Source organism: Lactuca sativa, chromosome 5 (assembly GCF_002870075.4).
Source record: "Lactuca sativa cultivar Salinas chromosome 5, Lsat_Salinas_v11, whole genome shotgun sequence".
Taxonomy (NCBI): Eukaryota; Viridiplantae; Streptophyta; class Magnoliopsida; order Asterales; family Asteraceae; genus Lactuca; species Lactuca sativa.
Genome location: NC_056627.2, coordinates 302433165 through 302505253, shown reverse-complemented (window position 1 = coordinate 302505253; position 72089 = coordinate 302433165). Strand labels below are relative to the sequence as shown.

The following is a 72089-nucleotide window of genomic DNA, read 5'->3' as shown; positions in this document are numbered from 1 at the left end:
GTTTCCTCACAACCACTCGAAATAATCACTACCAAATCAGTTTCTGAGGAGGTACCTATTTCTGATACGGTTGTCAACGTATCTGATACGGGGGCACCTATCACTAGTGTTGAAACCACTTTACCAATCACCTTACCCATTTCGTTACCATTTGTATCATTTCCATCTACAACACTATCTACAACCTCATCCATTTTTGATCATCCACTTCAAAACCCATTTACAACCCTTTTTCCTTCACAATCACTAGAAACTCCTCAACCTTCGCAGCCTTTATCTGATAATGAAACTGACGAAGGAGCATTTAGAGGAGTACTTGAAGACATTCATTTTGATTCAGAGGAAGAGGATATTCCTGATCATATGGTTATGACAGGAAAGCAATTTAAAATCCTGAATCATAAGTTGAATGCCATTATTCAGTCGCAAGCTGATTCAGGCAGGATGTCTTCTATCTCAGCAATGGAGGTTGATATAATGCTTAAGGGTGCTGAGAAGCGTATAATGGAGAAGGTTGATCAGTCTGATAAAAATAATGAGCTTCGCATTCGAGCTCAAGGGAGTAATTTTTCTTCGGTGGTCCAGGACTTAAAAAATGTTGCAAAAGAACGTCATGTTCTGTTTGTACAGGATGTGAAGAAAGTTCGGGAGGATGTCAACTTTAAGCTTCGAGATTTGAAAACTGGACTTGCGAATGAGCTCAGGGATATTACTTCTCAACATGTTGAAGTTCAAAAGAAGATTGATGTGGTTGCTACAGAAGTGCACAAGTTTGTTGCTGCCCCTATCCTTGAAGCTAATCACAAAGAAACCCAGGAGAAGCTTGATCAGCTGATCAAGTTGGTGACTGAGCTGAAAACTATGGTTTCGCAATCTTCATCTCATCAAATTCTCACTCTTGAGTTCTTGTCTCTAAAGGTTAATACTTTAGAACAAGCAATTCAGAAAGCTCTTGCACCAATCACAAATTTTACCTCTTTACTATCGAAGAGTGCCCCACCTGCTTTCATAGGGGTGCAAGGGGGAGAGAAGAATTCAAGTAAAGAGGAGGATGCGAAGACAGTGGGAAAAGTTATATCTACCCAGCTTAAATCTACTCTTCCAATAATTACTATGCCTATTTCCTCAACTACAATAACCATAAGACTGATTGCCAAAGGAATTTCGATTGGGGAAAAAGAAGGAGGTTCGAGTTCAAAACCTCAAACAGATGTTGTGGGAAAAGGAAAAGGAATATTGTATGAAAAATCAAACTAGGAGAAGAAAGCTGAGGCTGAGGCTGAGTTGGAAAGGATGAGGCAAGTGCAAAGCATTATGAGGCAAAGGGCAAGTGATCCTCCCACGATGAACAAAGGAGATCCTGCGAAACTGTACTCTTACGAAACCATAGAGTCAAAAGTTGTGGGGAGGGAAATGTATGAATTCGAGAAGAAGCCAAAGAGAAGTTATGATATTGCGAATTCAGACAATTTTCAGCGAAATGCTCTTCATTACTGCTCAGTACAAGATTAGTGAGAAATTTGATAATCCTGATGATTATATACACATGAAAATCAGATTTCATGCTGTATTGGGGAAGAATCCGGATGAAGTATCGTCTTTATTGAAGATCAAAAAGGTGTTAACTATCAAGAAAGATACGATGTTTGAAGACATGCTTCAAAATTTCTGTTACTTTGTTATTCGAGCCGACAACAGGCAGTATGACTTCACTGTAGCTGACTTTCCTCTGATGAACTGCAATGATTTGATTCAAGTGGCTCTGATTTTGAAGCATATGGAAGAGAATAAGCTCAAAGGCTCTGAGACTGAAGTGTTCAAGATAGGCTTCGCACATGTTAAAACATACATCGACAATTACTTCGATTGTTTGGCTCTTACTGATGAAGAATTGGCGACTGTGTTGGGAAGAGAAGTGAATGTTCCTTGGGAAGAAACCTTATCCCAATCAGCATTATCAAAATATGTTGTTGGGGAAATATGCCTGAAACCTTTCGGCATGGTGTTTTCAGGAAGAGATACGAAGGGGAAGCCCAAGAAATTCTTGTTTAAAGTCTCAGAGGTGGAAAGATATACTTCTTCGCAATATACGCTCTTTATTGTTCGTATGAACAATTGCAAGAAGAACAATGAAGGAGACAAGAAGGATCTCAAGAAGGTGATTTCCTGGTATGGAGAAGTGTGAAAGACAATTCACTATACTTTTCAAAAGCTTATGGACTGAATAGCTTCGACTGTTTACAAAGGGGGAGATTGTAGAAGCAAAATTGTAAAAGTCGAATATTGTGTTTGTATAGTTTCGCATCTTTACGTTATTTTACTTAGTCAATTTTGTGCGAAGTGTAATGTTTAGACTTAGTATATTTTTTGTACACTCATGTTCCCTATAAATAGGGACTGAGGATAGAAGTAGAGGATAACTTTCTGAAACGAAAATATCATTTCTGCTTATTCTGTAATCAGTCTTTATCAATATAAGATCTGATTAATATTTACTCTTCGTGTTCTTACTTTTCAATCACTCAAATCATATTTGCTTTCGTAATTCTCGATAACAATTCTCTTCAAAAACTGCCATCGCAATGGAATGCCATGCCACAACGTGGCATAAGGTCGATCATGTCGTGGGAAATGGTGATTCCCATAAACAACTTCTGTCAAAAATGCATTTCTTGATATTTCTTCATTCCACTTCTAAACTGCATTAGGCTCTTACTAAATCTTCTTTTTCTATAGAAACTCTCAAAATCTCTAACACACTTGATACGCACCCCACACTTATCAAAAGTTGTGGTTCTCGATTATAATCTTCAAACGCTCACGACTTTTCTTTTTCTCTTGAAAAGCATTTTAGTTTCAGCAGTAATAAAACAGATGCTAGAGTTGTACGAGGAAACAAAATAATCATTCGGATACAAGCTCAAATAAAACCAAAACACCCCAAAACAAATAAAAATCTAAAATAAATCACACCAAATAAAAACATAAAAACTAAAATAAAAAGGATAAGGGTTCACTCGTCATCCTCCTCTTGTGCTCCACGCGTCCCGATACAAAAATCTCCAGTCACCCACAACTCTTCCCCTGTTATAATATAAGGCAATTGTTGTGGCAAATGCTCTAGGTGCTCAACGTGCAAGTGTGAGACTAAAGCATCCATATATTGACCAATATAGTTCACCCCCACGAAGATTATCCAAATATGTATCAACCCGATTTTGAAATGGGCCAATTGGGACTCATCCTATTGGTATGTCTTGTGGTGGTGGTGGTTGGGCTAATTTCCCTCCTCTAGGTCACATAATTTGTCGCCCTCATGGCCTCGGATCCTCTACACCCTCAATCAGTATCTTTGGGACATCCTGTGTATCCCATATTCACATCCAATGTTTATTACCACTTGCATCGTCTCTACGAAATTGATGGTAAGATCATTTCCCAGAATATAAGTTAATGAATGAACCATGCCTGGGATCAAAATACCATACGATTTTGCGAATCAGGTCACAAAATATTCTCTCATAATTGTAATTCCTTCTCATGAACTAACTGTTTTCCCCCCTAAACATCTGCCAAGGAAGTAGGGAATATTGCGGAAAACCTGATGTCAAGATACTCCATAGATAAAACAAATTTAGGCTCATGACTTTATCCCCATGGCTTTTATGTTTAATGCTAAATGTAACAAGGCGGTGGATAAAGCGATGGATCGAAGAAGGCATTTAACTTTCTTCTGAAATCCCCAGATTCTAGATACTATTCGCAATAATGGTCCAAAATGTAGGAACAGTGTCCAATGTCATTAACTATTGGTAATATTTCGAATAATAGCAGGGTCCGTTTGGGTTGCCCTCAAGACCCAAATTGAGTAGAATAAATAAAGGAGAAATTAGTTTATTAATTATTATGGTTAATAATTAATTAGAAACTAATTGGAAATATATTTTGGGAATTAATTAACAGTTTAATTAATTAAAGGTTTGAATGTTCATTAATCGATAGTTGGTTAATCAGGAATGTTCCAGAACCTTATGGAATTAGGGTTGGATGAAAATCACTCCATCCCATATGGGAAAAGAGTGAAATTTCGTGGTTACGCCTCCATCCCACATGGGAAGGAGTACTAAACCCTAGGAGGGATCCAAGGCTATATAAATAGGGCCTTAGGGATTTCATTCCTCCTTGCACCTTGGCTTGAAGTATTCGCCAACCCTTCTTCCTCCCCCTCTTAGGGACAATTTCTAACCCTTTTGGGTTTGTGAAATTAGCCCTTCTCCTATTATTTTTATTCCACTATTTGGTGTCATTAGGTGTGATACCATTAGAGGGATTTTGGTTTGGATCCTTTCATCCAAGAAACTTCATGGAGGTTCAAGATCTCAAGCATGGAGATCAAGGGCTACATAAGAGGTATGTTTTCGTACTTATGTTTTAGTTATCTATGGTTGATGTAATTAGCATGAAGCCATAGATCCATAGTGTAACACCTATAAAAATCAAGCCAATTTTAAACTTTAAAAATGCTTTCCAAATTCAATAGTTATTACAAAACATGTTTCCAAAATATTTATATCAGAGTATCCCAGAAAAAAATCATCAAAACGAGGAGCGGTACGATTACGCCTTTGCCTTTCCACGATCACCTGATGTACCTGAAACAATAGACTGAAACTATAAGCTCGAAAGCTTAGTGAGTTCCCCCAAAATACCGATACCCATACAATCCATATAACCATATCAGCAACATCATAACATAACAAACTGAACATAATGTAATGGGTCCACAACTTAATAGACTGGATTACCCCCTGGCCCACAGTTTGAGTATGGATTGCTTCCGGCCCACAGCTCACATATGGCTTGTCATCGAGCCCACAGTACGAGTCTCCCTTAGCCCGTAACTGGAATGCTCCTGGGTTTGTTGGATTACCGCACGAAGCAGTCTCACCTCAACCCATCCTACATAACATATCAACATATAATGACATAACTACTGAGCATGCAGATAACATATAATAACACAAGTAGTCCTATAGACCTACCTAACTGGCATAGCCACTAGCATGCAACGCTAACTCACACTCAATATCTAACACTGATAGGATCATATATCCAATGGGTCGCCCTTGGTGCCTTAGATCCCTTAGTATAGTGAGGATAACTCATCTCGCAAATCCCGACTCGGTAGATAAACTCCAACTCTCGAAGCACTGCCACAAACTCCACCACCTATTATCATAATATAACCATACTCGTAAGTTCCCAACCTTTCAAGGTACCCCATAAGTCTAGTCAACCCCTGGTCAAAGTCAAAGTCAACAGTCCGTGTTGACCTTGACTCGCCGAGTATCCTTGACTACTCGTCGAGTTCCTTGACTACTCGTCCACTCGTCGAGTCACCGGAGTGACTCGTCGAGTTCCTAAGGTTCGCGATCAAAGCTCTAAGGCCACTTGTCGGGCTTTTCCTCCTTGCAACTCGACAAGTTCACACGCATCCATCAATTGGGGAAACCTTAACCGACTCGCCGAGTTGTTCATCCAACTCGTCGAGTCTACGACAATCTTCATCGTACTTGCCGAGTTGTTCATCCAACCCGTCGAGTTCGATGCCCATCTTCATATGACTCGACAAGTCAACTATGCGACTCGCCGAGTCCCTTTAGTCCCTTAACCATGCAGTCACTTTTTAAGCCATGCCAAGGCCCCAAATTGCAGATCCAACTTCCCTAGACTTGCTTATCACGTAAAGTTGTAAACTCTACATGCATGCATGGCTAAAAAGGCTTTAAATGACAAAATCCAAGCTTACAAGGGGGCTTTACACTCAAGGGAGGCTTCATTCGTGACCAAGCTCAAACTTTTTGAACCTAAAACCCAAGAAGGGTCCAGATCTGAAGTTACAACTTCAGATCTAGCTCATACACCACAATATCATCATACGCAAGCCAGAATAACCCTAAATCTCACCCAAAAGAGGTCTAGAAAGAAATGAGGTAAAGGTGGCAACTTGATACCTTTAAATGATGCTAACAGAGGTAGATTTCTGATTCCCCATACTTTCCTTGCTTCTAGCCTCTTGCCCTCCAAGCTCTTCTTTCCAAGGATTCACTTTCCAAAACTTAAAACACACAAGAATGAATCACCACACGGATTAGGGTTTTCTGGACTCTCAAGGGACTGTAAAGAGGCCAAAGGAGGCATATGATTCTTTAAATAGGGTGCAAAACCCCGGGATTTAGGGTTTCATCCGCCAGCTCCTACTCGTCGAGTCCCTTCTTGGACTCGGCGAGTAGGTTACTAAAATGCATGGACCAACCGCTGCTACTCGATGAGTAGGGCAACCAACTCGTCGAGTAGACCCAAAGACCAAAAAGATTCAACATAATTCAATACCAGAGAATCGGGGCATTACACATAGGATGCATGTACACTTAGGTATATCGATGTTTCGATTTTTCCGCTGCCTAGTTTTAGAGTGTATTTGATGCGTAGAAAACCCAACACAAAATCCATAATCGTTTACCCCTCCAAAAAAAGTCTCTAGCCCCGACCTGTAAGAACATTTCGCATTGTGGCATCATGGGTTCATTTCGTTCGTATAATCCCATTTTCCAAGCTAGCTTAACCAAACTACACTCCCTATATTGTCCCCCAAGTCTAAAGGTAAGTGCCCTCCTACAATGTGGGTCTTTCGTATTCTCCTGAAAGCTAATCGTTGTAAATAATTCAACATAAAGTTCCCTATAAACTTGTTCTTTGATTAAGAATAGGTTCCTCCATCCATTTCAAGTGATAGAAACTCTATTCCCAAGAAACAACTTTGTTAAATATTGATTCATCCTTTCCATGATTTCATTGTGAATCAACCATGCCCAATAAAATTTTGGTGATACAGCCACATCTCGGTTGTAGATCCAACCCATTCGATAGTTCCAAGTTGTTAATATTAGGTTTTCTATGCATCAAATACACTCTAAACTAGGTAGCGGAAAAATCGAAACTACGATATACCTAAGTGTACATGCAACCTATGGATCTACAGTTTCATGTTAATTACATCTACCTTATAAAACAAAAATACAAAGAAGAAAAACATACCTCTTACGTACCCCTTGATCTCCATGCTTGAGATCTCGTTTCCACGAAGTTGCTTGGATGAGAGGACCCAAACCAGAATCCATCTAATGGTATCATACCAAAGAGTTGAATAAAAATAACTAGGAGAAGGGTCAATTTCACAAACCCTAAGAGGGTTAGAAATCTTCCCTATGGGAGGAGGAAGAAGACTTGGCGAAACTTCAAGCCAAGGTGCAAGGAATAATGAAATCCCTAAGGCCCTATTTATAGCCTTCGATCCCTTCCTCGGTTTTGTACTCCTTCCCATGTGGGACAACGAGGCAAGCATGAAATTCACTCCTTTTCCCATGTGGGATGGAGTGATTTCCGTCCAACCCTAATTCCATAAGGGTTCTGGAACATTCCTGATTAACCAACTATCGATTAATGAATATTCAACCCTTTAGTTAATTCAATTGTTAATTAATTCCCAAAATAAATTTCCAATTAGTTTCTAATTAATTATTAACCAGAATAATTAATTAAACAATTTTTCCTTTATTTATTCTACTCAAATTGGGTCTCAAGGGCAACCTAAAAGCACCCTATTAATATTAGAAATATTACCAATAGTTAATGACCTTGGACACTCTTTCCAACAGTATCCCACTTGGACAATAGTAGAATTAGGACATTAGCATCACTCAATGTCATGCCATATTTATTAAGCATGGGCCTTTCTAAGTTTTGCATGTTGAGTTTCTTCAAGATTCCATGTACTTTGGCTTAATCCAATGAATCACTTTGATCTATCTCCATAGATCCTTATTATGTATATGTATTGTATCTCCCATGTATAGCACATTGAAACGATTCCATACTAATCCAAACTTTTACACTTGCTAAGTTAGAACATAGTTTCCTATGAACCGTACATTGTCTATGTACTAAACAAGGGTGACTATAATGCTCCCACTAGTATTGACATATATATGGCTTATCTATGTTTCTCAAAATTCAAACTCCTTGAACTTTCTCATTGAAACAAATATGCCAATTACTCCCACTAGCTTTGACATATGTATGGCTCATCTTTATTTCTCGAAATTCAAACTCATTAAACTTTCTCATTGAAATAATGATCCCACTTGCGAGACTTTACCACGTAAACTGTCGGTCGAACCAAGGATTCTCCTCTCAAATTAATAGAGAGATCCTTTTCTTTTTCTGGTATGTTGCTCCGCGAGCAAGGAGCACATCATCAGAGTAGGGAGAAAACGAACATAGGATCATGGCCCTTTTCTTCTTTCTTATGTTGTTGATCTCACATCGAGAGCAGCTCCTTCGTGTTCAGGATGATTGGATGAGAGATATTCCTTCGACTCTGAGAAATCGGTCAAGCGGGAGGCTACCCTCGACTTACCTCTATCTATAAAACCCCTCTCCCCAGAGGAGAGCATAAGCTTCAGGATGAGTATGTCCTGGATTACCGGATTCATTCTCGTCTTGATCCACCATGCTAAAAGGTTATACCTCGGAAAGTCCACAAAGTTAAGGTTTTGTATGTATTATATCCTTTCAATCGAGCGGCAACTTCTAAGGAAGGTCTTCATTCCCCTTTTAAAGAAGTAAAAAAAAGTTAGGGAAATGGAGAGAGATAAAGTTGCAGAAGTGCTTCTAGATTTCATGGAATAAGGCATAATTTAGAACAAAACTTGCCATCTCTTGCTTTCATCGAAAAAAATTTATGAAAATCCCGATTACATTACCGCAACTCAAAATGAAATTTTGAAAAGCAAGATGCTTATTTCGGTCCATAAATGAAATTATTAAGCTTACACATCCTTCAAAACCTATATTGGTTTGACTATGTGTTTGTTCCTATCTATGGTTGTCTCTTCTTGAAGATCCACTTACACCTAATCATTAAGGCCAAGTGCTTGATCTACCAAGTTTCAACATACATGGATTGAATCTTGCTTTCCATATCTTCCTTTCACTTTGTAGCCTTTTGGGCCTAATATAGCTTCCGATAGCTGGTAACTCTGATTGCTATCTACCAGTGACTCATATACCTTAGTAATATAAACACTTATATAACTAGGTGTATGACATCCTCTATCAGATCTACAAGGAAAAAATTGAAATATGTCAGTTTCCTTAATGGCTCTTTCAATCCCGAATTGAATGTTATGTCTAACTTTAGGTTCTTTGTTGGTTGACTCTTGAATCTTATCAAGATCAATATGGATCCATCTAGCACTTTTGCATATTGGCTCCCTTTCTTGGAAGACTGCCCTTCAAGTGACATACACTTTGTTCTCAAAAGGTTGTTAAACAACTATCCAAAATGCTCATTGGGTTCTCCAACAAGATAACACATCTCTATTTTAAGTTATAGATTGTCGAACACTTCACGACGAGCGTAAGCCTCATAATCTTAAACTTCCATATGTGCTAGTAAGGAATGAATACCACTTCACATATTATAGAGTGTTTCATGAGCCTTCTCAGTTGGTACATGGCCAAAGGACTTCTCGTAACACCATTCATGGTACAATCTATGAACTCTTAGCAAGCATAGTGTGACTCATCTAGTACAAAATCAATGAATGATTTGTTTCTCTATCCTACTAACACTCATTGTGGTAGTGTTTTGGGTGGAGATATCTCGCGAGACTCTTTCATAATTCCTTAGATGATCGATAAAGTTTGGATGGAGATTCTTACTATAAGTGTCTCATCCTAATGCCCTGTTGATTCTTAACTTTGCTTTATGAGATCTCTGAACACCTGAAAGGTTCCAAACTCACGTTCAAACAAATTCGGTCTTACCATGTATCATGGTTAATCTGAACGGTTCATTAGTGCAAACTAATTCCAACAGTTATTCACATCACCCAATGATGTATTCATCATCTATCTTGATAAACAAGATTTGCATTTATCAAGAGACTTGAGGTCAAATGATATCCAAAATCCGATTCAACTGGATACTTGGTAATGCATTTCTCATTTATGTATCCAAGACTATGAGTCCACAAATACACTTCACCCAAACCATTTGGATGTATTTGAATCAGTATGTATTATGGTCAATCTGAACGATCCATTAGTTAAACTAATTTCAACAGATATTTACACAATAATACATTTTATTCAAATATTTGAATCAACTTTGAATTATTGTTACTATACTTGCTTCATATATTTCATGACTTTCCTTTAACATGTTTTACATTTAACTATGTCAGAACTATCTCATGAAACATAGTATAAACAATTTCAATTATAAGACAACATTCTAATTATTTAAGAAAAGAATTGTCTTTTGATCCTATGAATAGTAGCAAGGGCTTGGCATTCATGATCAAATTTATCTTCTTTATGCTTCAATCTTCTTACTATATTTTAGTCGCTACATATTCTTGCAAATGTCAATACGTAATCCTTAATAGAAATAATCAAAGGATTAAAAGTATTTTTCAATGGTATTATGAATTCATATATCTGATTGAACACCAAACATAGGATAACTAGTTGTCTTTTGATCCTATGGATAATAGCATGGGCTCGTAATCTTTGATCAAATTACTTTCTCATGTTTTAATCCTTTCACTTCAAACATATATATATGTATCTATATATATATATATATATATATATATATATATATATATATATATATATATATATAGAAAAGTGAATATGTGATTGTCATGTATTTAACCGTAATATATAGAAAAGTGAATATATATATATATATATATATATATATATATATATATATATATATATATGTATATATATATATATATATATATATATATATATATATATATATATATATATATATATATATATATATATATATATAGAAAAGTGAATATATGATTGTCATGTATTTAACCGTAAGTATAGAACCATCTAAAACAATATAGTTTTGCGTTAAACTAAGTTATTAAATCTTGATTAAATTTACCGGATTTTTAGACTAATCGTTTTCTATTACAGCCTCAATAAATCACATTTTTTATATCAAAGTTAATCTGCTGCAAGTCTAAAAAACATATTGCAACAACGTTTAATATTTAATGTAAAACTAAGATTGTTTAGTACATTACTTCCACCATTACAAACTACATCGATCATTTAATAACCAATTATTGCACTTTGAGATTTTAAATATTCATTTCTATTAAAACAAACCGAATGTATTTTTATTTTTGTTTCCATCTGTAAGTATTGATGTATTATATCGAGTAAACTATTAAGAAACATAAAAATCTTGAGGATTTAAGAATATGATGGAAAATGTTTACGGAGATATATTCATAACCAAAAAGGTATAACTTTAGTTTATTACTTAAAACAATGTAGTTTTACATGGTTGTATACCTATGCTTAGATACATAACAGCCACATATTCCCTAACCCCATATATATAGGGCATGTATGATTTCTTAGTTCTTTCTTGTTATGGAAATGAATAGCTATCAAAACATGTCTCAGAATAAGCTTTCCTCTGTCCTCGGTGTTTTGGGCCAATATTAGGTTTAGCAACACTAATCACCTTTTAACCCATGGGCAATTGACTTTCTTCTTCTTGACACTTCTATGCATGAGAGTAAAAATATGAGAGTGTTTTCAAGTTTGAGTTTCTATGATTGGCCATGTTAGTTTCACAATGAAACCTCAACATGCTACACAACTCATTTATTGACATTCCAAGTTGTTCATATCAAAATCAGAGTGAATTGATTATATGTACATGTTAGCTAGTCAACTAACCCTAGTAAACTCATAACTCAAGGAAATTCCGTTTTACTTCAATATGTCAGTTTACAATGTACACTTTATAACTGCTATTTCTAATAGTTTAGAATGCAATGTTTGGAGTAACCTAGGAAGAGATTTATCAAAGGCATGATATTTCCTTTCGTTTATGAGAAATATTCCCAAACTACGAGTTTATACAAGATTGATCATCCTCATAGCTAATCCGTAAAGGTTTTGAAGTAGTAGATTTTAGTGGACAAGGTTATAGACATCATTCAACATCAATTTCCATTATAGCTTGTTTTACTTATCCTTATAAAATAATCACCCTAAATAAAATTATTTAAGAATGCTAGGATCCATATTTTGCTCCATGATGTGTAAAGGGATGACGTAAACACACGATAAAGTTATTTAGGGAGGCAAAGCTCTTTTCCAATTTTGATCAGCACAAACTTCCTAAATCTTTGAGATTCATTGACTATCAATGGCATGTTAATCTCAGATTATGTTCATCTCAAATTCAATGACAGGATCACCATGGATCACTAAACAAATAATGAATCGACCATACAAAATCGTGTGGTCCCCGGCTCATGTTACGCTTGAGATTCACGAGTTCCACATAATTCTTTACCTATACTCTCAAATTGATGTCCCGATTAACCACACGAGCTCCATTAACAAGTTATAAAGATAATGTGAAACTTTTATGGTTAACATAAGATTCACATTAAATAGATTGTGAATTAACCATGCAAAATCACATGGTCCCCGACTCAAGTTACGCTTGAGATTTGCGAGTTCCATTTCATTCTCAACTATACTCTAAATTGATGTGTCAGTTAACCACATAAGCTCCACCAACATAATAGAAAGAGAATGCGTAATTTTCAAGCATAATATGAACTTTACATTCTATTAATAAAATGAGATTTTGTTTTATACTTGTATTTAGAATACTTTTAGATTGACCATTATCACTATCAAACCCTTTCGATAACTCCATTCTCAAAATGCAATATGACGGTGAGGGTGGTAAGCGCGAAGCATATTAAAAACCGACCTCATTAGGAATCATAGAGACCTCCTTAAACCCCTACATCATAATGGGTGAGCCTAGTCATGATAAGACTGATAATGTCAGTATTTAAAAAATACAATGGCGCATGTTGTAACTTTCTTATATATATAATAGATACAATTCTAGTATATAAGGGGTAAATTTAATACTCTTTAAATTTAGTTGTCTATTTTTAATTCTAATTAATTGCGAGGACGCAATGTAACAATTAATAAATCACGAGGGGTTAATATTCACATTTATAAATCTATATTATAAATAATATTAAATACTTAAATCCACTATTTAAATAATAAATAAATATTCAAATTCAAATCTCTATTAAATAATAATTATTGTTTTCCAGATTTAAAAGATTTTAAATTTGGTATTTATCCATATTTAACAAACCTTCAAATTTGAAAAATGAAAAAACAGGGAAACCCTAATCCGACAAGCTCACATCGTGAGCAGCAAGCTCTCATGTCGTGAACTATGACTAAAGGTTTTTTTTAATTATGGATTTTTAATTATTCTTCTTTCACTCAATTTCAAACAAGTATTTACAGAAAACATAGATCTAAGATTAATGTAATCATGAACCAATGGCTCTGATACCACCGTTAGGTTTTCTACGCATCAAATACACTCTAAACTAGGTAGTGGACGAATCGAAAATACGATATACATAAGTGTGCATGCAACCTATGGATATATGGTTCCATGCTAGTTACATCTACCCTGGAAAATGAAAATACAAAGAAGAAAAACATACCTCTTATGTAGCCCTTGATCTCCATGCTTGAGATCTCGTCCTCCACGAAGTTGCTTGGATGAGAGGACCCAAACCAGAATCCCTCTAATGGTATCAAACCCAATGACACCAAAGAGTGGAATAAATTAACGAGGAGAAAGGTCAATTATACAAACCCTAAGAGGGTTAGAAATTGACCCTATGGGATGACGAAGAAGAGTTGGCAAAACTTCAAGCCAAGGTTCAAGGAAGAATGAAATCCCTAAGGTCCTATTTATAAACTTCGATCATTTCCTAAGTTTTGTACTCCTTCCCATGTGGGACAAGGAGGCAGCCATGAAATTCACTCCTTTTCCCAAGTGGGATGGAGTGATTTTCATCCAACTCTAATTCTATAAGGGTTCTGGAACATTTCTGATTAACCAACTATCGATTAATGAATATTCAACCCTTTAATTAATTAAATTGTTAATTAATTCCCAAAATATATTTACAATTAGTTTCTAATTAGTTATTAACCATAATAATTAATTAACCAATTTCTCTTTTATTTATTTTACTTAATTTGGGTCTCGAGGGCAACCCAAAAGGACCCTACTATTATTACAAATATTACCAATAGTTAATGACATTTGACAGTCTTTCCAACAGTTAATTGAGCTCTCGAGATATCCCTCGGAAATTGGTAAAATGAGTGTAAATTAGATACGTTCCCATGAAGTTTATGATTAGGTTGCCTTCTTGGACCCTTAATACTTCAAAATAAGAAACAAACAAAACACAAAACAAAAATAACAACAGTTTAGCAAAACAGAAAAATCCAAATTATGTATTTCCAGTTTTCACGTCATGACACTTATTAGAAAGTAGATCGATCAATCGCAACCCTGTTAATTCTAAATCCTTCAACAACATGCCAAGAGTTTTGTACATCTATAAATATAAACATATTCCTCATAACATTCAGTTCTATTTAAGCTCAGAAAACTTCAATTCCTAATCCATAATCGAAACCCTAGTCCAAATTAAATAAAATGGGGCTCAATTAAACACAATGGAACAAGAAATTCTTACCTTGGAGATGAGAAGTACACAAAATTGGAAGAAAATAGTGTTTAAGGCCAAAAATTCGAGTATTGGGGTAAAAATAGGGAGCACGTGTAGTGAAAATGGTTTTGGTAAGGTGAAAGTGAAAGTGATTTAGGCTACAACGGATTTGGTCACCCTTCCCCAGCCCTCACGTCGTCACCATGTGATTGTTACATTGTGAGGATGAGTACATGTGCCGAAATTGGGGTTCATTAAAATCTCACGGCATGAACAAGATATTTCCACATAATGATGTTGTTTAAATTCAAAAAAATTCATTTTTTTTTCTTCAAAAATTGATAAAAGCCTTCACCAATATACTCCAATGACCCAACACTTGATTAAAAAACAGAGAATGAGCGAGTGACTAATCCTAGAAAAAATAAAAATGAAAAATGAAAAAAAAGGAAAGAAAATTCAAACCAAACACGGGTTGCCTCCCGGAAGTGCTTCTTTTGCAGGAGTCGTGAATTGCACTCCTACCACTCTACGTTGTGCTGGTTGGGAATGGAATCTCCATGTTCTCCTTCATTTTGATCCTTTTTCGTTTGTATGTCGTAACCCTTCTCTTGTATGCTTTCTTTGAATTCTCCTTCTTTCTCGGGTTATCTCTTGGATCATGCTTTTCGCTTTATCCCTTTACTTTGTATAGCCACATCATCCTTCTTTTTATCTTTATCGGTTTCCTTCATTCTTACCTCTCCCTCTTCATCACTAGGTTCTTCATCTTCACTTGCCGCCTTGACTTGAGCTTGAGGGGTTGTAAAGGAAAAAACTTCAAAAATCATAGGAATTGATGCTCTAGGATTTATATATTTCACTTCTTTCCTTGATTCTTCTTCTTTGGCAAAGGTTTGTCTAAAGCTAAAAGCTCTTCTTCCATCATCTTTTGTAATTCTAGAATTTCATCAACTCTTTCTTCTTCTAACTCCATGTCATTCTCTTTGTCTTCATAGAATTCCTCATCCACCCGATCCGTAAACCATAATTCATTTTTCTCACTCGCAAGGATTTATCGTCTCCTATTACTCCAAGAGTAATTTCTTCATCACCAACTCACAGTGTAAGTTTAGACTTGCAAATGTCTACTAAAGCTCTTGCGGTGTTAAGTAGCGGACGTCCAAATATGATAGGTACCTCTTCATATTCTTTCATGTCTAAGACCGTAAAACTAATTGGAAAAACAAATTTTCTAATTTTTACCAATAAGTCTTCGATAAGGCCATGAGGATAAGTGACAGATCCTCCATCATATGGATTGCCATTCTCGTGTTCTTCAATTTCGGTAAATTAAGCTTTTGGTAGAGTGAATATGGCATCAAGTTGATGCTAGCTCCATAATCGGCCAAAGCATATGTCATTGTTGCATTTCCAAATTCACGGAAATGTGAGGCGTCCAAATTCACACGCTCTTGTACTAGTTTTGACAATTGTCCAACTTGAGTTTCAATGTTTGATATGGAAGCTTATTGATTTCTCAATGTCATGTCAGTTTCATTATTCATTTTTTTCACTAGCTTCCATAAACCTAGCTAATACTGATTCAAGATCTAATTTTTTTCTCGAGTGGTGCTTGTTCTTTCTGGTAAAAGCCTCACCGTTGTTGTCAGTATTTTTCCTATTTTTCTTTCCTATACTCTTCATAGGGCTTCCATTCCTTTTTAAGCTTTCTCCGATCTTCATCATATGTCACACCCCCAAACCGGAATGGCGGAAACGTTCGGGGGCGGAAGACGTCATGCTCAGTATCACAACACATGCATCATATTAAAATAAGCAACAACATTCATTACATTAATATTAAAAGTTTACATTGTATGCGAATCACATATGATTGACTCCAAAACTAAATAACAAAACAAGAACATGAAGCTACTATGCTCCATCTTCCGAATCCCAGTGTGTGTACCTAACTACTAGTTTCCTGAGAATACAAGTTATTTTGAAAGTATAGATCAGCATTTAAGCTGGTGAGTTCATAAGTATTTTTATTATAAAAAGTATAGTCTGAGTTCTTTGGAAAAGTTCGCCTGTTCCTCCAGAAAATCCTATATTTTCTGATGTGATGAATGATAAGTAAATATAATTCTTACAATTCCTTCTATGAGTTCTTAATGAATACAAGTTATATACAATCCAAATCAAACATACAATGAATTGTGTGGATCTGCCCTAAGCCCACAACCAAACAAGGAATCGGAAATGAGGCGGAAGTCACACATTTCATTGTTTGTTAGATCCTCAGTGTATATAACCCTGACGTATTCACTAGGTGCTTACGAAGTTAACTGTAATAGCTCTTTGATATTTGATGAAAATATTCTTTAAGAAAATCATATATTTTCTATAGTAAATTGGTAACCACAATAGTTCCTTCTATAATCGCTTAGTTTATACTAGTTATATATAATCTAATATCGAACGGGCAATTAAATGTGTGAATCTGCCCTAAGCCCACAACCAAATAAGGAACAGGAAGTAAGGCGGAAATCACACATTCCACTGCCTATCGGATATTAATTATATATAACTTTGATGTATAAACTAAGGAATTATAGAATTAACCATTTAAGGTCCTTTATGTTATACTAGTTTAATAAGCAGTATTAAACCTTTTATAAATAAGTTTCTAGTTTCACTAACTCTATTGTGAAACATTGTTTTCGGTAATAAATATTGTTGTTTTCAGAAAGTTCTATCAAAAACTGTTTATCTTAAAAGAACGATGTTTACCATAGAAAATCCTATATTTTCTATAAAACCGACTGGTAGCCTATGTTGTTCCAAAATCGAAAAGCACAAGTATAATCAATATACTTACTTCAATGATATCTAGTTTTTTTGATAGGTTAAACTGAATAAAGACTTGTTTACCCTGAAAACCTGATACAGTGATACTACCCTCCTATGATCACTTAATACATACGAGTTGTATATAACCGAGATGGAATAGACAGTTGAATGGGTGAATCTGCCCTAAGCCCACAACCAAACAAGGAACATGATGTAAGGAGGAAATCACACATTCCACTGTCTACCGAACTTCAATTTTTTCTAACCCTGTTGTATATACTGAGTAATCACATAGTAAATATCCCTTGAGATTGTTTAAGAAAAGTATATTACTAAGTAAATATATCTTTGGTATCTATTTGTGAGTGTTATGACCACACTAATTGATACGACGTGAAACAGACGCTAGTATCATTTATGACTTTGTCACCTGCATACCTACCGGTCCAACTATAGCTAACAGTAAAGGTGATGGATTTTTGGTCCCATATAAATCTATATACAAACTCACTCTCTCCCTCCAGGAGACTCTGGTTCATAAGGGTAGACTTCCACTAGTACTTATGTAAGTACTCGAAGACGTGTCTCACAAGCTAGATTAACGATTTTACAAGTAATAATGCGAAAAACCCTTTTTACAATTAACATATAAGTTTGTAAAAATATTCCTTTGTTTCATAAACTAACTTACAGCTTATAAGCTTATTTTCCATGTTTTAACAAGTTTCATGTTTTAAACACATTTGTAAAGGTATGAAATACATAATAAGCAATTTATATTTTAAAACACAAGTTTCATGTTTTAAAAACATTTGTAAATGTATAATGGGTTCACGGCCGATGAAGAGTTCACGGCCCTAAGAGTGTTACACGGCCCAAAACAAGGAAAAACACTTGAAGATCTTGATGTTTGTTGATTGTTTGAAGGTCCTAAGTGGTATACTAAGGAGATGCAAAAGGAAAAGGGATGAAAAGAGTGAAAATGGTGTTCTTGGTGTATGATACTTGAGAGAGAAAGGGATGTTTGCGGCCAGGAGATGAAGAAGTGAAGAAATAATGACCCAAACTCATATATATATATATATATATATATATATATATATATATATATATATATATATATACATAGAGTTCACGACTTAAGGAGGGTTCATGGCCGTGAACATGCTTTGCGGCCGTGAACCTCATTTGTTGAGGTTTATGGATCGAATGAAGTTCTTGGCTCTCGGTTCTTACGTGATTCACTTCCTAACACACAACCCTTACGTATACTAGGTCTAGAAACCTATAAGTTTCAACTTCAGTTGATGTGTTTGACCTCACAAGATAGAATATTTTGGGTTGTGACATCAAACCACTCACCACTTGAATTGCACACTTGCACTTTGATGTTCATGTTATCAATTAAATCACAATCCTTGGTTAGATGTGGCCCGTGACAGTTGTCACACCCAAATTGCATCATGTGAATGGAATGTCCCATTTTCGTGATCCTCCTATCCATGCTCTAGCTTTGCAATTATTGAAGCAACATTTTCTTGTCCTTCTATCACCATTAGGTTTTCCTCTAGTGAAATCATCGTGAGGGTTGTGATATTCTCTTAAGTGCTTGGTAAATTCTTCTATTAAGGACTTGTTGGTTTCTAGTTCCTTCTTTGTCATCGGTCCTTGAGAATCAAGAATATAGATTTCTTGTTGTACGTTTAGATATTGTTGAGGACAATTGCGAAGTAGCCCATTGTAATGTACCCACACTTCATATAAAGATTCCCCATCCAATTTTTGGAAGTTTTGAATGTTCTTCTTCAGCTTAGCTATCTTCGAAGGTTGGCCCATGTCGTGATCGCTCCCTGAAACGTGATTGGAAGCATCCTTAGTAGCACCACATCTCGTGTTAAATTTGGAACATTGAAATAATTTGCAACGTCCAACACCTCATAAATATGTCTTTAGGCATCTTCGTGATCCTTCCTATATAATTGAATATCCTTAAGCATAGTGAGAATATGTCCCTTGAGCTCAAAGTTGGTCGCGCTGGAATTTCTGGTGGTATGAGACTTGGCCCATTGTCATTATGCATTCACCTATTGTACTCTTCCATGGTCATTCTTGTGATGTCTCTCGTATGTTCTACTTCACTTTCAACCTTGCTCTCGGTTTCAGTTTCTAGTTCGTACCCGCTCTCTTTCTTGTCTAGTTTTCTCTTGAAATGTGAGATCACGTCGGTTTTCAAATCGTCTCCTCCCTTTTTCTTGTGAAATGTTGATTTGGGATCGTCAACAGGTGGCACAATCTTTGAGGAAGATCTTGCGGTCATGTACTACTGAAACAAAACAAAGAAAACATGTAAAACGAACAAAAACAAAATAAACTAAAAACTAAATTCGTTCAGTTCTCACATCGTGGCAAGTATATCTCCACGTCGTGAAAGCTGATTAAACAAAAAATTAAAACAAAGCAAAAAATTTTTTTTGCGACTTTTACCCCACAAAAATGATCGATTAACTAATATCAATTAAATTAAAACTAAAATAAGTTGTTCCCCGACAATGAAATCAAAAACTTGATGTGAATACTATCATCTCCATATTTGACTTTACTCTAGGTAAAGTTAAATATTTTAGAGTGTATGCTTGGTGTTCTTTCATGACATAGAGTCTCTTAGCTCGATTAAGTATACTCTCGAAGTCACAAAAATTTCTATGTGATCCTTGAATGGTAGAAATCAACATAGTTTTTCAATGAACTCATTCATCCAATCATATTAGATTTCAACTTCTAAAGTAGTGTATTCTTATTTTGTAGTAGAATTTGTCATTTTGTTTTTCTTGAACCTCATTCCAACTAAACTTACTCTTCATCCTACAATGAAGTCATAATGCAATTATAATTCATAATTATCTATATTTGCTTAGAAATCAAAATCTTATGTAGCTCTTTACATGAAAATTTTATTCTAAACTAATTGTCACATATACATTCTCTAAGTTCTTCTAAATTACTCTTAGAATGTTCCTATATTCATCTGGTTACTTAACCATATATCTAATTGGTATCTTATGATATGCGCATAACATGATCGTATACCGAGTCTTATACATAATATGGCATAAATGATGGATTCATTTTCCAAGCAAATCGAATATAAATCATTTTAGTTAGCTTAAACCTATGAGCTCAGTTCCTTTTGAGGCTGACTCAAATTTAGTGTCATGTGACAATGGTAAGGTTCCTCCAAAGGAATCTTCTATCTTGATCTCCTCAATATATTGTGAATATATGCATAAAGATATAAAACTTTTAACATTCATTTTATCTATCCCTATATATTTTACATTCCAAGAATGTATTTTGTTCTTCCCAAGTCTTTCATTTTAGAAACACATTCTGAGTCAATGTGAAAAGGCCTAGCATGGTCAAAATGTAATTTCTTATGATTAAGTATGTCTCACACATACAATATTAGGAATGTCACTATGATCCTACCAGTTTTTAGTAAACACACATGCTCTATTCATTTTGATATAAAAGCATACCTAGTGTTTTTATAATAAAATGATGATTACAACATTAAGATGTTTGCTTTAATCCACAAGTGGATCTCAAGCTTTACACATTTTGTTAGGATAACATGGATTAAGAAAACTGTGACATCCCCAATTTCACGGCCAGAAAAGACCGATTTGTTTATGCTTTGTTTTAAAACCAGAGTAATCTTTTAAAGAAAACAGTTGCGGAATTTGTTCTCAAAACAAAATATGATAAGAATTTATCAAAACATTTCTTTACAGAAATGTATTTTCATTAAATAACAAAATCTCGGGATGTCATGTTCCGATACAGATCAAAAGCATAAACAGTATAAAATAAACCTTACAATAGTTATTTATAACTACTGATCTATAATCCAAAATCTCTCATCAAGTCCACCAAATTATTCTCTTGTGCCATTACCTATAATGCAAAAAAAAACTGAGTGGGTCAGGCTTGGGAGTCTGGTGAGCATATAGGGTTTTCAACCCACAATAATATATTTATTATATTCAATCATCAAACAATCAACCCAATTACCCATCCCCATTATCTTCTTTATTTCTTAAGGTTTTACCCTAAGAATCGACTATCCTTCCTTCATTCATTCATAAGGATTTACCTAAGGAATTGGCACGAAGTCCATTGCTGCCAAAGTTTATCTATCAGGTACTAAACCCATAGCTATCAGGCGCTAACTCCATAGTCACCAAGGTTTATGTAACAAGCGCTAACTCCATAGTCACCAAGGTTCACTTAACTGGCTCTAACTCCATAGTCGTTGGGGTTTATCTCGTTTATTGACAGTATTGGTTCCGAGACATCCTCTAGCAATACATATCAATGGGTTTTTAGAGTACACCGGTGGACATCAAGTCCACTACACCTACAAGTTGCGAGCTTGCTAGTGTTCCACAGGATTGTCTAGAATAGTCCGTGGTTGTCATCCCTACTCTGATGAATGACGATGGCCATAGTTTGGGTAAAGGTTTCACTCCTTTATCACCTGTCACCCTCATCTCATGATCTATATCATCTTTCGTCTCATCCTCAAACTGATCTTTCCTCACACACCAACTATTTCATTTACCCATGTTCTAACCAACATATTTGTAGATATAAATCACACGTATAGTTTAAATCATTTAAAAACCTGTATAAAACATTCATTCAACAACCATCTCAAGTAAACCAACAACATATAAACACATAACACGTATTTCATAGCAAATACTTCATATCTATGCACTAGAAGAAAGTAACTACACACTCACACCAAACATATACTTAATACATTCAAACAATATTTGTATTAAAATCGTGTTTATGAAAGAGACTATACACTCACTTGATTAGACGATGCTCGGACAACACTACGACTCTAAGAGTAGTATTCTTCGGTGAAATCGGGATCACTTCTCACACCGGACATCTCGCGGGCATAGCTTCGGCTCGGAAACTCTTTTCTTCTCGGGATCTTCGGGCTTCAGGACTTGCTTCGGGTCTCGGGATGATACCGGGGATTCGGGGGTACTTCTTTGCACGTAAATCGAGGTAATATGGGTGTGAGATGAGAGAATGAGCAACCAAACTCGGCTGCCCCTTAAAATCTATTTATAGGGCAAAATTTTCATTTTCTACGTCGTGGACAATGTTTTTACGTTGTGGGCTTGATCGTCACTGCATGCGTCATCGCAAGTTGGGTCTGGCAGACTCCAGAAGGCGTCAGAAAACATGTCACGTCGTGAACACTATATTCACGTCGTGGCCTCTGACAAATTTGGGGTTTCGCGCCCCGAACTTCAGAAATTCATAACTTTCGCATACGAACTCCATTTTCGACGTTCTTTATATCGACACGTAGGTAAAAACAAGATCTACAACTTTCATTTAGACTCCATCGGCTAATTTTGATCTTATTTTTATTATATATTTTTATATTATTTTTAGTAGGTCGGGACAGGAAAACTTCGTTATAAACTCCTAACGTCTTTCATCCGACGTCCGTTTTCATCTGTCTTTTTACCGTAGGACTATTATCGACGAGATATTCAATTCTCGTTTAGATTGTTTCGGTTAAAAATCACTTGATCTCATATTCGAGTATTCAAGCTGCATACCGCTAAGTCGAAACTTCGGAAAATCATAACTTCCTCATACGAAGTCAGATTTGGGCGTTCTTTTTATGCACGCTCTCGGTTTAACATAATCTACGACTTTAATTTAGATTTTACGTCACACAGTGTCGTACCGGTTCTATTGCGAAACTTCGACAGGTCATAACTTCTTCGTTATAACTCAGATTTCGGCGTTCTTTATATGCACGGAAACCTTGTGACATATACTACAACTTGGTTATGATTATTAATTTTAAAAACTCTTCTATCAAAAAATCATTTTTGACGCTTATCGTCTCTAAATTGACTAGCTCGGATATACGGGCGTTACAAAAACCTCTAGTTGAATCTATATAGATATCTTGTAGTAGATGTCTAAAAAGAAAAATGGTATTTCTTGAAATCTATTTGTTATATTTCATATTGAGAATATGATTTACTGTAAATAATATCTTTGTTGATCTAATAATAGCTACTTGTGAAAAAGGTTTGATCATATTCAATGCCATGAGTATGATGAGGACAATATTCAGTGACATGAGTATGAGAAAATCTTTTTATAACAAGTCTTGCTTCAAATATGTATAGTTATCCATGCAATGTATTCTTTCTAGAAGAATCACTTACTCCTTTTAGCCTTGCTATTGAGAAGAAGCTCAATCAAGACCATACTTGATTATCATACATGGATTACATCTCATGTTCATGACTCTAAGTCATTAATTAGATTCGAGATCTGACATAACATCTAGGTATTTGATGGATTTACAGAAACCATCAATAAAAGCTCATCAATGAGAGATTCCACGTTTCTCAATTTATATGATTTCTACCACTAATGCGAACAATTTGTGTTCTATTATTAAATTTTAACAATCCATTGTTAAAACTAGTGCCAACTGTTAATACATCAGGTTATGGTTCTTGTGTTGCTTCAAGTTCCATGTACCTCCCACTCGCTTTGTCATTAGAAGCTTGCTTTCTACTAACTCATCTATCAAACAAGAAAAACTTATTCTTGGTGGGTTTTCATATAACAATCTAAGCCATATTTTGAGTATTATATAATATGTATTTAGTAGATTTTAGGTTTAAAAGCTTTAGTCCAACATATGCTTTAAATCCACAAAACATTTAATAAGATAGGGATGAAGCCTTACCATACAAAATCTTATAAAGAAAATATTATATCTACTTATTAGTTGGTATTTGTACTCAAGGCATGATTGATAGTGTTCTAGATGTTATCCCAAGGACATAAAAAGGAGGACATTTCTACCAATTAGAAAGTAAATCATATCAAGTAAGATTTAATTCGTCATTTATTATCATTAAGGCTTTAGATAGTTCTTAACGGTTTGTATCTCAAATTTATATTTGAAAACTTAAACAAAGGTTTCACAATTATTCTTTACCGTGTAAAATATAATTAAAACTATTATAGTTATTAATAAAGTTGATTTGGTATCTTGTGCTAAATCTTAGACATTTATTAGAAAGGAAGTCATACACCATAGTGTATAGTTTCTTAATAATTTATTTTCTTTATTACTTAGTAAAAATATCATTTGAAATCTTTTATATATAATTAAGTTTCACATATATCAAATAAACTATATTATTTGCCTTCAAAGATCCCTTTCTTGAAGTTGGAATATGTTAATGTTGTTTATATAATAAAGATAGCAATGTCAAAGATAAGTTTGATTTAAAACAAGTTTAAGTCAAAAGTATTGTTCATATATAAATTGTTATTTATAAAACGTTGATATTTACTTTATAATTCTTATTAGGAGATCTAGTTTCATAACGAGAATTTTAATCATTTCCGAATATGAAGGTGATCGTTATGAAAAACGATTTAAGTAAATAGTCAATCATTCATAAATTAAACTGAGACAGATATTTAGACAAGCTAAATTTAAAACATACATTGTTCCAAAACAAACATTGTTTTATATTACAAGTACATTATGTTCATAGTATAATTAATATACTTAATTTTAAGAGTATATTTCCAACTTGATTATGCTCAGCTGGTTCCTTTTCTGTAAATATCTACAAGCCATTTACAAATATTAGATTAACATTTAAGTATCAAGTACCTAAGTGTTATATGAAAAGTATGAGTTCTATCTAGTAGATACCTGAAGTACTAGTCTCTTCCAGACTTTCTTTCTAGATAAGAGAGGCATGTCTTCTTCCAGTGTTTAGTTTCTCCACAAAAGAAACATGATCCATCTATGTGGGTCTTATTGGATTTCTTGGCCTTAAAGGTGACCGATCCATAAAACCTGCGCCTCTTAGATCACACAAGATGACTCTTTTAGCCTTGCACTATTCCAAATGTTTTAACTAGTTTAAAACAAAATATCACTGTATTTATTGGAATATTTCTTAACTTGTTATATCCTCATATATATATATATATATATATATATATATATATATATATATAAATTATTAAAGACTTCCTGGAAGTTAGGAATAACTATTTATAGTTTGATGTTAGAAACATTTTAGCATCACAATGATACCTTTACCGGGTGTCATCTTCAGGTCAGTTGCTCAAAGCAAATAGTTTAGTATTAGGACTTTTAAGAGTATACAATTTCATATCTCTCACGAGATTCTCTTTTAAGACATGAATCCATTCATTCAAGTTGTATTTAGTGATTTTTTTTAATTAAGTCATTTATAGAAAATGACAAATCATGGTAATGAGAATGTATTATTTGTCTACAAAATTTTAACAAAATTCATTTAGTATTTTCAATATTTAAACTCTTCAATAATTAATACCCTCAGTTTCCAAAAAACATTAATCATCAAAGTCTAGGATCCAAGTTGCAAAACAAATAAATGGTTAGGTGACCTTTATCTCATTTATTTGAATCCAACTCGGTAGATATCGATTATAAATTATATCTTACTATATAACTCCTAGATTTATGGGATCACTAAAAAAAAATTTAATTAAACATGTTTGATCCCATCTATGCCTTAGAACTCTCTTGCTTAGGTAATCTTTATCACAAAAGAGTTATGATCAAATCATTCAATTTGAAAAACATGTGTAATCGCCCTATAACTTGGTTACATAAATCGCGAAGACACCCCGACCATCAAAAGATAATACTAAGAGGTTAGGTGACCTTTATCCCACTAGTACATACAAGAGATGTGCTAGTGTTCTTCAAGACAGATTGCATAGATTTGTGGTTTTAAAGGATCTTTTATATGTTTTATAATTCTAGTTTTAAAAATATATGATATCATGATAATTTCATGCATCCATGTAATCATGGTATTGATTTTCCAAAAAATCACATTTAAGGTTCAAATATAAAATCTAGTTTTATATTTTGATGCAGTTCAGTTTTAACGATAATATCCAGTATTGAGTTTGAGTTTGAGCCATACGGAACCTTATTTATTACTTAATCAAATTTCCTTTTATTATTAATATTTTGGATTTTGAATAAGTTATAAAATCATCATTTTAGACTTATAACATAAGCAAATTTATACCCACCAATGATCATCTTGTAAGTTGTAGAAAGATTAAACACCAACCAAAGAAATGATGAAGAAATAACAACCTTTTTAGTTCTTTAGGTCCTCTTGGGAGGCTTGGAAGTTTATGGAGAATGATAAACTTTAGAGACACCAATAATGACTCAACTTGATGTAGAATGTTAGTTCTTTTGTATAAAACTCTTAAGACTCTTAAGCTTGAAGTTCATAACCAATATGAACTTCAAGAGAGCATAAGATAAGCAATTGTTGTTCAAGTTTAAACTCAAAACTAAAGAGAATGGGATAGAGCATGCATGTTACGGTTAGTAGACCAAAGAAAAGGAAAGAGTTCAAGCCTTCATAAAGCACTTTGTTTATCCTTAAGTCCTTAACTCTTTTAGTCATCCATGCACCTACACCTAAGTGTCTCTTATGCTTCTTAAGACATGTAACGATTTTCATTTAAATAATCAAAAGGCCATAACATGCTTCCTAGAAGCATGCTGCGATTTTTATATATATAAAAAAGTCAAACTTTGTAATTTTTATAAAATCTTTTATAAAATATAAACCTTAACCTTTTGGTAAACGACAAAAAATCCTTATGATTCAAAAGTTGTACATGACTTAATAATTCATACCATATGAATTATGTAATGTTACTTGCTAATGAGGTATATTCACAAGAAAACGTCTTGGCTTATTACTAAATAAGGTATATTCAAAACTACACCCCTTTGGTTGACAAGGCCCTTTAACCAAATATGTCCTCCTTATTTCATCAATTTGATTAGGATTATAAGATGTAATCTTTGGCCTATCCCCCGGATCCGAAGGAAGATCATTCAAATCAAAAGATCGTGTCACTTTTGGTTTTTGAGTAGCTTCATTAGATTGTGTTTCTTGTGGTTTTGGCATATGTTGATTAGTTTGTGGAACTTGGTTACTTTCATTAGCCCTATTTTTTTTGGAAGTTCTTTCACCATTGTTGTCTCCAACATCTAACTGCCTTTTGAAAAACTTTTAATAACAACATACAATCAAAATATATGAATTATAAACTTGATTTCAAGTTTCAACAACAGTCAACAATTAACAACCTACAATCAAATTATCATTTATCAAGATATATCAACAATAAACTTGTTTCCAAGTTTCAACAACAAATGAACAAATAGCAGATAGCAACCTACAATCAAAGTATATCAACTACAACTTGATTTCAAGTTTCGACAACAAATAATCATTAAGTATTAACCCTAAGTTCCTAATTTAACAAAGTTAATTGGTAATTTCTAACTTTTCAAACATAATGACAAAAAAATGGAATTTGAATTAACCTAAATACATAATAGGATTGAGTATTTTTTTTATATACTAACTTGTTTCATTGTTATGGAGGAGCCGAGGAGAAGGTCGTCGGAATTGATAATTCGACGATCGAGGCAATTGTAAAGACGATTCATGGCTTCAATAAAGACATGATGTCTATGAGAAGGGTTATTGTCACCTTATAATTACAACTCTCCATAATTGCTCTCAGATTTCAACCTAAATCTGTAATTTATAGTTGCCTAAAATTGGTCTCCACGTTGTGGCAATATGAGTTCCACGTCGTGAGAAACATATTAATCTCGTATATGCCAAAGCTTCCATGCAGGTCTGGAGAAGGTTTTATAATTGACACATAGTCACGTTGTGAGAAATAGATGTTCACGACATGAGAAAGTCTTCATGCATGAATTTGAGAAGATTCCAATCGCAACGTCGTGGTATGTAATTGTTTGCGACGTGGAAACTTCATTATGCTCGATTTTCTTCTCTCTTTTCCTCTTAATGTACGCTCCAACCTCCAAGCTTCCAACTTTCTTCAGTTTCATGCGGTTACAAAAAAGAATTTAAACTATATAAATATCAAATATCTTTATATTCAACCAAAATATAACTCAAATGTATTAAAATAATGCATAAATATGACACTATCATATGTCTAAGAATGTTATTTCATTTCATGCATTATATAAACAATGATTTCAGTTTTCGTTTGATAATGCAAAGAGTGATACTTTAGTTTATAAAGATGGTTGTTTTAGGTTTTTGGGGGTTTCTAACCCTAGTTTCCTTTAAATATGAGATTAACCATCAAACAATGATTTAGATGGATTTTTACCGATAGGAATCCTCTTTACATAATCATGTAGATTTCATTTAATCAATGAATGTCAAATTTCATATTGATTGATGGGATTAAGTGTTTTCGCCCCTAACTCATTATTTGAGTTGTACATTGACAATAATGACTTCTATACGAGCTTATAAACTATTTGGAGATGTCAAATACAATAGAATGGGTTACTATATGATTTCCCTAGTTATATACTTATATGATGATGTTAATTATGATTATATAGTTCCATTAAACTAATTATTAGAATTACGATTAAAATGTAATAAAATGATGTTTGAAGTGAACCCGAACTCAAATAAGGATTTTGTTTGGCAAATTAATCATATATTTATAATGTATAATGTGTTTTGGATTGTGGAAAGAGTATTTTAAAATACTTATATGAAATTGTAACTTTAGTGAGAAATTAGAATCAACAAAATACCTAAGTTGTATTGTAATCAAAAGGAATGAAATAGAATGATAATTTGTTTGTTTATTTAAATTGATTTTTAGGGTTGGTCTCAATTACCATCATCACATAGGATATTCTTAACATTTCATTGTCAAACTATAGTTTGACACATGCACATACCAAAGATTATAGATGACTTTTGGGTAAAAGATAGAAAAGACATTTTCAAAGGCCATAGTTTTTGTAGTAATCTTGAACTATATTTTGATTACTAATTGATGTTGCCTTGCTTATTTACATATTTGATGCTTAACATGTTTTTGACTATATGACCGTAAGATTTTTTGCATTTTAAAACTCCAAAATTGTTTTAATTGAAATCAAATCAAATATGATAATATTTAACCTAGTGGTCTAGATTAGATTTTTTCGAGTTATCAAAATCTTTTGGATGTCAAAAGATTCTGTCTATATCACATCAAATTCAAAATTAAAATGCCTCATTTGATATTTTTATATTGGATGACTTGTTTAAATCATTTATTAAATTTGGGTAGGCTCCCTACATCATTCTTTTTTATTATCAACAAATTCACACCTTCATTTATTTACTTTAAAATCATATATACATGGAGTAAAATATACATACCAAACTCTCTCTCAATTAATTTCATGGGGCCAAACATTGCTCCTGATTTAGAGCAATGTTTAAAATCATTTATTATCTTAAACAACTTATGGGGCACCCCTGCGAGTATCCAAGATTCAAAGCAACCTCCTGCATCTTGTTCTAGAGAACGAGGTTCATTAAATGTGTCTTAAACACTTTAGAATAAACTATAGTAATCAATAGAGAGTTCTAACTTCTAAATTCCAATTATATCCATCATTGACTCAATAATTTTGATATTATTCAGAGACGTGGGACACCCTTGTCATTACTTTAAGCATCATGCGCCTTCGAGGTTTTGTTTTTTTTTGCTAGCTTCACTTCCATTTTCCGATCCCTTCTTTTTCCGTTTGGCTGTTCTTTTTTGTTTTTCTTTACACAGAAAATTAACCTTATTGTCCAAATAGTGTGATCCGATTGCCTTTGCAGGCTTTCTACACCCTACTTTGTTTTCTTTCTCTTTCCATCATGCATTTTTTGTGAAATCCTGACCAAAAGTACTCTGCCTTTTTGGGCTCTGATATGCAAAAAAGAAAAAGTTTCACATTTTCTTGTTTGTTAAAACATAAAACTTGAAACTGTGTTGTTGGGTGTTTGGTGATTTGAAGATTTCGGCAATTGGGGTTCTTTCTTTTTTAGTAATTTATTCACTTTCCATCATGCATTTATAGTGAAATCTCGACCAAAAGTACTCTCAAGAGACCTTTTGGGCACTGAATTTCGAAAAGGTTACCACATTTTTCTTGTTTTAGAACACAAGAATATGGAATCTGCTGGTGGGTGTTCGATGATTTGAAATTAGTTGAGTTTCTTCGATATTCGATCCTGCATTTTGTAAAATCTTGACCCAAAGTACTCTAAAGATACCTTTTCGGCTCCGATTTGGGTAAAAGAATCGCCGCATTTTCTTGTTTCAGCACACAACAAAGCGAAAATTGTTGGTGGGTGTTCAATGATTTGAACAAATAAGGAAATCGGGAATTTAGGGTTCTTCTTTTTAGCAATTCTTGCTGTTTTTAGGCACTCACAGTGAAAATCTTAGCTAGTTTTGGATCCATTCCTTGTTTTCTTGAAGAAAAAAAATGATGAAGAGACAAAAGAGTGGAACAGTTAGAGATCAAACAGGAGAAAGAGTTGTGCTTATTGCTGTGAAAGCATCAAGAGAGATTCCAAAAAGTGCTTTTATTTGGGCTTTAACACATGTCGTTCAACCTGGGGATTGTGCTAAGTTGCTTGTGGTCATCCCTGCTCACACTTCAAGTAATCCGTTAAACCCTATTTTTATGCTCCATCTGTTTTTGCTTCAATCTAGGGCTCATAACTTCTCTCTGATCTTTCAAAATTGTCAGTTTGACTTTTTAGGGTTTTAAATTAGGCTTCATTAGTTCTCTATGTTCTTGCGAAAATATCAGTTTGACTTTTGATTTGATTTCCAGACCAAAATAACAAATCGATGGAGTTTTTTCTTGATCATGAACTGGGTTTCGTTCTTTCAGGTCACAAATTATGGAATTTCTCAAAATTCAACAGTGATTGCACCACTGGGCAATGGAAACATCTTTCCGGCGATGTTAGGGATCAGAAGGATGACATCACGGAATCGTGCTCTCAAATGATGTTTCAACTCCATAATATCTACGATTCAGATAAGGTCAGTCTTGTCTTGTTATTCTGTGTTTTCTTGCTCTTCTCAAAATCGTGTTAAATACAAGTTGTAGCAATGTACTTTCATTGTTTATTATCATTATTATTTTTATATTTTGAAAAACTACCAATCGTAGAATGTGATTCAAATACGAAATATTTCTCATGCGTGGTTTTTTTTTTGACACATAATCTTTCCACTAAATTTATCAAACAGACAAAATGCTATTAACTATCATTACCAACTTTTAAATTTTTTTTTGATGGTTCTTAATAGATAAAGATGAAGATCAAAGTCATATCTGGCACCCCATGTGGAGTTGTAGCTGCTGAAGCAAAGAAAACCCGAACACAATGGGTGGTTTTGGATAAGTAAGCAACATACTAAATTATAAAAAAGACCTCAAAAAAGTTAAATGCAAGATATAGAAAAAAAACTTTCATCGACTTGTTTCATCACATCTACTCAATTATAGCAATGTCATCAAAATACAAAGCAATTTTCTCTGCTGTAATTGGGTAGATTCTCAAAATATAATGTTTTAATTAGAAAAAAAAATAGAAAGTACGAATATGCAAATTTTTGTCCCACCCAAAAAGGTAGAACGGAGATTCGACCATGATCTTTGGACTCTTGTATGTGTAAAAGACGTAAATGCCCTCCTACTTTTTTGATGATTTTTGTCAACAGGAATCTGAAGAAAGAGGCGAAAGCATGCATCGAGGAGCTAGAATGCAACGTGGTTGTGATGAAAAAGGCGCGTCCAAAAGTACTTCGCTTGAATTTAGTCGGATCGCCAACAAAAGACCCTGAAGTTTTAACAACTTGTCAAGAACCACCCCCGGATTCTTCCAAAGAAGATGAAAGTACTTGGAACACAACTAAAGTCCCAAACGTAACCCCAGTAAGCAGTCCCGAACATCTATCATTCACCACAACCGAACACGGAACTCCCTCGTTATCAAGCTCCGACCTTGGATTCTCCCCGTTTCTCATTTCCGATCACGATTGGGACACGAAAAAAGACGGAATTCACGATTCCGATTCCGATTCCGACTCCGAGAACCCGAGTTCCTCCCCGTCCACAAGCTTATGTTCATCGGATGAATTCTCAATTGAGAAAAGTTTCAAACATTTAAACGTGAAACCTTTGATAAATCCAATCACAAATGCACTCCGTTTGAAATTCTTTGAAATCGATAACCGACCCGAAAAGGCAACCAAGAATGTGAAGAACATGATCCCGTTAACGAGACACGTGTCTCCAAAATCACCTCCACTTTGTTCGATTTGTCAGCATAAAGCTCCCGTTTTTGGAAAACCTCCAAAATGGTTTGGATTTGGGGAGCTTGAAGAGGCTACAGATGGATTTTCAGGGGCTAATTTTTTAGCGGAAGGTGGGTTTGGATCGGTGCACCGGGGGATTCTTAAAGATGGCCGAATGGTTGCAGTTAAACAACATAAGATTGCTAGTTCTCAAGGTGATAATGAGTTTTTCTCAGAAGTTGAGGTTTTAAGCTGTGCACAACATCGGAATGTTGTGATGTTAATTGGGTATTGTGTGGAAGATGGAAGACGGTTACTTGTTTATGAATATATTTGCTACGGGTCTTTGGATTCTCATCTTTACGGTACAAATCTAGCACGTTTTTCGTAAATTAAAGTAAGACAGGACAAAACAGGACAGGACAGACCGAAACTGAAACCGATGTCGCTGGGTAAAAAAAAAATTGTACACCCAAAAAAGGTGTCTGGTCTGTGGAAAAGACGTAAATGCCCTCAAAATCCCGATAATGTCATGTCCTTGGTAACAAAATGAGATTGATGTCAATTTTTGCAGGGCACAATCACGGGCTGTTGGAATGGTCTGCCCGACAAAAGATTGCTGTTGGGGCTGCCCGAGGGTTAAGATACCTTCATGAAGAATGTCGGGTCGGGTGTATTGTTCATCGTGACATGCGTCCAAACAATATTCTCCTAACTCATGATTTTGAAGCTTTGGTATGTATCAATGTTCCAGAAAAAAATAAAAAATACATACAGTTTGACTTTTGAAGTCAACACTTAACGAGATTTGCGTTTGAATTTAGGTTGGAGATTTTGGACTTGCGAGGTGGCAACCGGATGGAGAAACGGGAGTGGAAACAAGAGTAATTGGAACGTTCGGGTATATAAAATTTAAAGAACGAGTTAATAGAGAAATTCAAATTTTGTCCTTGTTTATTTTTCTCACATGTTTTTAAACATTATCGATCCAAACATTTATTAACATGTTTTTTTGTTTTTCAAGGTACTTGGCTCCGGAATACGCTCAGAGTGGTGAAATTACCGAAAAGGCCGATGTGTATTCATTCGGGGTGGTGTTGGTTGAGCTCATTACCGGACGAAAAGCTGTCGATATAAACCGACCAAAAGGTCAACAATATCTTACTGAATGGGTACGAGTTTTGGAACCCTTTAGGCATGTTTTGTTCGTGGATTCCGACGGAATTCGAGATTCCATTCCATAGCATGTTTACTTTCCATTCCGGACGAAAATCCGTTGATATGAACTGACTTTTCTTTTTTACAATTTTACAGGCACGGCCATTGCTTGAGGAGGTGGCTATTAGTGAATTGATAGATCCGCGGCTTAAAGACGGATATTTGGAGGCAGAGGTTCGATGCATGGCACATTGTGCCTCGTTGTGTATCAGGCGGGACCCACATTCGAGACCTCGGATGTCTCAGGTTCTAATCTAGAACCCTGGTCTAACTTCACTAGCTGTAAGATGATTTTGTACTGATTTTGATTTTTTTTTTGGGGGGGAAACAGGTGCTTTGGATGTTGGAAAACGACGATATCAAGTGATAGATATGTATGGCTGGAGCAATAGTTACAGTACAAATGGTCCATAGATGGTTGAAAAATAGACATTCTATGCATTTATTGGAATACTTGTACATATATATATACGTATTATTTTTATTTCTTTTATTTTTATAAATTCTTTTACTTTTTGGTGGAAATTGCATAAATAAAATTATACGAGTACTTATTTTTTGTATTATGATTAATAATATTTGACAATTTACCTTTGAAGTGGTAGGTTTGAGTTGTTAAAAGGGTTGAAAAACGCGGTTTGAGTTGTTAACTGGTTGAAAAACGCTCATAATGTATTTCTATAAATGTAATATTTTCGAATCGTTTTATTATATAAAGTTGTTATCGTGATTATTTTGAATCTGTAATCATTCGAAAAGATAATTAAAAGAATGATGTTAATTCAACCGATCTACCTACCCAAATAGTTATTTACTGTTTTAATGTGCTCATTTTGTTTAACCGGCTTAAATTGGGTTGTTTGACAATGTGGTTTTAAGAATTTTGAGTTTTATAAAAAAATTTAACCAAATTTTATTTTTACGTTTAATTAAACAAAAAACTCGAATAAAAAAACTAATTCAAATAGAATTAAAAAACTTTTTTACCCTTTAAAAGTTATAGTTTACAGCTTTTGGTTTTATAGCTAGCAATTTCGAGCTAATATTATGGATTAGTTTTACTAGGGGCGGAGGGTCTGATGCAAAAATACAAATTAGGTGGTGCTGAGGTTGAAGTAGGTGTCGATGATTTTAGTGTTATCAACATATTTTGATGTAATTATTATTAATAATGAGATTCACCGAACACTATTTACTAACCAAGCTTAGAGGTGCGAGGTGTACACTTGGTGTGATAAATGTGAACTCGGAAATACAGGGTCTGGGGGCAACACCCCTGTGAGTACAGGGTTCCAAGGAGTTGCAACTCATTGGCGGGGTCTAGAGGCAGCGCCTCCTCGAAACCTAAACGAATTTTGTATCAAGTGAAACTTGAGCCATGCTTTTTCCCGCCAAAAACCCACTGATGACATCATGATGATGTAGGTATCGATTGTGTCCAATGACTACCATGTTTTGGTGCCAATTTTGGTTTAACCGATTCTAACCGTATTTCCTTCTAGTATAAGAATGTTTTTTGGTTCTGGAAAACGGGTTGGAACCTACATACACAAAAATCATATATTGATTTTTTTTTCTCTCTCTCAAGAACACAAAACATCAATGTATATTATGTGTTGCAGATTTAGAAGTGGCCTGACTTTTAAATTGAAGTTCTTTGAATTATCCCAAATCTGATTTCGTGATACCCTAGGCTATATGGTTGAAATCATAGATTTTGGAAAGTGATTGCAATAATCATTCAAAAATTTCAAGTATATTGATATTCTTATGACCCCAGAATTCTAATAGTAAGTGTTAATGGTACAAGAAAAATAGGTAAAAAAAATCGAAATTTTTTCCACTGAACAAACATGATAGATGTTGTCGATAACGTTATGGACACCTATACAAAATCACCATAAGATTGGTACACCATAAGATTTACCAAAAACATTAAAAAAACTAATTTTTGGGTTCTAAGGAAACTGGACCCAAAGGATTAATCATGATTTTATTAATTAAAAAAAATGTTATTGTTTTTTTTTTGACGAAATTATAGAAATGGTCTTTTTGGTTTGGCGATTCCTTTGGATAAGGTCTAATAAAAGTTTATTAACAAAAAAAGTACCTATATGATGGTTTAGTTATGATTTTGAATTTATCTCGTTAAGTTTAACAACTTGACTAATAACTTTTTGAAAATGACATTTTGTAGTTGCATCCTTTTACCAAACTAGAAGGAACATTTATGCATATTTTCTTTTTCATTTAATTGAATTATTATATATTAATTATTTTAATTTTTTATTTTTTATTTTTTTATCTTAATGTATTATTTCTTTATTGGATTAGTATATATTAATAAATATTATTTTTAATATATTATATTTATATATTAATAAGTATTATTTTATTGGATTTTTAATTCTTTTTTTTTAATTTGTATATTGGATTATTTCTTTTTTGTTGGATTATTATATATTAATAAATATTAATTTTAATATATACTATTTATATATTAATAAATATTCTTTTATTATATTAAAATTTTTTATTTAACTTTTTAGTTTTTTAATTTACTATTAATTGTTTTCTTTATTATTTTCAAAAAATATCCCAAAAAATATCACCCACCCCACATCTCCTGATTTATTTTAAATATTTGGAAGATAACATATTTTAGACACCACCACCACCATCACTGTCGAACCATCCCCAATCCCATGTTACTACATATATATCTTAAATTTTCAGTAATTATTCATATAGTTAGATCAACATGTGTGTTTTAGTTTTTATGTGTTCATACGTATCTAATTTTGTTTTATATTTTAATAAAATTTTGATTTTGACATATATAATTTCCCTAAAAATATTTCTACATGAATTACAAAATCATAGTACTCCCTGAGTATTCCCAAGTACTCGATATTGTTTGGATCATACTACCTAGTGGTCTGAATGGTGGTAATTGTAGCGGAATATGGTCGGCTCGATGGCGAATATGGAGGATTCATACGAATTGTGAAGAGGTTGTCGCAGGTGGTTACCAATGATGTTGGGTAGTCTCCTACGTAGAGCGTAGGAGGGAAGTTGGCCACAAGACTTAAATCATATACGTAGGGCGTAGGAGCCCAAAACCAAAACCCTAATTCTTGGGGTTGTGAGCCTTATTTAAAGGATTTAACCTCTTGAGGCCCTCTTCATGCTCAACCTTCATCCCCTTAAGTAGCCACCTCGAAACCATAGCCATTTTGTATGAGTTTTGGTGATATTAGAGTGTTTTGTGTGTAGTCTGGAAGAAAGAAGTCCATTGGGAAGCTCTAAGCTTTGTGGATCTGGATCTTGCATCACATTATCATCCTCCAGAAGGTATAAAGTTCTTACCTTGATGATGTTTCATGTTAGATCTAGTTACTCTTGAGATTTTTATGCTTTTGTCCCCGTAACCTTGGACTTTGTGAGTATAAGCTACTCCAGGCTGTATAAATATCATTTCTAATCGTTTTTTGGATTGCTAAGTCATAAAAATGAGATTTTGGTCACTCACATCCATCTATGCATGAGCTTTTGAGAAATAGAAGGTTTTTTTGGACCTAGGGTTTGGATTAGCGCCCTTTGTATGCATGCATATGGATAAAGTCAGGGACTTTATCCATTAAGACGTCCATCTTGGTTAGATCTTAGAGTTTGAGAAGCTAATCTTATGTATTAAGAACTTAATGGAAAATTGGACACCAACGTGCTACGCAAGGTGTAGCTCTTTTCTACCCCGTTGCGCCACCTTGAGCTCTACACAACGCGTTGAGTTGCATGTTATGTAGGGCTTAGATTGGTTGGAGTTGACCATTGACTTTTTGACCGTAAACCATTGACTTTGGCAATGTTTAACTTTAGGCCAATTTAAGTATTTTGAGTTGTAGATTGAGACTCGATCCTTGTTTGTTGTATAGGTAACATGTATAGATGGCATCGAATCAATAATCATCACTGCTACCTTCTAGACTGCAAGGTGAGTTTTCCTTACTGTACACATGGGTCGAAGGCACCAATGTCGACCGACTAGATTGTGTTATGTATCCTTGTGTATGAGATGTTGATATGTTGTAGTGGTATATTATATATATATATATATATATATATATATATATATATATATATTTGTATGTAATGATATATGAGTAGTGGTATGCTAGTTTGAGTACCAATAGGTTGGTTATCATCTAGTAGAGTGCCCTAAGGGATGTATGTAGTCACGTAGGATAACCTGAAAACTCTTGATCTAAGATTTCTTGCATGTTACTTGTTTAGTTGTGGCTTTAAAGTAGGATCATCCATTTGAGTGTCTATCTCACATTTGGCTACATATAGTTATGCATTCTTTGGATATTTTTCGGTAGTGGCGTATTGTGCTGGGAGGGGCCTAGTAGGCGGTAGTGAACTGTTCGACAGGTAGATTCATGTAGATAGTTGCCCATGCTTATGTGTTTAGTTGACTGCTTGTTTGATTATATATGTCAACATATCGTGGTAAGTTAGGTTGAGGTGGTTATGCTTTGTGATGTAGGTCAAGATACCAGGTGTGGGCCGGCTCTACGCCGTGGGCGCAGAGGTTCTGGGGAGCAATTGGGTTGAGGCGGTATGCCAACATACTCGAGGGCAATCTAGTCTTTGTGGCTATGGGCCCAAGGGCAATCTAGTTTTTGTGACTGTGGGCCCGATGTGCATGCATTGTACATGTATTGTGGTGTGTGTTATTTTGGGGAACTCACTAAATTTCATGCTTACCCAGTTGCTTATGTTTTTCATATACCATTGGTGATCATAAGAAGACGGAGATGTGACTGTACACATTCATCAGTAGGAATGAAGATTTCGCATTTACTATATTACTCTATTTTTGAAACAATGTACTTTGGAACAAATAGTTTTCTTAAATGGGATTCTATATATGTGAAGTTTTACCTTAATTAAAAACGAAATTTTTGATGTAAAATTGGACATTATAGAGGTCAATGATTCAAGTCCCGTTGTGGACATATGTGCAATTAACTATTAATTTGGGAGTATATTAGATTTGCCAGTTAAAAAAATAAAAATAAAATAAAACAACAACTTCGAAAACTAATATAAAACTTAGGTTGGATCGGATTAATCAAATTGGGCTCAAAGAGTTAGGTGTTGTTTGTTTTTTCTGAGACAAAATGTCTGCAGTCTGCGGACCACATCTGTAGACCTCTGCAATAGAAGAGGTGGACCAAACGTCTGCAGTCTGAAAAAAGAAGACTGTTTGTTTTTTTAACATCTGCGGGCTACTAAAATAAACTGAAATCTAAATAAATTAATTTTTTAAAACTTCAAAGTGATTTTTTAATATTTTTATGATTTGTTATAAATAATTAACGAATCTAGATCAACTTTTATATATTATTGTATAAAAAATAAAAATAAAATTGGTATAAAGTAACATATATATTTGATAAAAACCAACAACTTTGGTTGCAAAGTTATAACTAAACATTATAATTAGTGACCAAAAAATTTGATACATAAATGGATGAAAATAAACTTCGGTTTTTTTTCAATTAAATCCATTAAAAACGTACCATAAAATTTTCTCGAGAAATTGACAATACTTTATTAAATAATGTTTTAAAATTTGGCAAAAAAATATAAGAATATAATCATATATTATGATTTTTTTTTCATATTTATATAAACAACTTCAACGACTATTATTGTAATAAATCTTTATTTATAAATTTGTCAAAAATATCATGTTTGTATCGTCGAACGTTTTTTTTTAAGTTTTGTATTTTTTTTCAAATTGTTTATCATTAATAAAGTTACAAAAATTATAAATTAAAAAAGACTTAAAAAAATAAAGATATATATGTTTTTTTAAGCTAGACGATGTCTGAAGATGTTAGAAGACTCTGATCCACATCTGCGCCAAGAAGAGGGCATGCAGACATTTTTAGGTCTGCAGTCTTCAAAAAAACAAATAGTCTGCAAAGACTAATGTCCGCACGTGGTATGCACGGCGCAGATAGAAGAGGTCACACAGATCTATAGACAAAAAACAAACACTACATTACATGTATGACTTTATTTATTTATAAAAAAGTATGTTATCGTTTTTTTTCTCTCTCCACAACAATCGTCGGAAACGTTTAAAAATGAAAATCCATAACAATTGTTGAAAACGTTTAAAATGAAAAAAGAGACTTTACGAACAAGATTGAATTTACAACCAGCCCTTGTGATTATTACTTTATTAGCGGTACTATTTATTTATTTTAGACAAAATTATATAAATGGTCATCATAGTTTATTAAATGTCATAAGTTTAGTCACTACTAATATTTTTTGAGGAACACATTTTTTTATAGGTTTTTAAACTTCTATAGTTTGTGCATGAGCCACATGAAATAACTTCTTCTTCGTTTTTATTTCTTTAATTTCTTTTTAATTAAATATAGTTAAAAAAAATAAAAGAAAATAAAAACAACACTACCCTTATCTCTACCGTACCCCTCACCCCACTCCTCTCTTCCAATTAGCCTTCACTTCACTGCCACCAACACCACTAGAATCCATCATCACCACCATTACTAATCCCAATTTTATTTTATTTATTATTATTTTTTTGTAAACCAAACTAGGACTTATGATAAACCACAAGGACCCTCTACATAATATTGTGTTTATTTAAAGAAAACCAACAAATTTGTGCTAAATTTGACATATATTTGTAATAAGTTAAAAGGTCAAATTTCAAAAGAATCAATAATAAAAGAGAACTTTTGGTTCTAAATATGATATAAGGGGTTAAAAACTTTTTGCCAAAACATATAGGGGGTAAAGTGGGTTGCCAAGACACACAGGGGGTAAAGTGGTAACTTATCTTACAGATATAAATTGCCCGCAAACGTGGGTCAATTTCGAGAAATGGCAACTTCACCCCTCATAGCCCGGCGGCAGGTCGCCGTTGGTCTACTGCGGGCACTTTCTCTTCGACGCCTCTCGACTCTCAACTGTAACTCACTTTCCGTGTCCTGCTTCCTTATCTCCCTGTGTGTATATACGAATTAACTTTTGTTATTTATGTACAGATGCCTCGGACTTTAGTAAAGACGATAATGCTGATGGAATAAGCCCTAGCTTCATACATCCTTCATCTGTCGTTCATCCTAATGCGATGATAGGTCAGGTATATTGAGATTTTTACACTGAAATGTAGTATTCCTTGTATGCTTGCAAATGGCAGTTTAGAGGACTGTCGCCACCATTTTTTATTATATTGATAATCTGGAGAGTGTCAAATAGAAACTGCATTAATGTAAATCATGTATAAAATTGTATTATCTAGATGTAACTATGTTAAAGGTAGTATCAATGAAGTGATAAATGATCAGGTATTTCTCCAACATAAAACTTTGGGAAAGTTGAACCAAATGATTCAATCTAAAAGCTGTTCCCTTACATATAAATAAACCAAATCTCATCCCTTTCTGTGAAATAGGAATATTTGAAAATGCTGAAAGGCTATACAATTGTGAGTCAGTGAGTGTATTTGTTCTTAATGCAAACACTTATTAAACATTAATGATAATTATAGGCCAGAGGGACTACAATCAGGAATGATATCATAATTTATAAAGTGGTTAGATTGTCCTGCAACTTATATATAATGATAAAACTATATTAGCTTGCAGGGTGTTTCAATTGGCCCCTTTTGCAGTGTGGGCTCTTCAGCAACATTAGGAAATAATTGCATCCTACATCCTGGAAGTCATGTTTTTGGAAACACAGAATTGGGAGATAAATGCATCTTGATGAGGTTAGTTCATAATTTCATAATTCATGTCATGTAGTCACACTTCCATTGTTATACATTGTTCTTCTATCCTTGATCCTTATTTATATGCCATCATCAAGCAGTGGGGCAGTTGTTGGAGATGACATTCCTGGCAAAACAATCATAGGCTGCAATAATCTCATTGGTCATCATGCTGTTGTTGGCCTCAAATGCCAAGACATGAAATATAAGGTAATTGAATTGTATGCACTTAACCCTAAACCTTAATTTATTGATACTTCGCTTTTGTTATCAGTCAGGTAATGAATGCTTTCTTCAAGTTGGTGATAATAATGAGATAAGAGAACATGTTTCCATCCATCGATCTTCAAAACCTTGTGATACAACAGTATGTGATTGTGAATATCTTCTCCCCTTTCAGTATTTATAAACTTAAATGTGTTCTTGAAGTAAAAAAGTTGCATAATCAGGTTATTGGTGATAACAATCTTATCATGGGAGCTTGTCATATAGCCCATGATTGCAAAGTGGGTAGCAACAACATCTTTGCAAACAATACACTTTTGGCTGGGCATGTTTTGGTGGAGGTTATTTCTTTTCTTGTTGAGGTCAATTTGGGTATTTTGTTGTGAAAACTAAAAATCTGATTTTACAAGTCCAAATGTAGGACCATGCACACACAGCTGGAGCCATTGTTGTTCATCAGTTTTGCCATATAGGTTCCTTCTGTTTCATTGGTGGAGGTTCAGTGGTAAGATTCTAGTGCTAAATGCAAGAAATGGCAACATACTTTCATTTATGTGTTTATTATATCATTCTACTTTCATTTCTTTCTATTACAACAAAAATTTTATCTATAAAAGTACGATGCTATTTTTTAATCAAAGTTCATATGTACATAAGGTTTCACAAGATGTCCCCAAGTATACAATGGTGGCTGGAGACAGAGCAGAGCTGCGTGGTTTGAATCTAGAAGGTCTTCGACGAGGTGGCTTCTCAGTTACTGAGGTTAGAATTTAGAAAAGATATTTTTTAATTCTTTACTTAATGAAATTAGAAAATTTATTAATTATAATATGTAATGTTACATATGAGAGTTAAAACCATACAGTAAAATTCATTTCATTCCAACAGGTCAACTAAACATGATCATGAAATGTAATCACTGATTCCGTTAACTTTGCTTGTTTCATTACCCAATTCCATTCCTTTGTTATTCCATTCCATTCCATCCAAACAGACAGTGATTTGTTTTCTTTGATAAGGATAGATCAGGAGCCTGAGAGCAGCTTACAGGAAGATATTCATGCCTACTAATGCAAACATCGGAGGCATTGAAGCCCGTCTTGCTGAAGTGGTAATACAATTTTTTTTTTCTTTTCATTTATTATTAAATTCTTTGTTAAGTTAAACATGACTTAAAGAAAATAAAAAATAATGTAGGAATGCGACGAGGAGTTGTCACTTATTCCAGCTGTGGTTTCCCTGGTGAAATCCATACGCGATTCTCTTGGTGAAAATCGGCGTGGAATTTGCAAATTCAGATCTTGGAGTTTTTCCTGAGTGCGTATGTATATGTATATGTATCTGTATCTCTATATCTATCTCTATCATCTTGTGGTGAATTTTCTTTATTTGTATATATGTAATGAATTGATGTCATTTTTCTCTTGGAGACAAAACATAAGTTGATCTCTACAAAGATACAAATGAGAGAACATAAGGGTGTGTTTGTTCGTGGATTTTGATGGAATTGGAATTCAAGATTCCATTCCATGGTCGTGTTTGGTTGCCAATTGGACGAAATTTAATTCTCTAGGAATCTTTTAAATTCCATGTTTGATGGATTTCACCATTCGTAACTTAGGGTGGAAGGAATTCAATTCCATTCCATTCTTCTTTTATTAAAAAACCAAAATACTCTCATTATATATACTAGAATAAAAAAATTATGTTTTTTTTTCTTGCCAAACAAACACTCGTGTATTGTAATTGGAATGAAGGAATAGAATCAGAACGGTATGAATGAACAATGTTTTGGAATGAGCGAGGTAATGGAACAGATCATTACATTCCATTATCATTTTAGGTTAGACTCCATGGAAAAGAACAAGTCATTTGAAAATGTTTGTTATGTATGCATATTCCATTTCATTTAAAATGTATGCTATATGTATTTCAAAATAGTTAAAAAGGAGTTTTTATCATCTAAAAAACACTTTTCACGAAGCTTTTAAGAGCATCTATGAGGTTTTTAGTTTTTACTTTTTAAGAAAAAAACTTTGTTCAGCAGTAGGAGCCTTTTGATTTTATTTTAAACAAAAAACTTTTAATTTAAAGCATGTGTTTGACAAAACTATATGGAAGTTGATAGCCAGAAGGTGTAGCTTTTATTTGTGAAGAAATGTTCGGCACATGTAGTTAACTTTTAAATATGTAAAATTATATAAAATCCAAAAACTAAAAGCTCTCGAAAGAAGTGATTTTTGAATGAGTTTTTTATTTAAAAATTAAAGCTTTATCATTGAACATTTTTTTTAGGTTTTTTCTTAAAAGTTAAAAAGCTCAAAAAAGCTTTTAATATCTTTGTGTCAACACACCCAAAAACTTTTTCATTGGTTTTTGAGAGTTTTTAACTTTTATTTGTTTTTCTTTTATGTAATTTTACACATTTAAAAGCTAGCAATTACTTTTCTTGATACTTATACACAAATAAAAGTTATAGCTTACAACTTCGAGCTTCTAGTTCATTGCCATCAGCTTAATTCCAACTTTTAGTTAAAAACTAGTTTTACCAAACACGTCCTATATGAATAAAAGTAATTTATAATTATAATATATCTCTATTCCACGAAGGCATGAAGGAATGGAAAACATTCTCACACGTTGAATAAAAATCAATCCAAGAGAAGAAATCACATTCCATGTTGAATGCTCCGTTCCATTCATTCATCGCAAACAAACAACATTTTTTCATTGGACAATATTGCTACATTCGATTCCTTTTCTATACACTATGTTGACATATTATGATTCATTCATTAAAAAATATTCAAATATAAATAAAAAGTTTGAGATAATTCCCACGACAATCTTAGATTTTGAGGTTGCACCAGCTCATGAGAAGATTCCAATTCCTTCGTGGTCCAGTTAGCATTTAACTTATATAGTTATACCTTTTATTTTAAAGACGATAGACCTTTCTAGTGCCACTTGGGCCTTCTTTTTCATACTAAAGTAGATTGGTGTCATTAAGGCTTTTGTTTATACATACGTGACTTTTTTGTAATCTTTCTTTTGTAACAAGTACCATGATAAATAAATAATATACCATGACCATGCATCCAAGTACATAAGGCTTTATTCTTTAGTCTACATTTAAAAATGTTTTACAACTTTTGATTAAGATCAATGTGCTTTTGTACTTTGATTTGGTCATAGTGTTGGTGCGTTTCCACAAATGATATGCATGAAAACTCACATAATGGCCATAAAAGTAAATGGTTTTATGGTACGATAAAATTAGTGGCTTCAAGATTGTTGACCCCTCCTTTTCCTAGGCCCATATTGGCTTGAATCGCACATGAAGATCTTTGTTTCTAATTAAAGCCGAATTGTTTGGTAGATGTATTTATGGTTCATGTTAATTCAATTGGTAATATTGTTGTATCACTTGGTAAAAAAAGTAAAAAAAAAAATGAAGCATTGTAACATAACTTGGTAAATAAGATCATTCAAATACCTAGAACAAAAGGGCTTCAATGGTAGCCCACCAACATAGTGCACTCCGTCCCCATTGTATTGTGGTAGCTATGGCGTTGTGGAATTTGGTCACTACCATAATTAAGAACGGTACATCATTTTTTTTTCTCTCTTTACTTTTTAATTAACTAATATATATATTTTTTAATAAATAATAAAAAAAGATAAAAGGGATATCGTGATGTTGAGTGGTGTGGCGATGAGATGATCCTAACATGTCGCACCACCACAATTTTGGTAGTGATATGTATACCGAATGATCTAAGTGAAACATTACATATAGTGTATATTTTAGTCAATTGTATTTGCATATTTCATATAAAAACCAAAACCATTGTTGCATAAATTAAAAAAATTATGACTTAAATATTACATCTTACATTAGGGTTAATCACAAAAATGACATCACTCTCAAAAAGCTAATTTAAGCATCCCTTTAATACATTCATTTGTTACAATTGGGTAGTATTTTATGCATGAATAGTTGTACTCGTGTAGACTTTGCTTTTCTAGAAGAAACTATTCTTTTAGTAATAAAAGTGTATTTGGCAAGTTGCCATTTTGTTTATGTGTTGTTTTCATAGGATACCAACCTCACTCAAGATCTATGATTCGTGAAGTGGAGACTATCTGGCTTGGCCAATCTGATTTAGGGTAACATTATTATATAGTTTTATAAACTTTTAAACATTGTTTTCTTGAGATATATATATATATATATATATATATATATATATATATATATATATATATATATATATATATATATATATATATATATATATATCTCAACTAGTTGCATGATTAAACCAATTTTATCGTTGAAAAGAAACTATATTTTTAAAATATCTCAACTTGTTGCATGATTAAACTAATTTTATCATGGAGAAAAGAACTTAGTCAAAGAAAGTTAATTAGGCCGCATATAATATGGTGTTGGAAGATTCCCTCTTATAGTAATGACAAACTCCAAATCCTTTAAAATATATTCGCCAATGGAAGGTTTTGTGTGTGTATGTATGTATGTATGTATGTATGTATGGGGTAATCTTTAGTAGATTCAATTTGTTCTTTTTACGTATTATAAGAGATTCACACGCATTATTTTAATTCAATTTCGATAGGAATCTTTATATTGTTTATCTTCGAAATATTTGTATTTAATAGTTGTTTAACATCCAAACCGACATGATTGGTTGAATTGGTTGACCTTTTCGGTTTGAAAAGACAGAATCTAGATCAATCTTAAAAACTAATTATGAATTATAGTGTTGGTTTTGAACAATTGATTATGAAGATACGTTTAAATGATATGTGTAGTTTATCCTAAATGGAAATAAAGTTATCATTTTTTATTTTTTTAGGCACCTAAGATATATCTTTTTTTTTTTCTTTTTTTTTTTTTAATAAAGAAAAAAACAGACATTTTATTTTATTTTAAATTTAACGAGATAAATAGGTGCTGAACAGTTTATAGACTTTTTCATTTATTTTTCTTTATTTTAGTGGATTTCATATTATATTTCTTAAGGTGGTGGTTGATGCTTGATGGGGTTGGGTGGATAAGTACTTACACCCTAAATTATTGGCTTCTTAGGTACCAATAAAACACGAGCAAATAAATTTAGAACGTTTTTTATATAATATAAAATGAACTTAAAAACAAATCCGACTTCGTTTTTTTCTTACCAAACTATCGATTTTTGGTAATCTATATGTACTAGAAACTTTTAAATTATAAAATAAACTTATTTCAAAATGAGAGGAATAGACAAATTTTCATTTTAAAATTATGATTTTTGTTTAATTTTTGCTATAGTGATATGCCATTTTACTACTGGGGTTCATAGCTTTGATTTTGTCTTGGTTTTGAAAAAGAAAACTTACAGGATAAAAACAAATATAAATGATTTGTCCATTAAGTTAAGACCCATAATGATTAGTTTCACAAATAGATACACGTTATATTGCATAATATACAAGTTATTACAAAAAGGTTATTCCGAAATTATGTCATTAAAAGATTCAACTCATAAAATACCCAAACTTAATACTTGATTGATCATCAAATAATTAAATCAAGATTGGTTTCTTTATTAATCATGTCAACATATGCTTACAACTTCAACGATGTTAATGTCAAGATTCTTTAAGAGGTTAATTGAGGCCTTCCATACTCCAATAATAGATGCCGGCCAGTGTAAAATATCAAATCCATAGTACAAACTTATTTAAATTATCTTTACTCGACTATAACTTCATATTTTATCTTGTTATCGGATATGTAACTTGGGTTTTGTTTATTATTAAAAAATAGCATAAATCCCAAGTGGACAAACGAATGTCTTGATCTTTAAACCCTACTATGTTTGTGCAAATTAATCACGAACACATCATATCATATCTTCCCGTGATATCCTTTCGAGATGCCAATATCATGTATCAAGATTCTTTTCTTCTATTTATATAGTTGGATAAGTGATTTTGGTCATAAAAATATTATCTTTTTTCAAATCGTAAAAAAGAATATCCACCCAATCATTTATTCTTAGGTTTGCATCCATTTTTGCCAAAACCCCACCTCCCACCACACATATATCATCATCATTATTTGCCTTTGTGCCAAACCTAACATTTCCTTTTCTTTTCTCTCTTTGGGTGTGCTTTTTAGGTGTTGGGTATTTGTGGGTCATTCTTACTTCTTTCTTTTGCAAAAGAATTTGAACCAAAATGGGGAGAAAATGCTCACATTGTGGAAACATAGGCCACAATTCAAGAACTTGCACTAGTTATAATAGAGGCAATGTCAATAGCACAATCTTGATAGGTGGGGGTGGTGGAGGGGGATTGAGGCTCTTTGGGGTTCAACTAGACACACCACACTCTATGGTCATTAAGAAATGCCTTAGCATGGATTGTTTGGCTTCTTCATCACCACTACAAGCTTCAACTTCACATTCACCTTCATCTTCCTTATCTTCTTCTCGGGTGTCCGCTAGCGACCTCAAGAGTATGTCACTTGGTTATGCTTCAGATGGTCTTAGAGCTCAAGAACGGAAAAAAGGTATGCAAGAATCATCAACAATATTATTTACTTATATACTGTATGAGAGTGTTGAAAAGTTCTCTTTATGGTTACATTATATTATGTATGCCACCATATGCCATGCATGTATTCAACTTTAAAATTCTTTTTTTTACATAAAAAGAATGTAGAATTTCAATTGTGACATATTGGTTGGGTGGTTTTGAAGGATTTCCTTGGTCGGAAGATGAACACCGTCTATTTTTAACTGGTCTTGAAAAACTTGGGAAAGGTGATTGGAGAGGGATTTCAAGGAACTATGTGACCACAAGAACACCTACACAAGTTGCAAGTCATGCCCAAAAGTACTTTCTAAGGCAGGCTAGTCTTGTCAAGAAGAAACGTCGTTCGAGCCTCTTTGATTTGGTACGTGTTTCCTCACAATCATGCATTGCAAGGTTGTACTTTGTGTAGAAAAAATGGTACCTCCATTAGGCTTTATGCTATGGAGGTCATATAAAGTTTTAAAGCCTCATCAATGTGCGTTATAGTTTGTTTTATTCAACCATGCACTCCATTCGGTAGGGGTTTGAAACTTTTACAACAATGTACAACACATAATACACAAACTATAACCCTTTAATTGATGAAGCTAAACTCCAAAATTTTTGTAATTGAAGAAAACCCAGAGAATCGATGTTCATTTTCTTGATAAAACTTATAAAAAAAGTTTCTAAAGTTATTTTTGGTTGTGGTCACAGGTTAGGGGCAACAACAAGAAGAATGTAGTAGCAAATCAAGAAAATAGTTACAATATGAGTCGAACAAACTCCTTTGATGAAGGTCATCAAGATCGGAGTAACAATATTTCTTTGATAGATTTCAGTTCACTAAAACAAGAAAATGTCTACTACAATCCAACAGTCAAATCCTATGAAACAACATCAATGTGTTCACATGTGCATGCTTCTCCGTGTGGTACTATTGGCTCTAAAAGTGGTACTCTTGATTTAGAACTTACACTTGCTGCTCCAAAGCCGGTGGAAAATAACAAGTCATCTGCTACTACTTCACTCCAAATTGGGCCAATTATCAGAGTAATTTAATTTGAGTTTAAATTAACCTTTTTTGTATGCTAAAAAATCTAATTATTAAATATTGTAGATATATATAATTTTTTTTTTGAATTTTGAGACCTTCGACAACTTGGCCCGGTTAGAATAAGATATTTTTGTAACTACAAATATACTTATATGTATATATATTACCCTATTAAATTAGGGTTTAATTCGCATGAGCAGAAATTCTCTTTGTATCGGTATTCAATATCTTTTCTAATAAATAAATGTTTTTTTTTCCACTTGTCAGACTCTCATTCAATTTGCTAAATTTTATTTTGTGATTATTTTGAATTAATTTTTTTTCACATGTCATTTTATAAGTTTTTCTATTTTATTAAATTTCATATAATATTTTAATGTAATAATTACAATAAATTTAGTAATAAATTAATATTAATTTCACTAATAAACTTACCTTTTAATTTCAAAATTCTCAAAATTTTAGCTCATTAATTTCTTTTTTTTATTTAAATTATTTGTTTAAATTTAAAAGATAAAAATTTTTTTTCATTATAATAAATCATTATTTTTCTTATTTTCTTATAAATTCAAAGTTCTCAAATATTTTGACTTTATATTTAACTTTTTTCTAAATTAACCCATATAATACATGAGTTTCACAACTAGTTTGTAATATATTCAATGAACGATTTGTCAGACCATTTGTTTGGATAAACTACAAGTTTATAACATGATTGATGAATGGGGCAGGGGCATGAAAAAAGAGACCCGATTGAGATAATAATAAAGATGCAATCCAACCCTATAAAACTATAAAGATCTTGCGATGTTTCCTTCGACCATTGATATAATGTTATTATTGATCAAAACAAATTATGGAAAGTCGTCATTCCATTTTGTGTTGTATGAAAAAACATATCTACTCTAATAAATATACTCTAATAAATGAATATTTTTTTTGCCACATGTCACAATCTCATTCAATATGCTAAATGTCATTCATTTTGTAGTTATTTTGAATTAATTTTTTTTTCATATGTTATTTTATAGGTTTTCTTATTTTATTATATTCCACATACGGGGACGACATATGCATCATGTACTTAGGTAGGTCCTAGGACCTACCTAAGTTCTCAATTTCATTTACAATGTATATTATAGAAAAATTATGAACTATCTTAGAATGTCTTAGAAAAAATAGAGGACTTACCTTGAATTTGATTTTAAAAAAAAAAAAAATTATTAAAAAAACCATTTTAAAAAGAGAAAAATTGTAACAACCCGTCTCTGGTATGTTGTTTCCATAATATTTATTTATTTAGAAGTTTTCAAGAGGGACTCGGCGAGTCTATAGCCCGACTCGTCGAGTAGGGACGAGATTTCGAGCACGTGTAAGTCGGCGACTCGCCGAGTCCATATTCGGGACTCAGCGAGTCTGCCTGCCAGGAAGAAACCCTAAATCCCCGGGTTGCTCACTATTTAAGCAATGTTATGTGCCCCAAACTCGCCTCCCTCACCCTCAGAGAGCCTGTGAGAAACCCTAAACCATCCCTTGATTGATTAAGTGTTTTTGTGTGATTTCTTGAAGGCTTGAAGAAGAAAAAGAGGAAAGGTCCAAAGAGAAGAGGTGTAGAGCAAAGATCCAAGGTCAAAATCAGAGTTCATTGAGGTATTTCTCGGATTCTACAAGTGCGGTCAGACTGGGCATTTGAGCAGGGATTGTACGGCCCCTGCTACCGCCATTGCAGCATCATATCTGATTTGCTTTCAGTGCAATCAGAGGGGACATAAAAAGTCCCAGTGCCCGAGTTTAGCTGCAGCAGGGAAGGTGGCTGCACTTGCCCCTGCTACTTTGAGGATTACAGATGGCCGGCAGGGCCGAGCCGAGGCGCCAGTGGCAAAGAGTAGAGCTTTTCAGATGACAGCAGAGGAGGCACGAGCGACTCCTGATGTGGTGACGGGTATGTATCTTCCCTTCATCTCTATATTGTTATTGATTGTTTATTGCTTATGATTATATGTTTTGTTTAGGGTCGTTCTCTGTGAACGACATTTCTGCTACAATATTATTTGATTCGGGGGCTACCCGATCGTTTGTATCGCTAGTGCTTAGCAAGAGATTTAGTAGAGCTCCAGGGGAGCTGGATTGTCCACTAGAGGTTGAGATAGCAGATGACAGGACCGTGAGGGTCACCAGAGTACACAGAGGATGTTCTCTTCAGTTGTTCGACGAGCAGTTTTCGGTGGACTTGGTTCCTATTCCCCTACGAGGGAATAAGGTTATAGTAGGCATGGATTGGTTGAGTCCCAATGGGGCGGTGATTGATTGCGAGCTGCAGCTAGTGAGAGTTCGCACTCCCAGTGGGGGAGAGTTAGTGATTCAGGGCGAGAGGCCACAGCACGTACCAGCTTTTTGTTCAGCCGCAAGAGCGAGGCGCTATTTTCAGCAGGGTTGCGTCAAATATGTAGCTTATGTTTTGGATGCCCGGGAGAAGGGTAAAATGGTAGTAGATGATGTTCCGGTAGTGCGAGACTACCCTGATGTATTCCCAGAGGATTTGCCTGGGATACCTCTAGAGAGACAAGTAGAGTTCGGGATTGATCTGATTCCGGGTGCGGCGCCGATAGCTAGGGCCCCGTATCGGTTAGCTCCCCCTGAGATGCAGGAGTTGTCTACGCAGTTGCAGGAGCTGCTAGACAAGGGTTTCATCAAACCGAGTAGTTCGCCTTGGGGAGCTCTGATTTTGTTTGTGAAGAAAAAGGACGGTTCGCACCGTATGTGTATAGATTACCGGGAGTTGAATAAGGTAACGGTGGAGAACCGTTACCCACTCCCGAGGATAGATGATTTGTTTGACCAGCTTCAGGGAGCGTCTTGGTTTTCCAAGATCGATTTACGTTCTGGGTATCATCAGATGCGAGTCAGAGATGAGGATGTGCAGAAGAATGCTTTCAGGACCAGGTATGGTCATGATGAGTTTATGGTGATGCCATTTGGGCTCACCAACGCTCCAGCCGCGTTCATGGACCTCATGAACCGTGTGTGCAGGCCGATGCTGGACCGGTCTGTGATAGTATTCATAGATGATATCTTGGTGTATTCCAAGACGCAGGAGCAGCATGAGGAGCACCTAAGAGAGGTGCTAGAAGTTCTGAGGAAGGAGAGACTTTTCGCAAAGTTCTCCAAGTGCGAGTTCTGGTTGCGCGAGGTGCAGTTCCTTGGTCACCTCGTCAACCAAAAGGGTATTTTAGTATATCCGGCCAAGATAGAGGCCGTGATGCGGTGGGAGGTCCCGAAGTCTCCATCCGAGATTCGGAGCTTCCTTGGGTTGGCAGGGTATTACCGAAGGTTCATTCAGGATTTCTCCAAGATAGCAGTGCCGCTCACCGACTGACCAAGAAGTCGATGGTGTTTTGTTGGGGGCCTGAGCAGCAGGCAACATTTGAGACCCTCAGGCGGAGGTTGTGCGAGGCTCCGATCCTTACCCTGCCAGAGGGAGTAGAGGATTTTGTAGTCTACTGTGATGCCTCAATCACAGGTATGGGAGCAGTATTGATGCAGCGAGGCCGTGTTATAGCTTACGCCTCGAGACAGTTGAAGCCTCACGAGGCTAACTATCCTACTCATGATTTAGAGTTGGGGGCAGTTGTGTTTGCCCTCAAGATTTGGAGACATTACCTTTATGGGGTTCGTTGTACCATCTACACGGATCACAAGAGTTTGAGGTACCTTATGGATCAGCCGAATCTGAACATGAGACAGAGGAGGTGGTTGGATGTGCTGAAGGATTATGATTATGAAATCCTTTACCATCCAGGGAAGGCCAACGTAGTGGCCAACGCCATAAGCCGCAAGGCGTCAGTAGCCCCTATCAGAGACTTATGTCTGAGGATGACAATAATTACTCCATTGTTGGATCGGATCAGGGAGGCTCAGGTTGAGGGCCTCAAGGAGGAGAGACAGAAGTGTGAAAGGATAGTGGGCCGAGTAGCTTCATTTGATTATGATAGTCGAGGGTTGTTGACCCTTCATGGGAGAGTATGGGTACCGTACTGGGGCGGAGTACGGCAGGTGTTGATGGACGAGGCTCACAAGTCTTGATTTTCTATCCACCCAGGGGCGACGAAGATGTATAGAGATCTTCGACCCGATTATTGGTGGCCCTGCATGAAGTGGGATGTCGCCTGGTATGTAGAGAGGTGCCTGACCTGCAGGAAGGTCAAGGCAGAACACCAGAGGCCTCACGACAAAATGCAGCTGTTAGACATTCCCGTGTGGAAATGGGAGGACATCACCATGGATTTTATCACCAAGCTTCCCAGGACCGCACGTGGGGTAGATTCGATTTGGGTGATAGTGGATCGGTTGACGAAGAGTGCTCATTTCATACCGATCCATGAGAGCATATCGGCAGAAAAGTTAGCCGATATCTATGTGCGGGAGGTAGTGGCACGTCATGGAGTGCCGGTATCAGTGGTGTCAGACCGAGACGTCCGTTTTACATCTAGATTCTGGAAGCGGTTTCACGACGAGATGGGTACTCGTCTCCATTTCAGTACCGCTTTCCACCCTCAGACGGACGGGCAGAGCGAGAGGACGATTCAGACTCTCGAGGACATGCTCCGGGCATGTGTCCTCGACTTCGGTGGCAGTTGGGATACGTATCTTCCGTTAGCGGAATTTTTGTATAACAATAGTTATCATGCGAGCATTGATCGACCTCCCTTTGAGATGCTTTATGGGAGGAAGTGTTGGACCCCGATTTGTTGGGGCGAGGTCGGTCAGCGGGTCCTTGGGAGCACAGAGGTGGTGCTCAAGACGACCGAGTTGATTCAATAGGTTCGTAGTAGACTGTAGACTGCTCAGAGTCGGCAGAAGAGCTACGCCGACAGGAGGCGTTCAGACTTGGAGTTTCGGGTGGGAGATATGGTCCTTCTGAAAGTCTCACCTTGGAAGGGTGTCATCAGGTTTCGGAAGAGGGGCAAGCTGGGTCCCAGGTTCATTGGTCCTTTCAGGGTTTTGGCCCGAGTGGGTTGGGTTGCTTATCGGTTGGATCTTCCAGCAGAGCTTAGCCAAATCCACAACACTTTCCATGTGTCTCAGTTGAGGAAGTGTTTGGTGGACGAGTCAGCAATTGTTCCCTTAGAAGATATTCAGGTTGATAGCAGCCTGAATTATATTGAGAGGTCGGTCGCGATTCTGGACCAGAAGACAAAGACCTTGAGAAACAAGGTAATCCAGTTAGTGAAGGTGCAGTGGCAGCACCGGAAGGGGTCTGAGTGGACGTGGGAGGCTGAGGAGGAGATGATAGAGCACTACCCGGAGTTATTTGCAGATTCAGCCGTAGCAGACTTCGAGGACGAAGTCTAAGTCAAGTGGGGGAGAATTGTAACGACCCGTCTCTGGTATGTTGTTTCCATAATATTTATTTATTTATAAGTTTTCAAGAGGGACTCGGCGAGTCTATAGCCCGACTCATCGAGTAGGGACGGGATTTCGAGCACGTGTAAGTCGGCGACTCGGCGAGTCCATATTCGGGACTCGACGAGTCTGCCTGCCAGGAAGAAACCCTAAATCCCCGGGTTGCTCACTATTTAAGCAATGTTATGTGCCCCAAACTCGCCTCCCTCACCCTCAGAGAGCCTGTGAGAAACCCTAAACCATCCCTTGATTGATTAAGTGTTTTTGTGTGATTTCTTGAAGGCTTGAAGAAGAAAAAGAGGAAAAGTCCAAAGAGAAGAGGTGTAGAGGAAAGATCCAAGGTCAAAATCAGAGTTCATTGAGGTATTTCTCGGATTCCTTCTGTTTTATGCTTTAAACCTTCATTAGAACACTTCTAGGGCTAGTTTGATGTATTTTCCAAACCTTATAGTTTTAGGGATGCCTTAATAGGTTGAGATATCCCTAGATCTGTTCATTTAGGAGTTGTAGAGCCCGGATCTATTGCCTTTTTGAAGATGCTTTGCATGAGAACCCTAGATCTAGCCTTTATTATGCTTTTTGAGCCTTATTATCTTCATGGATGCTTATGGGCACGTAAAGATAGAATCTTTACGTGCTAATCGAGCTAAGGGAGCCCACATCTATAAGTTTTATACGCTGGATTCAAGCAGAATCGAGTCTAGAGTAGCTGCATGCAAGCGAATCGGCGAGTCGAGTCGCGAGTCCCCGATTTTCCCCTTTTGAGTGATGCCGAGTGGGGACCAGTGAGTAGTAGAGTGGACTCAGTGAGTTGGAGGTCAGACTCAGTAATGGAGGAACTCGGCGAGTTGTTCATACAACTCGGCGAGTCCAAGGCAATCTTCTTAGCTCGAAGAACAACTCGTCGAGTTGTTCATACGACTCGGCGAGTCGGATGCAGATTGCCTGAGTTTTAGATTCGAAAGGGAACTCGTCGAGTTGATGCCATACTCGACGAGTAGCAGCGAGTAGGGTTGAGAAGTGAGAATAGGGACTCGGCGAGTCAGGTCAACTGTAGGTTGACTTTGACCGGGAGAGTTGACTTTGACCAGAGGTAAAAGAGTCATTTTACCCCAATACAATGATTAGTATTTGATTGAGTGTGTTTATGGAATTGTAGCCGGGGAGATACCGGAGCAGCAGCAGATAGCTTCCAGAGCCATACACTCAGCAGCCAGTTCACGAGGTGAGTTTCCTTCCAGTAGAAACGGGTCTACGGCCACAATGCCGGCCCGTTTAGTTAACCGTAGTTCCGGACTTCAGTCCGATGCAGTAGTTAGAGTGCTTGATGTCTTTGTGATTCAAGCATGTTTTGTGTTATGTGTTCCGGACTTTGGTCCGATGCAGTATATGTGTTATGTTAGCGAATACGTGTTTATGATATGCTATGTTCAGACAGTTCCGGACTCCGGTTCGATGCAGGGGACAAGGTCCCAGCCAGTTCCGGACTTCGGTCCGATGCAGTCAGTTCCGGACTTCGGTCCGATGCAGTGGACAAGGCCCATTATGTGCTTTATTTGTTATTGTGTGGTATGTGGTAGTTTGGGGGAGCTCACTAAGCTTCGTGCTTACGGTTTCAGTTTTTGGTTTCAGGTACTTCCGCAAGTAAAGGGAAGAGCTCAGGATGATGGCATCGCACACACCACAACTTCAGTTTTTGTCCTGGGTGTTGATTCAGTTTACTTAGATATATTTTGATACAGTTGTGACACAGTTTTCTCACAATATTTTAGTATGGTTTGAGATACGCAGCGTATGGTTTTATTATATGATACTCCGTTTTATAATTTTTGGTTATATTAAAAATGAAATTTTCGGGTCATATTTTTGGGATGTTTCAAAAATATAAGTTATTAGGGGCAATTTGTTATTTTAAATTATGGAATTGATAACAAAAAGTTAACCACTCTTAATCGTCACTCTCAAAATATTAATAAATAAATAAGTTATTCTAATAAAATGAAAGCCCACATGCCAAAGACTCTTACTCTCCGTTCACCGTTTTATCAATGGACTAATAATCAACTAGTTTTTCGTTAAACCGTACACCTTTTTCAGTTATATTTCAATCGGTTTTTTAAATTTTTTTAATCGGTGACACAAGATACATGAGCCGATTGAACTGATTCAGTTCTTTTAAGGTACATGAGTCGATCCGACCCGACCCCAAAAATGTTGTTGATTTTTTTATTGGCTACACTTAATTTAGGAACAATGTGATTTTTTGTTCTAAATTCACCACTATCCACATAGTATTTTAATATAATAATTATAATAAATGCATATCAATTTCATTAATGAATTTACCTTCTAATTTCAAAATTCATAAATTAAAGCTCATTAGTTTATTTGTTTAAATTTAACAGATAAAAATGCATATCAAGCTCATTAATGAATTTACCTTCTAATTTCAAAATTCACAAATTAAAGCTCATTAAAACTATTTGTTTAAATTTAAAAGATTAAAAACACATTTCAATTTTGATAATTCATTGTTTTTTCTTATTTTCTTATAAATTCAAAGTTCTCAAATATTTAGATAATCATATATAACTTTTTTTTAAACTAACTCATGTAATACATGGGTCTTACAACTACTGTATGATTATGACAAAAGTACATAGGAGCCTATTTATAATTTATAAGGATATATACATTAAAATCTTAATATTTTCAACGATTTGACCTGAAAGTCATAAACTATATTTATTTGACAGTAAAGTCCTAACTATAGGCAATTTTTGACACGCTTACCTTTTTTTGTTAGTTAGCCGGTAATTAGGACTTTACTGTAAAAAAAAAATAAAGTTTAGGATTTTCTTGTCAAATCATGAATTAGGACTTTACTGTCAAAAAATTAAAGTTTAAGACTTTCTTATCAAATCGTCGAAAATATTGGGACTTTAGTGTATAGTCTTGTTTCCTTAGAAACAAATAATTTTATCAGGCTCGTGAGGCCCAAAAACTTTTAATTGTGATTTTCGTCACAACACCACTGTTTTTTCTTACCATCATCATCTTTACCCTGCTACAATCACGACCAGTAGACATGTGCAAAAGAGAGAACGGAAGAGGGTGAGAAGACTTGTAAAACTTTCTTCTTAGTTCGCCGCCAAATCTTGAACTAAAAAAAGTATACATATTGTACAAACACAAACATCAATTGGTTTGCCGCCAAATCAGAACTGAAAAGAGGAGACATATTGTACAAACACAAATAACACACGCCTAGTCAAAAGGGTGTGAATGTTGAGAAGGGGTAAAAATGACAATTTTGCAAAAACCCAACACAACCCTGATTCGTTCTTTCTTCCTTGATTATCTCCATTTTTTCAATGTCAGTTCGTTGAAATTAAAAAAAAAAACTATTTAACAAAAAGCAAAGCGTTAAAGATTTCAATACGATCTAGCTGACCAATGCAGTTCCAATAACACGTATGCTTAAAGACTATTATACTATTAAATTTCTAACAAAAAAAAAAAGATATATACACTAAAGTCCTAATATTCTCAACGATTTGACAAAAAAATCATAAACTTTATTTTTTGACAGTAAAATCTTAATTCACGATTTGACAAAAAAATCCTAAATTTTATTTTTTTGACAATAAAGTCTTAATTACCGGTTGACCAGCAAAAAAGGGTAAGCGTGTCAAAAACTGCTAGTAGTTAGGATTTTACTGTCAAAAAAATAATATTATGACTTTTTTTGTCAAATCGTTGAAAATATTGAGACTTTAGTGTATATATATATATATATATATATATATATATATATATATATATATATATATATATATATATATATATATATATATAATAAAATAAAGGGTTAATTATGTTTTTGAAAAATCAAATTATTAATGATGTTTTCAAAACGACCCATATATTTATTTCATAGAAAAAGACAAATCAATGATAATTTTAAATATAATTTTCTAAAATTTAAGCAAAATTAGAGAAATGATCCAGGTAGCATGTGAAAATACCAAAATGTGCCACCTTCTACATCTTTCAAGCAATATATAAAGAACCTAAAATTATAAGAATTTCATACCAAACTTTCGTACTCATCTTGAAATCATGAATTTGCATTTGTTTGTAAAAATATGTTCTTCTTATCTACTAAAAGACCGGTCGAGAATTGTTCATCTCATCAATCAACTTTCATCTCTAATGATACATTTAGACATCGGAAGATGTTGAAGAGTGAAGAAGGGTGTAAAAGACAGAATAATAATTTGAGATACACACTTTCAGTATTCGTGCATGAATGTGTGCGATGGACAAAAAGAAGCCAACATAAAAAAAAGGATAAAAATCAAGAAAAATAAATTGTCGATAAAGGAGTTTAAAAAATCTCATGTCCGAGGAGAGAGTGAGGTAATGGTTGAAATAAAGAAAATGAATGGAAAACAAGCATACGTTAACCATTTTTTTTTGTAAAAGTACCACGGATGGCAGACTGAATATGATTAATAATGTGTAGTGTTTCAATATTTCGTATCTGATGGGATGTCAAGCCCACCAAACAATTTACACCATTTGTTTGCAAATAAAACGTAATATAATGGTAAAAGGGGTATCGATCCTCGGGGAAATGGTTGTATTCAATCACCGATGCAATTTAAAAGAACTATTGTAAATAAACTAATTAACTACAATTAAACTAAAAAGGGGGGGGGGGGGGGTTTGATTACTTGAAAACTAAAAGACTTGAATAACTAAAAACTTGCAATTAAGCAAGATAATGAGATGCTCAAATATTGGAGAGAGTTGGTTAACTAAGGCAATTCAACACAATGAACATTTGTGTATTTATCATTAGGATTCAACATGAAGTTTATCATTCATCCCAAATTGGTTATAGCAATCATGAAGCATGATATGCCAAGATTCCTCTTAGGTAGTATGGAGGTTGGGGAAGCCCACAACATATCGTCTTAATCAAGATCAAGGGTTTAATTGACGCAATTGAACCCAAGAAGTTAATTAGCCTTAAGAAAGAAGGAATCCCCAATTTCTAGAGGATGTCAATGCTTACACATCCATAAAGGAGCTATGATTCGTAAACTAGAGATAACTTTTACCATCATAGAGCCCTTGTTCTAAGTTAATTCAATGATTCAATGCAAAACCAAAGAAATAAACTAACAATAGCTCATTCAAGTGCCAAGTTCATGATCAAAGCATTAAACAAGCATAAGAAATATGATCTAGAAACATAAACATAAGATAATTGATAATCTAGCATGAATCCTTCAAAAACCCACAACATTCAAAGGTTTTAACCAAAGTTAACCAATATAGAGAAATTAGCCACTCATGGCAACAAAATAACAATCACAAAAGTCTAATTGCATAAAGAAACTACCAATGACTTGGAAATATGACAAGAAATGGGTTTCAAGCTTCAAAATCGCCTCCTCTATGTCTCCAATGGTGAAAAATCGAGGTGTGTAGCTGATGGAACTGATCCCCCCCCCCCCAGGTTATGGTGTGCCAAATGACCAAAATGCCCAAACTGGGCAGTTGCGCGGGTACCCGCACGATGGAAATTCCACCCGCGCAAGTGTTGCTGTAATGTTATTGGCTCCTCATTCCTCCACTCCACCCTTCCACTACCAAATATTCCTTTGGTCCCCTCCATATCCATATGATTTAAACCAACCAATCATCATTTAGCTTCAAATGTGGATGCTCCAAGCCCAAAATAAAAGTCCAAGATCCATCTTCAAAAGCCCACTTCATCCAAGCCTTTTAGATTTTTAAGCCCAAATATTATTTTATGGATCCACCAAGCCCAACAATGCCTTAAGAGCCCACTAATCCCGTCTCCAATCAACCCGCAACCGCAACGAACACCGAAAACCTGCAAAATACCTTATGCAAAATAAAAAGCATCCGCCACGATCCATAATAAAGAAAATAAAGAATGTATAATGCATTAATAATTAAAACATCTAAAAAATTCTAAAATAAACTATAAAATGAAGTAAATAAAATAAACTATCAAATCACCCCAAGCTTAAACCTAACTTGTCTTCAAGTTAGAACAAGACTAAAATGAACTCGTGATGAACTAAAATAAAAATAGAAAAAGAAAGATACCATAGAACTTGGTCAACATCAGTCAACATGGTCAGAATTAGTCCTTCATGGACCCTATGCATCGTCAAAATGTTCCCCTCTTTAAAGCCATAAACCATATTCTTAACCACTTGATGGACGAATAGATAACGGCTGGATGTAGTTGCGGTGTGCAATACAAAGGAAACAGAGATGCGCCCAGTGGGGGCACTTTAAATCACCAATGCAGATCATAATGCATGAAGGAAAGGCGCCTCTTCACACACTATGATTCCTATATTTGTCAGGCTAAAGTGTATAATAACGAAATAGGGCATCTCCCTTGTACTGTCCTTTACAGTCTACCGTCTCATCGTCGGGGCCTTCTCTCACCAAAAATCAAAAATAAAATAAAATAATAAAAATTCTACTTAACCTAAATCTAAACCTAACAACCTAAATCTTCAATCTTGAACTTCTTTTATTTGGTCTTCAGGCTGTTCGTTGCTTGATATTCGATCTTTTTTTTTTTTTTTGAAGAGAAGCCTTGAACTTGGATTCTTGTTCTTTTTTTTTTGTGTTGCTCTTTATCTTCATTTTTCTTCTTTGTTTTTGTTGCTTTTCTTTAATCTTCTTCATTGTTTCTTTTTGTCTTCACTTTTTCCAATTTCTTCATTTTTTTGTGTTTTCTTCTTGTCTTTATTCTTTGAAGGGCTAAGGAATTTCACCATGTAACTGGAGGCTAACATGAACTCCTAATAATCATTGACAATGTGCCAAGATCAACTAAAAAGGGTGGGATATGACTCAAAAATGGGTGTTACCGAAAAAACTTGGTCCCAAAAGATGTGAATTGGGGGACTCACTTCAAAGTTCATCAAGCACCTCAATGCAAGGTGTGACAAACAAAAATCTATCTAACTATCTACTATAGACCCCTAGAAAAATGATGACCTATCTTAAAAAGGTGGTGAGAATCTAACTAAGTAAGGCTCGGACGATACTTGGGAGTACTAAGGGGTACTCCCCTAAAACCAAGATGCGAGTCTTCAATATCTTCAATGTATGCAAAATACCTTACCGGGATAATCTTTGCTCGCACACATTGGCATGACCAACCACATCCCTCCGCACCTAGACCCAATCAAGCTACCTGCATCGGACCCCCATACAAGTGGTCTCAAAATGGTTTGTTAGGTTCAAAACGTGTCCCATTTATCAAATACAAGGAATTCATATCAAGACCCGGGACCAATCTATGATTCAATACTTATGACTCGACGCTATGGTATCTGTAAGGATGAGAAAACAAGAGAGAGAAAAATGCATGAACTTAAACTAGAATGCATCTAAAAAGTATAAAAATTAGAAAAGAAAGAAACAAAATATGCAATATTTTTTTTTGAAATTTTTATGCAAATTTTATGAATGACCTAAATGACTTACTCTAAATGCAACAATATACAACCTAAATGCAATAAAAAAAAGATAAAGAATACCTCACCCCAAGCTTAAAATTAAGCATTGTCCTCAATGCTTAGGATGTGAGTAAGGAAGGATCATACCGGGATCAAGATGGAGGAGGCCTGCGAGGACGGTATGGAAGCAACACATGGGTCGCATAATGATGCTTGGATGGAGTTCTTGGCCGCCTAAATTCACATGGATGAAAGCTTGGTCGCGTAAAGGAGGCATATGAAATGGCTCAAAATTTTCTTATGAAGTGACATATTTGCGCGGGTACCCTCGCAAACTTTGCACGGGTGATGGTTGGGTCGCGCAAATAAATAATTAGCATCATTGGTCTCGCAAAGAAGAGGAAGGATTTGGTCTTGGCCGCGCAAGAATCTGCGAGGGTTGAAGGCAGTCTCGCAAGTACCGCGAGGGTGGTAGTCAGTCGTGCAAACATTTGCGCGGGTGAGGAACAGGCTGCACGCTGCAATCAGATGGCATCCCATGTGGGGATAATTTAGAACTCGGAATCTGCGTGGCTGGGGGTCGGTCGCGCAACGGCTGCGCGGGCACCTGCGCAAGTTGTAGATTTTTACATTTTTTCAAACTTCACCAAAATCATTGATAGACTTCAATTTGCTTATTTTTAGACCAATTTCAAGCTTAGAAACACCCAAAACTTCAAGCGTAGATTATTTATTTACAATGCATTTGTTTAACGTCTTTGCCAAGACATAGTCCCGCTTCCTTCAACCTTCGTAATGTGGAGTTTCCAATGTTATGTTGTTGAATTCTCCCGTGTCAAAGCCTTCATAAAATGGTTTCAAGCGGTGCCCATTCACTTTGAATATTTGATTTGTTTCCAAACTCTTAATTTCAACTGCACCGTGATCAAACACTTTTAGAACAATAAAAGGTCCGTGCCATCGAGATCGCAACTTTCCCAGGAATAACTTTAAGTGTGAATGATAAAGAACTTTTTGACCAGGAATAAAGTTTTTTTTGGGTTATATGCTTGTCATGAAATGCCTTTTTCTTCTCTTTGCACCTTTTGAACCTTTTAATTATCTTCTTCTTGATCACTTCCATCATTGGATGATTCAATATTCTTTGAGCTTCCCTCTTAGGCTTACAATCATCTGCCATGAGTATCTTGTTTGTGCATACATTAGGGCTTATCTCGTTTATTGGCTCAATCACATCAACCCGATACAATGGAGAAATGTTGCTAGGGTACCTCATTGCTTCAAAGATGTTGAAGTGAATGGTTTCTACATCAAACTCCATAGTTATTTTTCCTTTATGGACATCAATGATTGTGTGAGCAATATGCGTGAAAGGTCTTCCAAAGAGGATCATAGATGATTTGGAAGGAGTCTTCTCTTCAAGATCAATGACATAAAAACCCGCCGGAAAAACAAGTTGATTAACTTGTACTAACACATCCCCCAACACTCCTCTTGGAGACACACTTGACTTGTCTGCTAATTAAATGATTACTCCGGTTTCTTCCAAAGGTCCAACATTGAGAGATTGAAAAACTGAATATGGCATCACATTGATCGAGGCTCCAAGATCTAACATGGCCCTTTCGACATGCAAATCACCAATGGTACAAGGGATAGCAAATATTCCCGGATCCTTGCATTTGGGAGGTAACTTCTTGTGGATAACCACAGACACATTTGCATTGACTTGAATGTTTTTATTTTCCTTGAATTTTCTCTTCTTGGTGCATTTGGGAGGCTCCAAGATCTACTTTGCAGGTGATTTCCCTCCTAGATCTTGAAACCCCCTTAGGATCTAAGAGAAAGAAAGAAGCATGAGCAAAGCAAGCTAAATATCATCATGAGAAATGGAATTTTGTCATATGGTTTGATATTCAGAATTTTGAGCTACTACTAAGAAGTTAGGATAGCTTTAATAGTTCCTTGCAATAAAATGATGTTTTGTTATCTTATTTTATAGTTCCTTGCAATGACATTAATGATTGTGTTTCTAATAATAGAAATATTAATTGTGGATGTAATTTTTATAATATCGTGCTTCTGGTATTGTCAAATTTGACCAAGTGAAAGGAAATCTTATCACCAAGTTTCAATTGGACAGAAACTTGGAGTCATACAATTCGAAATTGATGATGAATGAGAGTTTTGTTCATTGGAGAGATTATAATAGAGTCATTATTGACATGTCTATGTGAGGCAAGTGATGGATTAATGGACCTTGTACATGTTGTTATAAACTCCTCAGATCCATCACAAGGGACGATAACTTTATTCATCATGATTCAATGATGTTTCAGTAAATATAGTTGTGTTTATAAGATTAAATGTAACTCTAATACTTTGAAAAGATTTAAAGAGTGGCATAACGAATAGAAGAATCTATTAGGCAAAAGGATAAAATATTCTCCAATATGAAAGGAAAGGAGAGTACTTTTTTATAATGTTTTGTGATCATCTTAGTGATTATGGAGTTATATCACAACTGATCCTCAAAGAACAATAGAACATGTTAGTGAAATTGTATGACTAAGAAGAGGAATCAAATATTGTTGGAAATGGTTCGATCAAGGGATTAGTTATACTTCATTTCCAATCGAGTTTTAGAGTTATTCTCTGTTAAATCTAAATCACATCTTCAAATTCATTCAAACTAAGAAGGTTGATAACACCTCGTAATAAGTGGAGTAAGAATGATTTCTCGCTCAAGCACATTAAGAATTGGAGTTATGGTATTTTTCGGCAGTCGAGAAACAAAAGATGAACTGAATCCAATTATGAAGAGTGTTATCATGTCGGGAATCTGCATGAACTTTTGCATACGTGTTTTAACTCGTCAAAGAATGTCTCTTGAGAGAAAAATTATATGTCTAGAAGTCAGTGGGATTTGTATTGATCTTGATAGTTTCAAGAGTCAAGCGACAATGATCCTTTTTGTTATCATTAGCGTGCAACCCGTGGTTGAACGCCTGTTTTATTTATTGACACATTCTTATTTCTATGCACTTCCAGTTAAGTCGGCATTACTTCTGAGTTCTTTGTTTTTATTTAACTGAAAAAGCAAAGGGTGTTGGTTAGTGAAGGTACACTGATCAATACGAGTGAGCTGCTAACATAAACGAAAGCATTGGTGGGCTTTGAGATGCCAGAAAGCGAGAAATGAAGGATAGTGAAGTTCGGTCCATGAAGGAGACCTAAATGTGATTTTGATTTGTCCTAAACCTTGTCTTATGACTGTAGGTTGAAAATGAAAGTTCTACATGGACGAGAATGTATGCACCTTCTAATCTAGGTGGCGAAAGGTTTCGCTGTAATTCTAGAAAATGTTTATGAGGAAACACTTTCGCTAGTTGATTTTAAGGATTTGATATGGATGAATATGGGTATTGGTTGTATTAAATACATCCTCAAATTCATAATATGATTACGCCATCGCTCTTCATATTTCAAATTATGATGAATGACAAGGAATTTTTTAAACTTTCAGGAGATATGTTTATCATGTCTTGAAAGGGTTTAAACACCTACACTATCCAGATAAAGTGCATAAGCTTAAGAAACCTAATTAGAGGCTTGACGAAGCATCACAAAATAGGAATATGCACTTCCATGAAAAAGTCAAAGGGTACTGATTTCTAAAATTCTAGTCGATTTCTGAGTACATGTCAAAGCTAGTGGGAGCTTAATTGTTATGTTGGAATTGCATGATGACAATACTATTCATAGGGAACCATGTCTCTAGTTTTCAAGTTGTAGAAGTTTTTAACTATTTCATTATATCGGAATTAAGGGAGAGGGAACTCATACTTCATTACGAATCTAAAGGTTTAGAATGCATAGTTTAATAAAACTTAATCTAAATCATATATGAATAGTGTGTTGAAATGTTTCAACATAGAAGATTCTATATGGAAATATTATAGCAAGAGATTCAATAGATATCAAATCCTTATATAAGATATAATGAGTCTAGTCCCATATGCTTCAGATATATGATCGATTTCATATGCTATAATATTCTCTTATTCTAATTTTTCAAATGCTTTGAGCATTATGAGAAAAAAGACTAGAGTTTTAAGTGACTAGATATATTAAACGAATTTTCAAGGACATTCTGAGGTTTACTGAAGATTGGTTGCTTGCGGAAAGTTGGAAGTATGGTATTGTTTTGGGAGGACCATAGTGACACGTTTTGGATTGAGATGATTCTTGGTCAGAATTGATGGTCATATGGTAATATGGAAATGATTCCATAATGGGAGATGGGCATATGGAAATGTTTCCATAATAAGAGTTGGTTATAAATGTTGGAAGTGTGCACAAGGTCATTAACTAGTTGGTGATATTTCTAATAATAACAGGGTCCTCTTGGGTTGCCTTCAAGACTCAAAATTGAGTAGAATAAATAATAGGAGTAGTTAGTTTATTAATTATTATGGTTTAATAATTAATTAGAAACTAATTAGAAAACAATTTGGGAATTAATTAACAGTTTAATTAATAGAAGGGTTGAATGTGAATTAATCAATAGTTGGTTAATCAGGGAACATTCCAGAACCCTAGAATGAAGGGGGTTGGACGAAAATTCCCTTTGGATAAAGGGAATTTCGTTCTTATCACATGGATGGAAGGATAAAACCCTAAGAGGTATCCAAGGCTATAAATAGGGCCTTAGGGATTCATTCCTCCTTGCTAATTTTTGGCTTGAGTATTCGCCACCTTCTTTCTCCCTCATTGTGGAAGAACTTTCTATTAGTTCATCCCTCCTAGTTTAATATTTGTTTCTACTCTTTTGAGTTCATTGGGTGTGAACCAAGAGAGGGATTCTAGTTTGGATCCTCATCATCCAAACAAGGTGGCACGCACAAGGAGTCAAGCTCGAAGATCATTAGCTGCTAAAGAGGTTAGTATTCTTCCTTGTATTTTCGGATTTCATAGGGTTGAAGTAATAGTATGAATCCATAGATCCATATGTTGCATGTACACTTAGGTATATCGTTTTGTTGTTTCGATTCTTCCTCTACCTAGTTGTTGAGTGTATTTGATGCTTGTATTACCCAACAATAAAATCTACATGTGAGGTGGAAACTTTAATGCAAGAGAAGTGCTCAAGGAGTTTCCTTGAATTTGAGACTTCATAACCTTGGAATTGTTCTAAGTAACAAGTTCTAGTGGAACATTCTATAATATCGAAGGCCTAGTTGCTATGACTTTAGACCTTCGACATCTCAGAAGGGAAATGCATGTAAAGAAGAAACTCCACTACATCTTAGATAGCAATGAGAATTAGGAATTGTGAAATGAGCATCATTAGCGTAATTTCCAGTCGATTTGTTCATAAAGGAACGACTATAGAGAGGCATAGTATGCGTTTTTAGAACATGGAATAAGTGATGTTACTTAAGTTAAGTAGTTAGTTGATTACACATAATAATCTACTATGAATAAATTCACAATTGTTCTATGATTAAATAATAGAGATTTATTTATAATAAAAGTGTTTGATGCCATAATTGATTAATTTATTATTGTGTTTCACTTTGCATGTTTTACTTCCCGAATAATTTTATTTTTCAAAATTCCACAATCGATCATACTTTTGGAAGTAAGTAATGAATTAAGACTATCATGAATAGTTTGTGGAATATCTATAGAGATTAGACATTGCATTGGATTGCTGCAATATCAATGAGTACTAAGAAAAAGAAGATTTTGAGTATTAGATAAAACCACGCTTAGAGATTACTTCATGGATTTTATCACGCGTAATTCTAAGATGATAATATCAACTATTCTTAAAGCAGAGATATATAGCTCATAGTTTAGAAATTAGTTGTTCATTGGCTTACTCAAATGCATATCGTAAATGGATGTTATAAAGCGTTATTACATATATGATTTGGTGAGTAAAAGGTATGAATATATAGTCAAATGTAATTCGTTCCTTTTTCCTAAATAAGGAAAAGTGATAGCCTTGGGGCCCTTCGATGATTTGAGTTGTTTTTTAAGAACCAAGCCTGGTCTGGACTAAATTAATGTGTTCAATTTTGTAGTATGAATTTGATCATTAAATCGGAGACTGAAAAACAAACAAATGAGCATGATGTTGATCATTTATTACATGACTCTGTTCATATGATATCTTTAAGAACAAAGGAATAACTGATCACTTATCTTAGGGACGACACTTGATTTAAATCAAAGTTCAACAGTGAGAGATTGTTGGATTAAGGTGTTTAAGCTCATAACTAAATTGGTATAAACTTGAAAATAGAAGAAAAATCCTTTCTGGGGTGCCTTCATAACTAGAAATAACTAAAATTGATATTAGAAGAAAGAGAGAGGAATATGATTTGTAAATATATTATGTGGTTAATATATTAATTGGAAATAGATAATTGATATGTTAATTTGTTATGTGATTAATAAATTAACATGAAATCAATATTAAATAATTGATTTATTAATTGATAAATTAATGAGAAATCAACAAGAATTAATTAATTATTAATCAGAATTAATCTGAAATTAATTTGGGATTAATTGAACTTAATTAAATGTGCAAGGGGTGAATTATAATTGTTCAATAGTTGAACAGAAGAAGTAATTCAAGAACCGTCTATGGTATGGACGGTTTTTGATTGATTCCCAAGGTTTCTGAAAGCCTCCTAAATGCAGATAAGGAAAGGATTTGAATTGAGATTAAGTTTATTATTTAATTAATTCAAATCTGGTTTTGCCTGCAAGTTACCTAAACTATAAATAGGATCTCAATACCAACAAATTTCGTTCATACCTTTACCTACAAGCTTAGGAACAAAATTTATATCTCTCTCCTCTTTCTCCTCTTCATTCTAAAGTTTCTAGGTTTGGGTGTAAGCCATTAGAGGCAGTCATATTTTTGGTGCTTTCTTTCTAAAGACACAAAAGAAAGGATCCGAGATTTATTTGGTATAATAAATCTAAAGGCATGAAAACCTTAATCAATCTTTTATTAGGATGATGAGCGTTCAACCTTCCCACCTCTCCGAACCCATTTGTCACCTCACTATTATATCAACTTTCATCATCTTATTTTCATCCCTTTTATCAACACCTCATGGAAATCCATCTCTGCAACCCATATAATATATTTATTTATTTATTTATTTTAAATAAAATATTTACTAGTTTAAAATTAAAAAATTTAAACTAAATATAAAGATATCATTTTATTAAATAAAGGGTAAATTATTGGAAACGGTAGATAAAGTGATAAAACAACCATTAAAATTCAAAAAAATAATTAAAATATTAATCGTTTAAAGTGGATTTAAAATTATCATCGACATCCTTAGGCGAAAGTTATTTCATGTTGTTGTGTTCAATATACTCAATTTTTGTTGGACTTAAAACATATTGAGCTCGGAACTTGTAGATGCACATGTATTCATCTTTTGGGTGAATATGTAATTGAAATTGCTTAACTTTCGCCAACATATCCTTCCATTTTGAGTTAATTTGATGCATTAAAGGATCCAAACCACAAAGTTTCAATTTAAAGTGTTCTAGAACTCAGCCCCAGAAAACATTTGCTCTTTGCTCATTTCCACGTTCATTTTCCATAATGTCAATGTAAGCATTTTGAAACGACGCCTCTTCCTGATTAGAGAACTTTTTGTATTTTTTACGTTTTGTTGATTTGTTATTTGACTCTTCGTTTTGGATTTGAGTGACGAGATTGGGAGGGGATTGGCCACGACTGCAATCCATTTGAATTAGAATTAGAATGTAATTGGAAAAAAAATATGTTGTTTTAGAAGTGGTTAAGGGTAGGGCTGTAAACGAACTGAACGAACACGAACGAGGCTTGGTCATGTTCGTTCATTTAAGTTAGCTGAATAAATGAACGAACACGAACGGATAAACGAACGAGTTTTCTTATTCATGTTCATTCGTTTAAAAAATTACATTGTTCATATTCGTTCATTTATGTCTGTGAACATGCTAACCGAACATAAATGAACAAAGATAAAAAAATTGTAACATCCCGAGATTTTGCAGGTATTTCCGAATCCTCTCTTTTATTATCATTTTGTCATTTGTTGTCCCTGGGGTTGGAAGAGTGAAGCCATTAGAGGACTGACGGCTAAAGTTGCAACTTTGGGATCAAGAGAGCACGCTAAGCGTATATAAGGTACGTTGAGCGTACTAGGCGTACACTTGTGTATGTTGAGTGTACTCACGTCAAGTGGAAACCCTAATATTTAGGGTTTTAGTGCTATATAAACGTCCTTATGGGCTAATAACCCTCCATCACCTCAGCCTCCATAGATTTGAATTGTTTTCCCCAAACCCTAACCTCTTTCTTGAGTGTGTGAGCTAAAAGAGTGTGCTTTAATTAGTTGGAGAAGAAGGTGTTGCATCAAGAAGTTGGAGAAGGAGGACAAGCTTGTAGATCTAAAGTTTCTTTGTGCTCTAGAAGCTCTAGGAGGTAAAAAGCTCCAAACTTTATGCGTGTATAATGTAGATCTTGCCATGCTAGCTTTATAAGTCCCAAGTTGGTGCATGTTATGATTTGAACGAAATAAATTGTCCTTTCAGACCCTAGAAAGGGTCCTAAGTGATAAAAATAATGTCCTAATGGCTAAAAGTGTCCCATGCATATAGTAGGAAGGTCTTAATGGGTTAAGACCATGTATTAAGAACTTTCTGGACGTCCAAAGTCTTAAAGTTTTAAAATTTATGGTTCAAAGACACATTTGGTCGATGGATCTGGAATTTGGGCTTAAGTGCTTAAGCCATCAAGCACTTATTAGAGTTTTGGTAAAACTCGCATACGTCCCATGTAATTTCTGTATGCTCAACGTACTAAGTCAACCACCCCAATGGTGGTCAACACAGAACAGAAGTACGTCCAACGTACTAGAGGAGTACGCCCCGCGTACGCCCTATGTTGGGCGTTTGACGAATTGGGCTTCGAGATTGGGCCGCCTTTGGACTAGTTGGACTTGGGCCTTACTGGACGTTCTGAATAATTGGGGTTTGGGCCAGTTTTGATAACGGATCCCAGAATAAGGCCTAATTAGGAAGTTAGGCCCAATTGGGAAAATTAGGCCATTAATGGGCTTTGGATATATGGACTTTTAAGATCATGGATTTGGCATTGGGCCTTGGCCTAAATTAGAGAAAAGACAATAGTGGATAATTACTCTATACGGGACCCTTGGGCAATATTGAGATCCCAATTATTAACTTAGTATTCATTATTTTGGATAGTTCGGGATTTTCGGTGAGACAGCGGTCAGAGACTTTCAGTCCAGTTCTGCACTACTTGTGAGGTGAGTTATCTTCACTATATCAACAGG

General features: G+C 34.7%; 3 protein-coding genes across 11 annotated transcripts; all 3 read left to right on the top strand.

The window, feature by feature from the left end:
- Positions 1-30219: 30219 nt before the first annotated feature.
- On the top strand, positions 30220-34648 carry LOC111892536 (inactive protein kinase SELMODRAFT_444075). The gene is made up of 9 exons (XM_023888588.3): positions 30220-31213; positions 31450-31604; positions 31875-31969; positions 32289-33229; positions 33439-33599; positions 33689-33765; positions 33889-34036; positions 34179-34328; positions 34414-34648. Exons 1-9 carry the CDS (start codon positions 31036-31038, stop codon positions 34447-34449), a joined length of 1941 nt encoding a protein of 646 aa, XP_023744356.1. The 5' UTR covers positions 30220-31035; the 3' UTR covers positions 34450-34648.
- A 6300-nt stretch (positions 34649-40948) lies between these two features.
- Positions 40949-43717, top strand: LOC111892632 (probable acyl-[acyl-carrier-protein]--UDP-N-acetylglucosamine O-acyltransferase, mitochondrial). Of its 3 annotated transcripts, none has more exons than XM_023888687.3 (10): positions 40949-41103; positions 41180-41277; positions 41783-41907; positions 42009-42117; positions 42182-42274; positions 42357-42473; positions 42554-42637; positions 42790-42894; positions 43157-43243; positions 43330-43717. In XM_023888687.3, exons 1-10 carry the CDS (start codon positions 41016-41018, stop codon positions 43447-43449), a joined length of 1026 nt encoding a protein of 341 aa, XP_023744455.1. In that variant the 5' UTR covers positions 40949-41015; the 3' UTR covers positions 43450-43717. The 3 variants fall into 3 exon arrangements, with proteins under 3 accessions (XP_023744455.1, XP_023744456.1, XP_023744457.1); XM_023888688.3 differs by having other exon boundaries at positions 41061-41103; positions 41776-41907; XM_023888689.3 differs by having other exon boundaries at positions 41082-41103; positions 41180-41272.
- A 4370-nt stretch (positions 43718-48087) lies between these two features.
- Positions 48088-57040, top strand: LOC111892525 (transcription factor KUA1). Of its 7 annotated transcripts, XM_052771809.1 has the most exons (8): positions 48088-48712; positions 48903-49099; positions 49435-49770; positions 50806-50862; positions 51344-55161; positions 55460-55540; positions 56337-56402; positions 56810-57040. In XM_052771809.1, the coding sequence occupies exons 1-4, from the start codon at positions 48379-48381 to the stop codon at positions 50860-50862; spliced, it is 924 nt and encodes a 307-aa protein (XP_052627769.1). In that variant the 5' UTR covers positions 48088-48378; the 3' UTR covers positions 51344-55161; positions 55460-55540; positions 56337-56402; positions 56810-57040. The 7 variants fall into 7 exon arrangements, with proteins under 7 accessions (XP_052627769.1, XP_052627771.1, XP_052627770.1 ...); XM_052771811.1 differs by lacking the exon at positions 55460-55540 and having other exon boundaries at positions 51344-51716; XM_052771812.1 differs by lacking the exon at positions 50806-50862 and having other exon boundaries at positions 48092-48712.
- The last annotated feature ends 15049 nt before the right edge of the window (positions 57041-72089 follow it).

Bases quoted from the DNA above. Each gene is read 5' to 3' on its own strand.
- LOC111892536 (XM_023888588.3), top strand. From the start codon at position 31,036: ATGATGAAGAGACAAAAGAGTGGAACAGTTAGAGATCAAACAGGAGAA. The intron at 31,970-32,288 runs GTAAGCAACATA...TTTTGTCAACAG, and splicing joins CAATGGGTGGTTTTGGATAA to GAATCTGAAGAAAGAGGCGA. The intron at 33,230-33,438 runs GTACAAATCTAG...CAATTTTTGCAG, and splicing joins TTTGGATTCTCATCTTTACG to GGCACAATCACGGGCTGTTG.
- LOC111892632 (XM_023888687.3), top strand. From the start codon at position 41,016: ATGGCAACTTCACCCCTCATAGCCCGGCGGCAGGTCGCCGTTGGTCTA. The intron at 41,908-42,008 runs GTTAGTTCATAA...ATCATCAAGCAG, and splicing joins GATAAATGCATCTTGATGAG to TGGGGCAGTTGTTGGAGATG. The intron at 42,638-42,789 runs GTAAGATTCTAG...TATGTACATAAG, and splicing joins TCATTGGTGGAGGTTCAGTG to GTTTCACAAGATGTCCCCAA.
- LOC111892525 (XM_052771807.1), top strand. From the start codon at position 51,674: ATGACAGCAGAGGAGGCACGAGCGACTCCTGATGTGGTGACGG. The intron at 51,717-51,786 runs GTATGTATCTTC...TGTTTTGTTTAG, and splicing joins GACTCCTGATGTGGTGACGG to GGTCGTTCTCTGTGAACGAC.